Raw genomic sequence first — 72,089 nt, forward strand, 5'->3', positions numbered from 1 at the left:
CACCTTCTTGAGTTTTTTATATATATTGGATATTAGTCTCCTATCTGATTTAGGATAGGTAAAGATTCTTTCCCAATCTGTTGGTGGCCATTTTGTCTTATTGATGGTGTCTTTTGCATTACAGAAGCTTTGCAGTTTCATGAGGTCCCATTTGTCAGTTCTCGATCTTACATCACAAGCCATTGCTGTTCTATTCAGGAATTTTTCCCCTGTGCCAATAACCTCGAGGCTTTTCCCCACTTTCTCCTCTATAAGTTTCAGTGCTCTGGTTTTATGTGGAGCTCCTAGATCCACTTAGATTTGACCTTAGTACAAGGAGGTAGGAATGGATCAATTCCCATTCTTCTACATGTTAACTGCCAGTTGTGCCAGCACCATTTGTTGAAAACGATGTCTTTTTTCCACTGGATGGTTTTAGCTCCCTTGTCAAAGATCAAGTGACCATAGGTGTGTGGGTTCATTTCTGGGTCTTCGATTCTATTCCATTGTTCTACTTCTCTGTTGCTATACCACCAGGCAGTTTTTAATCACAATTTTACAGCTTTAGGTCAGGCATGGTGATTCCACCAGAGGTTCTTTTATCCTTGAGAAGAGTTTTTGCTCTCATAGGTTTTTTGTTATTCCAGATGAATTTGCAGATTGTTTTTTCTAATTCGTTGAAATTAGAGTTGGAATTTTGATGGATATTGCATTTAATCGGTAGATTGCTTTTGGCAAGATAGCCATTATTACAATGTTGATCATGCCAATTCATGAGCATGGGAGATCTTTCCATCTTTTGAGATCTTCTTTAATTTCTTTCTTCAGAGACTTGAAGTTAGTATCATACAGATCTATCACTTCCTTAGTTAGAGTCACTCCAAGGTATTTTATATTATTTGTGACTATTGATAAGGGTGTTGTTTCCCTAATTTCTTTCTCAGCCTCTTTATTCTTTGTGTAGAGAAGGGTTATTGACTTGTTTGAGTTAATTTTATATCCAGCTACTTCAAAGAAGCTGTTTATCAGGTTTACGAGTCTTCTGGTGAAATTTTTAGGGTCACTTATATATACTATCATATCATCTGCAAAAAATGATATTTTGACTTCTTCCTTTACAATTTGTATCCCCTTGATCTCCTTTTGTTGTCGAATTGCTCTGGCTTGGACTTCAAGTACAATGTTGAATAGGTAGGGAGAAAGTGGACAGCCTTGTCTAGTCCCTGATTTTAGTGGGATTGCTTCAAGATTCTCTGTATTTAGTTTGATGTTGGCTACTGGTTTACTGTATATTGCTTTTACAATGCTTAAGTAAGGGCCTTGAATTCCTGATTTTTCCAAGTTTTTTCTTCTCACCATTTACTTTGATGCTGGCTACTGGTTTGCTGTAGAATTCTTTTATCATGTTTAGGTATGGGCCTTGAATTCCTGATCTTTACAAGACTTTTATCATGAATGGATGTTGGATCTTGTCGAATGCTTTTTCTGCATCTAACGAGATGATCATATGGTTTTTGTCTTTGAGTTTGTTTATATAGTGGATTACGTTGATGGATTTCCATATATTAAGCCATACCTGCATCCCTGGAATAAAACCTACTTGGTCAGGATGGATGATTGTTTTAATGTGTTCTTGGATTCGGTTAGTGAGAATTTTATTGAGGATTTTTGCATCGATATTCATAAGGGAATTTGGTCTGAAGTTCTCTATCTTTGTTGGATCTTTCTGTGGTTTAGGTATCTGAGTAATTGTGGATTCATAGGATGAGTTGGGTAGACTACCTTCTACTTCTATTTTGTGGAATAGTTTGTGCAGAACTGGAATTAGATCTTCTTTGAAAGTCTGATAGAACTCTGCACTAAACCCATCTGGTCCTGGGCTTTTTTTTTGGTTGGGAGACTATTAAAGACTGCTTCTATTTCTTTAGGTGATATGGGACTGTTTAGATCGTTAACTTGATCCTGGTTTAACTTTGGTACCTGGTATCTGTCTAGAAATTTGTCCATTTTGTCCAGGTTTTCCAGTTTTGTTGAGTATATCCTTATGTAGAAGGATATGATGGTGTTTTGGATCTTCAGGATCTGTTGTTATGTCTCCCTTTCATTTCTGATTTTGTTCATTAGGATGCTTTCCCTGTACCCTCTAGTGAGTCGGGCTAAGGTTTTATCTATCTTGTTGATTTTCTCAAAGAACCATCTCCTTGTTTGGTTGATTCTTTGAATAGTTCTTCTTGAATCCACTTGGTTGATTTGGCCCCTGAGTTTGATTATTTCCTGGTGTCTACTCCTCTTGGGTGAATTTGCTTCCTTTTTTCTAGAGCTTTTAGGTGTGTTGTCAAGCTGCTAGTGTGTGCTCGCTCTAGTTTCTTTTTGGAGGCACTCAGAGCTATGAGTTTCCCTCTTAGAAATGCTTTGATAGTGTCCCATAAGTTTGGCTATGTTGTGGCTTCATTTTCATTAAACACTAAAAAGTCTTTAATTTCTTTCTTTATTCCTTCATTGACCAAGGTATCATGAGGAAGAGTGTTGTTCATTTTCCACCTGGTTGTTGGCTTTCCATTATTTATCTCATTATTGAAGATCAGCCTTAGTCCACGGTGGCCTAATACGATGCATGAGACAATTTCAATATTTTTGTACCTGTGAGTCCTGTTTTTTTGACCAATTATATGCTCAATTTTAGAGAAGGTACCATGAGGTACTGAGAAGAAGGTATATCCTTTTGTTTTAGGATAAAATGTTCTGTAGATATCTGTCAGATCCATTTGTTTTATCACTTCTCTTAGTTTCACTGTTTCCCTGTTTAGTTTCTGTTTCCATGATCTGTCCATTGATAAAAGTGCTGTGTTGAAGTCTCCCACTATTATTGTGTGAGGTGCAATATGTTCTTTGATCTTTACTAACGATTTTTTAAAAAATGTGACTGCCCATATATTTGGAGCATAGATATTCAGAATTGAGAGTTACTCTTGGAGGATTTTAACTTTGATGAGTATGTAGTGTCCCTCCTTGTCTTTTTTGATAACTTTGGTTCAGAAGTCGATTTTATTCTATATTAGAATGGATACTCCAGCTTGTTTCTTCAGACCATTTGCTTGGAAAATTGTTTTCCAGCCTTTACTCTGAGGTAGTGTCTGACTTTTTCTCTGAGATGGGTTTCCTGTAAGCAGCAGAATGTTGGGTCCTGTTTGTGTAGCAATTCTGTTAGTCTATGACTTTTTATTAGGGAATTGAGTCCATTGATATTAAGAGATATTAAGGAAAAGTAATTGTTGCTTCCTATTATTTTTGTTGTTAGAGTTGGCATTCTGTTCTTGTGGCTGTCTTTTTTTTGGTTTGTTGAGGGATTACTTTCTTGCTTTTTCTAGGTTTTCATCCTTGTATTGGTTATTTTTCTGTTATTATTATTTGAAGGGCGGGATTCATGGAACGATAATGTGTGAATTTGGTTTTGTAGTGGAATACTTTGGTTTCTCCATCTAAGGCAATTGAGAGTTTGGCTGGGTATAATAGCCTGGGCTGGCATTTTTATTCTCTTAGGGTCTGTATAACATCTGTCCAGGATCTTCTGGCTTTCATAGTCTCTGGTGAAAAGTCTGGTGTAATTCTGATAGGCCTGCCTTGATATGTTACTTGACCCTTTTCCCTTACTGCTTTTAATATTCTATCTTTATTTAGTGCATTTGTTGTTCTGATTATTATGTGTTGGGTGGAATTTATTTTCTGGTCCAGTCTATTTGGAGTTCTGTAGGCTTCTTGTATGTTCATGGGCATCTCTTTCTTTAGGTTTGGTAAGCTTTCTTCTATCATTTTGTTGAAGATATTTGCTGGCCTGTCCTGGATTTCCCTGATGTTTTGAGTTAGCATCCTTTTGCATTTTGTATTTTCTTTGATTGTTGTGCCAATGTTCTTTATGGAATCTTCTGCACCTGATATTCTCTCTCCCAGCTCTTGTATTCTGTTGCTGATGCTTGCATCTATGGTTCCAGATTTCTTTCCTAGCTTTTCTATCTCCAGCGTTGCCTCACTTTGGGTTTTCTTCATTGTGTATACTTCCCTTTTTAGGTCTTGGATGTTTTTATTCAATTCCATCACCTGTTTGTTCATGTTTTCCTGAAATTCTTTAAGGGATTTTTGTGCTTCCTCTTTAAGGTCTTCTACCTGTTTAGCAGTGTTCTCCTATATTTATTTAAGTGAGTTATTAAAGTCTTCTTGATGTCCTCTACCATCATCATCAGAGATGCTTTTAAATCAGGGACTATATTTTCGTGTGTTTTGGGGTGACCAGGACTGTGTGGGGTGGGAGTGCTGTGTTCTGATGATGGTGAGTGGTCTTGGTTTCTGTTAGGAAGATTCTTACATTTGCCTTTCACCACCTGTTAATCTCTGGAGTTAGTTGTTGTAGTTGTCTCCCTGTTAGAGCTTGTTCCTCAGGTGATTATGTTAACTTCTATCAGCAGACCTGGGAGACTAGCTCTCTCCTGAGTTTCAGTGTTCAGAGTACTCTCTGCAGGCAAGCTCTCCTCTTGCAGGGAAGGTGCCCAGATATCTGGTGTTTGAACCTGCCTCCTGGCAGAAGTTGTGATCCACTCACAGAGGTCTTAAGATCCCGTGAAGGATCCTGTGGGTACCTTGCGAGTTTCCACAGACTCTGCGCCCAAAGTACCCCAGTGCTGGGGTGGACTGGAAGGGTCTTGTGCCCCTGATCAGGCTGGGTTTTCTGCTTTCCTAATTATCAGTCTCAGGTCCTGCGCGATTGGATTCGAGCAGAAGCTGTGTTCCACTCACCAGAGGTTTTAAGATCTCGTGGATGGTCCTGTGGGTACCTTGCGGGAGTCCCTGACTCTGCACCCAAGCTCCCCTGGTGCTGGCGTGGACCAGAAGGGACTTGTGCCCCTGATCAGCCCGGGTTTTCTGCTTCCCTAATTAATGTAGTCTCATGTTCTACACAATTAGATTGGAGGAGCAGCTGTGTTCCACTCACCAGAGGTCTTAAGATCCCGTGGAGGGTCCTGTGGGTATCTTGCGAGTGTCCACAGACTCCACACCCAAGCTACTCCAGTGCTGGCGGGGACTGGAAGGGCGATGCTCAACCTTCTTAATGCTTCAACTCTTTAATGCAGTTCTTCAAGTTGTGGTGACTCCTAACCATAAAATTATTTTCATTGCTACTTCACAGCTACAACTTTGCTACTGTTATGATTTGTAAGGTAAATATTTTTGGAGATATGGGTTTGCAAGAGAGGTCATAACCCACAGGTTGGGAACCACTGCTCCAGAGGAACAGATCTGATTTATATATATATAAATGTATGTGTGTGTCTATATATATGTATATATATACATATATATATACATATAACTTTAAAATAAATATACAGAAATATATTTGTTACATAATAAATATAATGTTATATACTATATGTTATATATTATCTATATATAATGTTATGAAGGTGGTATATTAGATTGGCTTACACAATATAGGCTAGGTAGTCCTACAATGTCTCTCCACATATGGGAGAATCTAAGTGCCTGATAGCTGATCCACAGGGCTAGACACCTCAGCATTCCCAATCTGATGTTGACAACCTAGACGATTTCTGGTGATTTCTGGTCTTTAGTCTGAAGAAACTGAGTTCTGATGGCAGCAAAAAATTGTAGCAGTGGCAGCATGAGCAACAGAGTAGATGCCCTCATAAACAGGAAGGCAAGGTAAGCAGACAAAGGCAACACTAGTTTTCTCTTGGGCCTATTTACACCAGTACTGTAGCCAGAGTTATTTCCCACTCAGTCTGTCTTAGGATTTCTATTGTTGTGAAGATGCACCATGACCAAGACAACTCTTATAAACGCAAACATTTAATTGGGGCTGGCTTGCAGTTTCAGCAGTTCAGTTCATTATTATCATTGTGGGAAGCATGGTAGTATACAGGCAGACATGCTATCTAAAAGGAGCTAAGAGTTCTTCAACTTGATCCCAACCCAGCCCAGAAGGACACTCTTCTGTAGAGAGCCAGGAGAAGGCTCTCATTTCTCTTTGAGCAGAACCTGAGCATAGGAGCCTCAACACCCCTCCCCATAGTGAGACACTTTCTCCAATAAGACCACACCTACTTCACAAGGGCACACCTCCTAATAGTGTCACTCTTTGGGCCAAGAATATTCAAACCAACACATCTACTAAAGAGTAGTCTTTGTAATTTCTAACATCTTGTTATCATCTGTGTCAATAACCTGGTGCAGAATGAAGCTCTTAGGAGCTTATAGGCCTGTTAGTTTCCTAACATAGATGTTGGTGAGCTCCAGCGTCTCTTTCCTTGGCTTGATACTGGTTAGTGTTCATGATTAACATTTAGTCTTCCAGGAAAGACTAATTCTTTTTCTATGGCCTGGAACTATTGGGGAGAGAGAGGGTTGTTTTCAATCAGACTTTCAAAAACCTGGTTCTTTTGAATACATGATGAGGGGAGCTTATTATCATTTATTCAGGCCTTTAGAAATCAAGGAATGAAATTGAGTAGTCCAGTTTTAAGCAAAAATCCTATATGTAATTTTTCAGGATCTATCATAGGCAATTGTAGATTGTTAGTTTGGAAGCTTTCATTAGTAAAGTTGCCCCTTCCAAGATACGTTTTTACCTAGCCAGTACATTACGGCCTCAGGAGAAGCTAAACTGAGAAACTCAGACTCCTTTTATGTTGAAAATACTCCTATGAATATGTGCACTGTACTTGGAGGCCTACTTAATGGTGGTGTCTGCTGGGTGGAGCTCAGCCAAGACTTTTACATTCCTCTGCTTTTGATCACCTTCTCAAAGGTTACCCTGCTGCAGACCCTCTGGGTGCCTTTGTCTGCGTGGAACGGGTCTCTAGTCACGGGTGGGCAAAGCGTCAGATGAATGACAGAAAGATGCACACAGGAGAGATTGTGTAGAATCTGAATGTAATTTGTCAAATCGAGCATCAAACTTTTTATACAGAAGACAATAAGGAAGTTGGGTGACATACCCGCAACGTAGAAAGAGGTTACTGGATTCTTACATAAAACAGAGGAATGCAAACACAGAAGGTCTAACAGGAACCACCTGGGATAGAATTCATTGTTAACAACTGGGATCAACAAGGGCTCCACCTATGATTCACCTAATCTTAGAAGCCACGGTCAAGGGCTTCGTGTCCTTGCCATAGTTCCTATTTTAGTCTATTGTATAGTCCACCTTCCCCTTAGGCCATTGTAAATACATGTGTATGGGTGTAACTCAGCTATAGATCTAAGTATCTATTCTGGTTTCTCCTCCGGTCTGAAACTGCCTTCTTCCTTGGTGATGGTAAATTCCTGTGTAGGGGAGTGACTTAGCTTTTATTCAAAGTGATAGTGTAGTACCAGAGTCTATTCTGAATGTCACTGAATAGCAACATTCTTACTGAATTTCAAGCCCATGGTCTTGCTCAAGGATGTTCTAGGACTGTTGGAACACTGGCAAAGGCTTTAGCTATGTCAGAATTAAATCTTAAAAGGCACTTATAATAGGATAATACTAAAAGAGAGCACGTGGACCCATACACTAGACTAACACGGGAATGGAAAATTAATGTATGCGTTAGAGAGAACGCCAGACTCCAGGAGTGAGTTTCTGTGAAACTCTTCTGCCTCGTGAGTAGCTTCCAAGCCTCAGCCTTTCAAGCTGACTAGACCCGAGTCAGTGGCATTACTCTACTCTGCAACTTTACCTTTTGTGTAATGTTTAGCTAAAGCTTGAATAAAACTCAAACACTCTTTGGATCAATGCTTGTCTACTCCAAGTCTTTCCCTTTCAACTTGCCTGTAGCTACATGAGTCCAAAGATAATAGGAACCTTCTTTTCATGGATCCTTTAGTCCAGGGATTATTCCCCATTTATATGATCATATGTATGTTTCATACTTGTTTCACTCCTTGTCAAAAACATGGAATAATGAGAAAATTAATACCTTCTTTTATGAGTCTTGATTATATTATCAAAGAAAGTGAATAATCAGCATAAGATTCTGAGGGTCACTGTAAAATATATCACATGCATTATGGCTTGAACTCTCAGAAATTTGGGCTGAGTATATAGCTCAATGTTTGGAGCACTTTCCAAGCATGTGTGAGCTGCCCCAAGCTGCTTAGTTTCTATCAATTGTTTCATTCACCTCCCATGCTCAGAATAGATACCTCTTAACTGCCTTTTAGAGAACTGGAGCACTGATCTAGATGACTTCCTCAAACTGTGTGGTATTGTCAGGTGTGGCAGTTGTACTCTCTGTTGAGACTACTTAGGGAATGCCTAAAGTGTAACAGTACTTGCATTTATATAGGAGTTGGTTATAAAAAGAAAATAAGACCTTTATCGATGCCTGGACACAGATATGAGAGACAGGAAGGGCAAGATAATAGTTAGAAAGAGGTGAAATTAGAGCCCTTTAAGCAAAAGAAATGAGAAAAACAAAAATGTATCTCCAATTTTTTTGTAAATATTTGGGTTTTACCCAAGCATTAGCTAAACATTATACAAAAGTTAAAAGTTCCAGAATAGTGTAACTGACCTTCTGGGTGTCAATAACCATACTTAGCCTATACAAATGTAGATAGAGGGATTAAAAGAGATAATTCTTGGCCTTTGCCCTCCATGGTCAGGTAGATTGCAAGAGACATCTCTCAACAGTTGTGGCAAGCTCTCTTGTTTCAGGAACCATGGAGACCATACAAAGTGGACTCTAACCAGCATGCATTCTTCAGAGTCAACACAGAAAGACCTGCCTTTAATGCTTTTAAATAAAGCCACAGTTGAGCAAAGTGTTGAATTAATCATCAAACAAATGGAAAACTTAATAAAATAAAGCGAAAGAGCCAGGGATTCCTCCCAGTCTGAGTGATACCTGAGAACTGGAGCCTCAACTGATCTTAATTTAAAACAATGGGTTAATTTTGGCCATCTGCATGGTCTTAAACACCGAATAGAAAAGTGTAGCTAGATCTTGGTTCTGGGACTCCACCGAACTTAGGAACTTAGTTTGCACGGGTGAGAGTGTGCACCACAGAAGCTGACAGCTTCTGGGACAGGCGGAGCCACAGAGCCGCTGAGGCAGCACCCTTTTCAGGCCGCAGAGCGCCGGCCATCTTCCCGAACAGAGGACAGGTATCTGCCCAGCCCGGGTGCCCTCTGCCTCAGGAGCAGCAGGCACCATCTTGGTTCCGTGAGTCCGCCGAACTTAGGAACTTAGTCTCTACAGGTGAGAGTGTGTGCCACAGAAGCAGACAGCTTCTGGGACCTGCCAAAGCAACACAGCTTCTGGGAAATATCCCGTTTTAGGCCTTCTTCTTCAGCCAGGAGGAGGTTCAAACGCAAGATATCTGTGCACCTTCCCTGTAAGAGGAGAGCTTGCCAGCAGAGCACTGAAACTCAGAGGAGAGAGCCTGTCTCCCAGGCCTGCTGATAGAGGGTAACAGAATCACCACAAGAACAATCTCTAAACAGAGTCAACTATAACAACTAACTCCAGAGATTACCAGATGGTGAAAGGTAAACATAGGAATCTTACTAACAGGAACCAAGACTACTCACCATCATCATTACCCAGCACTCCCACTTCGCCCAGTCCAGGGCACCCCAACACACCCGAAAAGCTAGACCCGGATTTAAAAGCATATCTCATGATGATGGTAGAGGACATCAAGAAGGACTTTAATAACTCACTTAAAGAAATACAAAACACTGCTAAAGAGTTACAAGTTCTTAAAGAAAAACGGGAAAGCACAATCAAAGAGGTAGAAGTCCTTACAGTAAAACAGGAAAACACATCCAAATAGGTGATGGAAATGAACAAAACAATACTAGACCTAAAAAGGGAAGTAGACACAATAAAGAAAACTCAAAGTGAGGCAAAGCTGGAGATAGAAACCCTAGGAAAGAAATCTGGAACCATAGATGCAAGCAACAGCAACAAAATACAAGAGATGGAAGAGAGAATCTCAGGTGCAGAAGATTCCATAGAGAACATCGGTGCAACAATCAAAGAAAAATGGAAAATGCAAAAAGATCCTAACTCAAAACATCCAGGAAATCCAGGACACAATTAGAAGACCAAAGCTACGGACAATAGGAGTGGATGAGAATGAAGATTTTCAACTCAAAGGACCAGCAAATATCTTCAAAAAAATATAGAAGAAAACTTCTCAAATGTAAAGAAATAGTTGCCCATGAACATACAAGGAGCCTACAGAACTCCAAATAGACTGGACCAGAAAAGAAATTCCTCCTGACACATAATAATCAAAACAAAAAAATGCAATAAAGAAAGATAGAATACCAAAAGCAGTAAGGGAAAAAGGTCAAGTAACTTATAAAGGCAAGCCTATCAGAATTACACCAGATTTTTCACCAGAGACTATGAAAGCCAGAAGATCCTGGACAGATGTTATACAGACACTAAGAGAACACAAATTCCAGCCCAGGCTACTATACCCAGCCAAACTCTCAATTACCATAGATGGAGAAACCAAAGTATTCCACGACAAAACCAAATTCACACGTTATCTCTCCACGAATCCAGCCTTTAAAGGATAATAACAGATAAAAACCAATACAAGAACAGGAACAACGCCCTAGAAAAAAACAAGAAGGTAATCCCTCAACAAACCTAAAAGAAGACAGCCACAAGAACAGAATGCCAACTTTAACAACAAAAATAACAGGAAGCAACAATTACTTTTCCTTACTATCACTTAATATCAATGGTCTCAACTCCCCAATGAAAAGACATAGACAAAAAAACTGGCTACACAAACAAGACCCAACATTTTGCTGCTTACAGGAAACTCATCTCTGAGAAAAAGATAGACACTACCTCAGAATGAAAGGCTGGAAATCAATTTTCCAAGCAAATGGTAAAAAAGAAACAAGCCGGAGTAGCCATCCTAATAGCTGATAAGATTGACTTCCAACCCAAAGTCATCAAAAATAACAAGGGGGGGCACTTCATTCTCATCAAATGTAAAATCCTCCAAGAGGAACTATCAATTCTGAATATCTATGCTCCAAATACAAGGGCAGCCACATTCATTAAAGAAACGTTAGTAAATCTCAAAGCACACATTGCACCTCACACAATAATAGTGGGAGACATGACTTTCACCAATGGACAGATCATGAAAACAGAAACTAAACAGGGACACAGTGAAACTAACAGAAGTGATGAAACAAATGGATCTGACAGATATCTACAAAACATTTTATCCTAAAACAAAAGGATATACCTTCTTCTCAGCACCTCATGGTACCTTCTCCAAAGCTGACCACATACTAGGTCAAAACACAGGCCTCAACAGGTACAAAAATATTGAAATTGTCCCATGCATCCTATCAGATCACCATGGACTAAGGCTGATCTTCAATAACAAAATAAATAATAGAAAGCCAACATTCACGTGGAAACTGAAAAACACTCTTCTCAATGATACCTTGGTCAAGGAAGGAATAAAGAAAGAAATTAAGGACTTCTTAGAGTTCAATGAAAATGAAGCCACAACATACCCAAACTTATGGGACACAATGAAAGCATTTCTAAGAGGAAAACTCATAGCTCTGAGTGCCTCCAAAAAGAAACTAGAGCGAGCACACATTAGCAGCTTGACAACACACCTAAAAGCTCTAGAACAAAAGGAAGCAAATTCACCCAAGAGGAGTAGACGCCAGAAAATAATCAAACTCAGGGGCAAAATCAACCCGTTGGAAACAAGAACTATTCAAAGAATCAACCAATCGAGGAGCTGGTTCTTTGAGAAAATCAACAAGATAGACAAACCCTTAGCCAGACTCACTAGAGGGCACAGGGAAAGCAATCTAATTAACAAAATCAGAAATGAAAAGGGAGACATAACAACAGATCCTGAACAAATCCAAAACACCATCAGATCCTTCTACAAAAGGCTATACTCAACAAAACTGGAGAACCTGGATGAAATGGAGAAGTTTCTAGACAGATACCAGGTACCAAAGTTGAATCAAGATCAGGTTAATGATCTAAACAGCCCTATATCCCTCAAAGAAATAGAAGCAGTCATTAATAGTCTCCCAACCAGAAAAAAGCCCAGGGCCAGATGGGTTTAGTACAGAGTTCTATCAGACCTTCAAAGAAGATCTAATCCCAGTTCTTCACAAACTACTCCACAAAGTAGAAACAGAAGATACTCTACCCAACTCATTCTATGAAGCCACAATTACTCTAATACCTAAACCACAAAAAGACCCCACAAAGATAGAGAACTTCAGACCAATATCCCTTATGAATATTGATGCCAAAATCCTCAATAAAGTTCTTGCTAACCGAATCCAAGAACACATCAAAACAATCATCCATCCTGACCAAGTAGTTTTTATCCCAGGGATGCAGGGATGGTTCAATATACGGAAATCCATCAAGGTAATCCAATATATAAACAAACTCAAAGACAAAAACCACATGATCATCTCGTTAGATTCTGAGAAAGCATTTGACAAGATCCAACACCCATTCATGATAAAAGTCTTGGAAAGATCAGGAATTCAAGGCCCATACCTAAACATGATAAAAGCAATCCACAGCAAACCAGTAGCCAGCATCAAAGTAAATGGTGAGAAGCTGGAAGCAATCCCACTAAAATCAGGGACTAGACAGTCTGTCCACTCTCTCCCTACCTCTTCAACATTGTACTTGAAGTCCTAGCCAGAGCAATTAGACAAAAAAAGGAGATCAAGGGGATACACATTGGAAAGGAAGAAGTCAAAATATCACTTTTTGCAGAAGATATGATAGTATATATACGTGACCCTAAAAATTCCACCAGAGAACTCCTAAGCCGGATAAACAGCTTCAGTGAAGTAGCTGGATATAAAATTAACTCAAACAAGTTAATGGCCTTTTTCTACACAAAGGACAAACAGGCTGAGAAAGAAATTAGGGAAACAACACCCTTCTCAATAGCCATATAAATATAAAATACCTAGTCATGACTCTAACTAAGGAAGTGAAAGATCTGTATGACAAGAACTTCATGTATCTGAAGAAAGAAATTAAAGAAGATCTCAGAAGATGGAAAGATCTCCCGTGCTCATGAATTGGCAGGATCAATATAGTGAAAACGGCTATCTTGCCAAAAGCAATCTACAGATTCAATGCAATCCCCATCAAAATTCCAACTCAATTCTTCAACGAATTAGAAAGGGCAATCGGCAGATTCATCTGGAATAACAAAAAACCTAGGATAGCAAAAAACTCTTCTCAAGGATAAAAAAAAAAAACCTCTGGTGGAATCACCATGCCCGAACTAAAGATGTACTACAGTGCAATTGTGATAAAAACTGCATGGTACTGGTATAGTGACAGAGAAGTAGACCAAAGGAACAGAATTGAAGACCCAGAGATGAACCCACACACCTATGGTCACTTGATCTTTGACAAGTGAGCTAAAACCATCCAGTGAAAAAAAGACAGCATTTTCAACAAATGGTGCTGGCACAACTGGCTGTTATCGTGTAGAAGAATGCGAATTGATCCATTACTATCTCCTTGTACTAAGGTCAAATCTAAGTGGATTAAGGAACTCCACATAAAACCAGAGACACTGAAACTTATAGAGGAGAAAGTAGGGAAAAGCCTCAAAGATATGGTTTCAGGGGGAAAATTCCTGAATAGAACAGCAATGGTTTGTGCTGTAAGATCGAGAATCGATAAATGGGACCTCATAAAATTGCAAAGCTTCTGCAAGGCAAAAGACACCGTCAATAAGACAAAAAGATCACTAACAGATTGGGAAAGGATCTTTACCTATCCTATCCAGAATTCAAGAAGGTGGACTGCATAAAATCAAATAACCCCATTTAAAAATGAGGCTCAGAACTGAACAAAGAATTCTCACCCGAGGAATACCAAATGGCAGAGAAGCACCTGAAAAAATGTTCAACATCCTTAATCATCAGGGAAATGCAAATCAAAACAACCCTGTGTAAGATCGAGAATCGATAAATGGGACCTCATAAAGTTGCAAAGCTTCTACAAAGCAAAAGACACCGTCAACAAGACAAAAAGACCACTAACAGATTGGGAAAGGATCTTTACCTATCCTAAATCAGATAGGGGACTAATATCCAATATATATAAAGAACACAAGAAGGTGGACTCCAGAAAATCAAATAACCCCATTAAAAATGGGGCTCAGAGCTGAACAAAGAATTCTCACCTGAGGAATACCGAATGGCAAAGAAGCTCCTGAAAAAATGTTCAACATTCTTGAGATTCCACCTCACACCAGTCAGAATGGCTAAGATCAAAAATTCAGGTGACAGCAGATGCTGGCAAGGATGTGGAGAAAGAGGAACGCTCCTCCATTGTTGGTGGGATTGCATGCTTGTACAACCATTCTGGAAATCAGTCTGGCGGTTACTCAACAAATTGGACATAGTACTACCGGAGGATCCAGCAATACTTCTCCTGGGCATATATCCAGAAGATGTCCCAGCGGGTAAGAAGGACACATGCTCTACTATGTTCATAGCAGCCTTATTTATATTAGCCAGAAGCTGGAAAGAACCCAGATGCCCCTCAACAGAGGAATTGGTACAGAAAATATGGTACATTTGCACAATGGAATACTACTCAGATATTAAAAAGAATGAATTCATGAAATTCCTAGGCAAATGGTTGGACCTGGAGGACATCATCCTGAGTGAGGTAACCCAATCACAAAGGAACTCTCACAATATGTACTCACTGATAAGTGGATATTAGCCCAGAAACTTAGGATACCCAAAATATAAGATACAATTTGCTAAACACATTAAACTCAAGAGAAGGAAGACCAAAGTGTGGACACTTTGACCCTTCTTAGAATAGGAAACTAAACACCCATGGAAGGAGTTACAGAGACAAAATTTGGAAGTGTGACGAAAGGATGGAACATCTACTGATTTCCATATCCAGAGATCCATCCCATGATCAGCTTCCAAATGCTGACACCATTGCATACACTGGCAAGATTTTGCTGAAAGGACCCAGATATACCTGTCTCTTGTGAGTCTATGACGGGGCCTAGCAAACACAGAAGTGAATGCTCATAGTCAGCTATTGAATGGATCACAAGGCCCCCAATGAAGGAGCTAGAGAAATCACCCAAGGAACCAAATGCAGCTGGAACCCTAGAGGTGGAACAACAATATGAACTAACCAGTACCCCAGAGCTCTTGTCTCTAGCTGCATATGTATCAAAAGATGTCCTAGTAGGCCATCACTTGAAAGAGAGGCCCATTGGACTTGCAAACTTTATATGCCCCAGTACAGGGGAATGCCAGGGCCAAAAAGGGGGAGTGGGTGGGTAGGGAAGTGGGGGTGGGTGGGTATGGGGGACTTTTGGTTTAGCATTGGAAATGTAAATGAGCTAAATACCTAATAAAAATGGAAAAAAAAGAAAAGTGTAGCTAAAGAGTAAATTCATTGAAAAAAAAACCAACCAATCAAACAAACAAACAAAACAAGACAAAACAAAAGAGGAGCACCAACTCTCTAGCATTTAGGCTTAAACCTAAATGAGATGTTTTTAGACAGCTACTCTTCACTATTTTCTTCTTGATAATAAAAATGTTGTCAAGATATAGGACATTACGACCTTGGTTCAATTTCAACACAGAAGCACCTCCCTACAATCCAGAGAGATGGGCACACTAGTGTATTAAACTTAAAAACCCAAATTATTGCTAAATACCATCTCTCCCTTTCTAGGTGACATCTGAGAGGGATCTCACATTGATTTTAGCCACTCCAACAGTTTTAAAGTGATTGAAAGTAAATCCTGGATTTATCATTCCCAACTCCAACTTTGGTGACCAAGGGCAAGGCGACAAGAAAAAGCCCAAAGAATAGAGGCTTTTGTGAGACTATCAAGAAACCATACATACAAGTAACATTCTACAGACTGGGAAGGTTGTATTTATTAATTGTATATATACACATATATGCATTAAAAAGTAATGAGTGAACAGAGAGGCCATGCATGTAAAGAAGAGCTGAAAGGGGTGAATGGGCGGGGGTGGGGGGTGGTTGGAGGAAAGGTAATGGGTAAATGTTATATTATAATCTCAAAGACAAAATTTAAAAGAATGAAATAAATAAATTGGACCTCAATTCAGACATTTTAAAATGTCTTTTGTTCTGACTTCTGTTCTCTGCTTATGTTTTAAATTATTAAGCTATTGTGTTACTTCTTGCTGGCTTCTATCAGGGTGGAATCAGTTTCTCTGTTTCAGAGGGCTTCAATTTCCCTTTTCTCCAACAATTTCTTTTTATAAGGGAGAAATTTAATCAAAAAAGGGGACATGTGAAGCAAGAAAAAACCTACAACTAAAATAAATTTAGAGTTTGTTTTGTTTGTTTATTTTGAGACAAAATCTTTTTCTGTAGCCTAGGATGGCTTGGAACTCACCATAAGGTTCATGTTGGCCTTGAACATTCTGTGACTCCCCTGCCTCAGCCTCACAATTTCTGGAAAGGTACATAGTATTATACATATGTCAATCCCACTGATTTTTAAATCTTAGAATAGTCTTCAGTGGCTTGATGCTCTCTGTCTTTCAGAATCATAAGGGTGGCAGCCCACTCCCTGAAAGGCAGGCCTGTTATCTCTGTCATGCAGAAAATGGAATCCTTATTTACTATTTATGAATATAAAATTTCATAACTATTTTGGGAACTGCTAGTGAATCTTCAAATAATTAAACATAGAACTACCATATGGCCAAGCTATCCTTCCTCTACTATAAATCTAGGAAAGAAAAATTAAAATGCATCTAAACAAAACATGTACAAAATTTACACTAATATATAGCAGCATTATTCATAATAGCTCAATGCAGAACAACACATGTTCATCAAAAGCTAAAAAAATATATAAACATGGTATGTCTAATGCATTAGTCATATTTTCATTAACATAACACAAGTCAACTTAAAAAGAGGATAGAGTTTTGGAGGTTTCAATCCATAATCAATGGAATCCACTGTTTTGTGCATGTGATATCCAAGTGTATCGGTGTGTGTGTTCATAGGGTAAAAGACAATTTGTTCCATAGCCAAGCCCACCCCCAGTGGCACACTTCCTTCAACAAGACCACACCTCCTAATAATCTCACTCCTTAGAAGTCTATGAATACCATTTCCTTTCAAACCACCACAACCACTAACCTTAACCCAGGAGCTATCACCAAATGAAAAGCACTCTCTGGGTATACAAACCACACTAAAGGGCAGGCCTCATGCCCAGCAGTAGATGAGTAGATGTCTAACAGAGAATAAACTCAGGAGCAGTTTTGGATATGTTTTGGTCCATAATTCTTTGTTTAAACTGTTGAGCATTTTTTTTTTTTACCTTGCAGATTTTTTGCTTACATATTATGGTTTCTGATTATACGTTTTTATGAGTTTGGGGTATGTGTGTATTTCTCACTCTTTCTTTAGGGTTTTGCATTTTGTGTTCTATTCTGGTTTGAATTTTGTTTTGTTTTTTTTTTTCTTTGTTTTTTTGTTTTGTTTTGTTTTGCTTTTTGGTTTTGTGGTTTTGTTTTTGTTTTTTGAGACAGGGTTTCTCTGTATAGCCCTGGCTGTCCTGGAACTCACTTTGTAGAACAGGCTGGCCTTGAACTCAGAAATCAGCCTGCCTCTGCCTCCCAAGTGCTGGGATTAAAGGTTTGCACCATCATGCCCATCTGGTTTGAATTTTTTATTTGACTTTTTTTTCTAGAAAGAGAGAGAAAGAAGACATGGAGATGGAGCAGTGGGAAAGTAGAAGGATCTGAGAGGAGATAAAGGAGGGAAAGCCATGATCAGAAAGCTTTGTATGATGCAAGTGTTTTTGCAGTTTTAAAATAAGAGGAAGACTTGAGCCTCAGAGAAGACTTTGGATTCGAAACATTCTTGAGATTGTCAGGGAACTTTTGAAGTTGGATTAAATGCATTTTGGATTAAGGATATATGACCATAAGACTATGAGGCCAGGGTAGCTTAAATGAGATGTTTCCCATAAGTCTCAAGCATTTGAATATTTGGTCCTTAGTTGGAGACTTAAGAGATATGGCATTGATAGAAGAAATTATTTTGCTTCCAGTGTGCTTTCACCTTTTTTTTTTTTCAGTTCATGACATGAGCTCTCAACTGCTGTTTCAGTAGACTGTTACCTGCTCCCTCCACTTCAGCATCATCGACTACTAAGCCTCTGGAACCATAACCTTAAAATAAATTATGTTTCCATAAGTTATTTTGATCATGATGTTTTATTAAAGTAACATATCCAGAGTTAGTTCAAAAGATTGGATCAAGAATGTTAATACAAAAAATAAAATAAAATAACAGTGGTAAAGCACAACCAGTAAGCACTATAGGAGTTAAAATAAAATCTTTTATAGTCAATGTGTCAGTAAATTGGTGTTAGAGACAAAATTCCTTATGCAATGTGGCAATTTCACTTGTAGATAGTTTGGAAAGATTCATAAATCTGGCATTGGATAGTAAGCTTCGTCAAGAGTAGAACTGTACACTTCAATTTCGACAGTTAGTGTTTGGTTTCAGACCCCAGAACAAGGTACTGAGGTGCATATCAAAACCGATCTGTGGGAACTATCCCCCTCTCCGCTTGACTAATCCAGAGAGTGCGATTTGTTTCCTTTTCTCTGGTCCTGATCATGGGACCCCTGACTCCACCAACTACCAAGACCATGGGTCTAAAAGTTTCAAGGAAAAGGTTTTCTCCCTAAACTTCTTAACTTTATCTTCTGTCCCCTAATACCAAGGTGTTTTCTCAAAACCTGCATCCAGGAAAGCTCCCAAACAGCTACTCACAGCATCACAGACTGCTTTAATTGGACCTACACATTCCTACTCGGAGATGATCCCACAACCTGGACAGCAGTGAAACAACCAGTTCTTCCCTGACATGCCCAACATTTTTGCTCAAATTCCAGAATCATGTCCCAGTGTAAGCAGCGAATAGTTATAGATGATTACACCACATGATGTGTTTATAAAACGATAAAAAGAAATAGAATATGTTCTATGGATGTGTAGTCAGGAAGGGGATGTCTCAACGGGCCCATGCCAAGGCATCCCTTTCTCCCTCCCCCTCCTGAGGGACCAGCCACGTGAGTTTATTCAGGGGATGGGGAGGGGAGTTAAGAGGGTAATAGGGGCAGAGAAAGAAGAGAGAGGGAGAGAGTAGAGAAGTAGAGGCCAGCCACTACCATGTGGAGAGAGGGGAAAGGGAATGAGGAAAGGAAGGGAGAAAGGAAGAGCCCAAGAGGGCAAGAAAATAGCAACTGGGAAACAAGAAAGCAAGAGATCCAGAAACGGAGGAGGGGGCAAGCAGCCCTGTTTATCTTAGGTCAGGCCTACCTGGATGTTGCCAAGTAACTCTGGGGTGGAGTGTAGACAGAATGCTAACACCACCCATTATTCACTGGTTTCAGACCCAGTACAAAGGACTGAAGTGCATATTTTAAATATCAAACCCTACCTGACCTCCAGATTCTCCCATCATCCTTAAACTCCTTCCTGGCATACTCTGCACCCAACCCTGAACTTTCCAGCCTAGGGGAACTTTTTGTCCCTTCTCTCTGAGTACACCTTCTCTCTTTCTCTTCCCCCTCCCCCCACTTTCACCAAAGTGACTTCTGTGGCCTTGGTCCTTGGGGCCAGTGAAGTCCCTGAGAGACTTTCCAATAAAGCTGTCTTTTATATACTCTAATCTGGCTTGAATTGGCTTTTTTTTTTCACTGAAGGAGATTTAACCTACCAGTCAGTATGTTACCATATCCAGTACAGTGATATATCCAGTCACAAATTCTAACAATTTAGATAGTGCATACTAATTTTGGGGCTTTATTTCAGTCTCATCAGAAGCTGTTTTATTACTGTGGTGATCACATACATTAATAACTCCATTTTGACAGTAGCAACAGACTTTTTTTCTAGTTTTTTCAGCCCCAAGTGTCAAACCCAGTAACAAGTCCATTTCCAACATTCTTCTAGTCAGACAAAGTATACCAAACTTCAACTGGAGCAATGGTTCTCAACCTTCTTAATGCTGAGACCTTTTAATATACTTCTTCATGTTGTGGTGACTCCACGTATAAAATTATTATTGTTACTACTTCATAACTGTAACATTGCTACTGTTATATTATTTTGATGTAAATATCTAATATGTCAGATATCTGATATATGACCCCTATGAACATATATATATATATATATACATATATTTTTTATGGTGGTTTGCCCCTCCAAGGGGCTCACAACCCCCAAGTTGAGAACCATTGATCTAGTGAAATATGAACCAGACCTGTGAAAATGGCCAAGTATTTAGCCCCAATTTTGTGAATCGAGGTCTTTTCATCTAGCCAGTAGTTTTGTAGATGCAAGAACCTGTGTTTGGATATCTCTGAAAGTGGCAACAACCAACTTTTCATTTAAAGCATATTTCCATTAGGACAATTGTTAGAAACAATGTTATTCATAAACAAGGCCTATTGAATCATGTTATAGGTATTGTCGTGTGAATGAAAAAATCATAATCCACAGAAGGCAATAGTATGAAAAAGAAGGTGTAATAAATGCTCAAAACTGTGTTTCATGTGTCATCAATTTCTAAAATGTACTTATAGTCATGATATCTACAACAGCTCAGGCCATAGCAGGAATGAATTTGATGATCTCCTTCAAGGTTTCAGCTTCTGTTATAGATTTTATAGCACTTAGGAAAATAAAAGCCTTTATTCTTCCTACCAGTACCTTCATTAAGCATTAGAGAAAGTATTTGATTTTTCCTTTTCCTGAGATTCTGTTTTCTCTTTGTAGAAACAACCAAAAAGGGATGGGAAGGGGAAGAAATCAAAGAATTAGTGTTCTACAAACACTTTCCTCATGGGCCAAGAAATGCAGGCAACAATTCTTAGTACATGTAGGATGCACTCTGATGTGGAAATATAATTTAATGTGTGTATAACTAACATCATGTTGATCCTCACTCCAAATGAGACACAAGACCCACATGTCTCCAGTAGCCTTTGCCTCCATTGAGCTTGGTAGCTATAGATTTTAGGCATCTATGCTTAATAGAATGATCACAAGTATTTCACAAAACAGCCCATCCTACTCAAGGGGTATTTAAGGCATTAAACAAAGGGTCCAATGCTCCAATTTATAACTATTTTCTTCGTGAAAAGTACTTTGGTTGTGTTGAAGAAAAAAAAAGTGGAATCAAAGGACACACAGGACAAATTATTCCGAGCCTTTAGAAGGAATTATTTTTATTATTATTATTATTTTATTTAGAAGGAATACCCTGACAATTATTTTTGATTCTGTATGGTATATTAATGACTTATGTCTTATCAGACGGAAATATACATAGTTTCAGTATTTCTTATTATTGTATTGTGGAGATAAATTACCAATTGCTGACAGCATATAGTTTAGCTTTAGAAAAGGCTTTCATTCAGCATCTATAGCCAAATACTTTCCAATTAAGAATGTTGCATTGTTTTGTTTATATTTATATTTGTATTATTTTATTTGTTTTCCAAGACAGGATCTCTCCCTGTATCCCTGGCTGTCCTGAGACATACTATGTAGACCAGGCTGACCTCAAACTCAGAGATATGCCTGGATCTGCCTCCTGAGTTCTGGGATTAAAGGCATCAGCCACCAACATCCAGCTGAATGTTAAGGTATTTACCCTCCAATGAATTTGCTTGAGACAGCAGAAAATTTATTAATGACATTAATCATACGGTGGGAGGGGCAAGATAGGATCTTTACTGTTGTCATGTGCTTTGGACAGTAGGGTTAGCAATGAATTCACAAAGGCCATATTGCCCAGAAAATCAATATTCTTTGCCTCAGCATTTTATTTCTACATGGGGATACTGCCAAATGGATTGCTCATCTGGGTAAGGATACACCTAAACACTAATAAACAACTCATCTATAGTGCTGTGATGGTTTGTATATGCTTGGCCCAGGGAGTGGTGGTGTGGCCTGATTGGAGTAGGTGTGTCACTGTGGGGGTGGTTTGCTGCTGCTGTTTTTGGTGATCATCCCATTGTACTGGCATCTCCAATACTCTTGGGTCTTCTGCTACAACTAGGCTTTACCAATAGCCTCTCATAGGCTCTCTTCATGGTTACAAGTCTCAACTACTGCCAAGCCTCAGCTGTTATCCAAGACACCTTTATGTCTTCAAAACCAGTACCATCTGGGTGATTCTTACAAATTACCAACTCCAGCTGCAACAGAAGATACAACCTGGGCTATCTCTGGAGCATAGCTTCTTTCTACTCTCAGAAAATACTTCCCAGAAGACTTCAACTCAGTGATGCTGGTCTCTTCTTAATTACCACTTGTGAGAGACCAAACCGTGGGAAACCAGACCTTCAACAACTCACACCCTGAAGATCTGGCTGACCCTTTGATGGGAGCAGTGTCACCCCCACCTTCTTGTCTCCACTTGGTACCTGCGACTGTTTAGATAAAGCTGGAATTCCAAGATAAACAGCATGATGTTTGAAGCCTGCAATCAGCATCTGCCCCAGATGTCCATCCCTTTCTATGTACTTTTATTGTTCCCCCTTGGCCCCTGCCTATTTTCTCCCATTGTGTGCTTATAATCAGGCTCCTAGCCTCCATTAAATAGACCTGGACAACTCTTTGCATGGTCTCGCACCATTTTCTTGCCTCTTTCTTTTTCAGGGTTGGTCCCCCTCGATCCCACGAATAACTAAGTCCCATGGGTCGGGATAACCACTAATTTCTTAGCTCAAGCTAACCAGCATCAATTGTCACAGTAGTCCCTTCTATTTTTCACTCTAAAGCCAGACCCATATGGCCAAAGCTGCTGAGTTCTGCTGCTTGCAGGAGCTGGAACATGCCCCCCTTGTTCTATTTCATTATCACTAGCTTTCTGTTTTCTACCTGCTTCACTGACTAATCTTGGCTGTCTTGGATCTTGATCTGTAGATTGACCTTGAACTCAGAGATCTGCATCCTTATCTCCTGGAATTAAAGTTGTGTGCTACTACCCCTGGATTTAAGCTTTTCTTCATCTACAATTTATTTTGTCCCACTCTATCCTTGAACTCAGACATCTCCTTGGCTTTGTCACCTGGCATTAAAGTGTATACCAACGTGGTGGACCTAAACTTAGCTGGGAGAGATCTTGCCCCAAAGTCCCACTACCTTAATCTAGTATTTTCTAGAACTTAGAATTTAGCTCTATTCTACTTCCTGATGCCCCTTTAATTGAACTCTTGAACCATATACTTTGTATTTTTCCTTTCTCGGCTTGCTACTCTTGTTTAAAATGTTCTTCATGAGTGTCTTAGTCATGGTTTCAATTTCTGCACAAAACATCATGACCAAGAAGCAAGGTGGGGAGGAATGGGTTTATTTAGCTTACACTTCCACATTGCTGTTCACCATCAAAGGAAGTCAGGACTGGAACTCAAGCAGGTCAGGAAGCAGGAGCTGATGTAGAGGCCATGGAGGGATGTTACTTACTGGTTGCCTGGTTGCTTCCCCTGGCTTGGTCAGCTTGCTTTTTTTTTTTTTTTGGTTTTTCTAGACAGGGTTTCTCTGTATAGCCCTGGCTGTCCTGGAACTCTCTTTGAAGACCAGTCTGGCCTTGAACTCAGAAACCCACCTGCCTCTGCCTCCCAAGTGCTGGGATTAAAGGCGTGCTCCACCATGCCTGGCCAGCTTGCTTTTATATGGAACCCAAGACTACCAGTCCAGTGATTTCACCACCCACAACGGGCCCTCTGCCTTGATCACTAATTGAGAAACTGCCTTACAGGTGTATCTTGTGGAGGGATTTCCTTAAGGAAGGCTCCTTTCTCAGTGATAACTCCAGCTTGTGTCAAGTTGACACACAAAACCAGCCAGTACTTTGAGACATAAAAGGAGAACAAAGTTTATTCTGGGCATTTCTGAGACTTCCTTTGTCAATGTAATTAATCTTGGTATCTTTACCTTAGCCTCAGGCAGATTACTTCTACTAGAGGAAAAAGTAGCCACATTCACCACCAAAATACCACAAAACAATCTTTATTCCACATACTGAAATTCTACTTTTTTAAAACCTCTTGGGCAAGGTCAGCCCAGCACAAATTACTCTCAGCAACAAAATCTTCCATATTCCTATTAGGATGGCCCAGTAAGCCCCATTTAAAGCATTCCACTCCTTTCCAAATCCAAAGTCCCTAAGTCTCCATTCTTCCAAAAAAAATACATGGTCAGGCCTATCATAGCAATACCCCACTTCTACTACTAATTTCTGTCTTAGTTAGGATTTTACTGCTGTGAACAAACACCATGACCAAGGCAACTCTTATAAGGACAACATTTAATTATGACTGGCTTACAGGTTTAGAGGTTTGATCCATTATCATCAAGGCAGGAACATAGAGGCATTCAGGCAGGCTTGGTGCAGGAGGAGCTCTGCATATTCATCTGAAAGCAGCTAGCAGTGTACTGGCTTCCGGGCAGCTAGGATGAGGGTATCAAAGCCCACACCCAAAGTAACATACAAACTCCAACAGGGCCATATCTTCTAATAGTGCTACTCCCTGGACTGAGCACACACAACCCATCACAGGGTTGGAGATCTGAAGACCGCTTTGATATCAGACATAGAGATGCAGAGTTTGGAGTTTGCCTCGGTATATTCCTTTCTTGCTTTGGGGATTAGTTATGTGATTGGATGACTATCAGAAGAGACTTTGAACTTTGGAGTTTTAAAATTGTTGAGACTGCTATAGACAATGGGGAGTTTTGAAGTTAGACTAAATGTTTTTTGCATTATGCTATGCTTCTGCATGGCCCCATAGATTAATATGTTCAAACAAGCCTACTGGGGCCTGGGAGTGGAATGTTATGGTTTGAATATGCTCAGGCCAGGGAGTGGCACTATTAGAAGGAATTGCCCTGTTGGAGTAGGTATGACCTTGTTGGAGTAGGTTTGTCACTCTGGAAGTGGGTTTTAATATCCTACTTCTAGCTGCATAGAAGCCAGTATTCTCCTAGTAGCCTTTAGATGAAGATATAGAACTCTCAGGTCCTTTTGCACCATGCCTGCCTAGATGCTGCCATGTTTCCACCTTGATTTTTATGGACTAAACCTCTGAACCTGTAAGCCAAACCCAATTAAATGTTGTTCTTATAAGAGTTTCCTCTGTCACAGTGTTTGTTCACAGCAGTAAAACCCTGACTAAAACAAATACATAAAAACATATGTTTGACATACACAGTCAGATCACACTGAGTGGAGCAAGATACCTAAAAGCACAGAAAAAGGAAAATCTTTGAGTAATTGTTATTTTCAAGAAAAATCTCAGGTCTAGCAGGGCACAAGATTCTTATGAATAAATGTATTCTCACCTACTTCCAATGTGGAATTGATATATTTGGTTTTTGAGATGATTTTCAGGAGTTACTAGAATGTGCATTTTAAAATACAACACAAATTGGGCTACATTTCAGCTTAAAATGAATCAACTTGTCCCGCACTCACACAAGGTAAAGGAAAAATTACCCTGTAGAGGTTGTAACCTGCAGGGTTTTGAGCTTTCCGACTACCCTGTGACGTCTGGGAATTCACCTAAGACAATTCTCTACCTTCCTCCATCACCTCCAGCCATGCCACCATCCCAGCTGCTGCTTCTCATGCTTCCCAGGTCTTCTCTGACCACTGAGCCTCAGCAGCTGTCGTCACATTATCTGGAATGCATATTCTTCTTGAATGCTGCTCGAGGCTACACTCTCTCTATCTGCATGTTTTCATTCCAGACCCAGAGGTTCCTTGATACCTTTCCTGGCCACTCTGACTCTCTGAAAAGAATGCTCACCCTGGAATTTCATTTTTTTGAAGTTAGGCTTGTCATGCTCTCTCTTATCACTTACCAATATGAAAATAGTTCATACTGACTTAATAGCTACCTGGCTATATGGCTCATTTCCCACACTAGGCTGAGAACTCCATGAGGATAAGATCTGTTCATTTGCTGCCTCTGGTCATTGCAATGTCTAAAACACAGGATGGCAGAGACCACTCAGAGTGTTTATGGGACCGAGGTAAAACAAATGAACTGAGTGAGAATCTGTGGAATCGAGCATGTAAAATTAGACAGGTATGCCTGGGTCTAGTCATAAAGCTACCTACTAATGCACTTTGCCCCACAGTCTAGGCTTGCAGGACAGGATGAAGCAGGGCAACTGGAGGCATGGCCAACAGAAACCTTTCCAAGGTTGAAATGAGATAGATTTTTCCTCATACCAGGGTGCTTGTATACTTGTTAGTATATGGGTCCTATTCCAACGCCTTTACATGATACGAACTGTAATTGTTGCTTTATTTACACAGATATTGGCATGAGATGAGAGCCGTTTGAAGCTCTTCAGATACACAGTTTGGGCAGATAGTTTCTCTGTAATACATATTTCTAGGCCAAAGCTTGGAAGCTTCTACCCTCCATACGGTATAATCTCCCAAGCTGTCGGATTCCATTCAACTTCTCTCAGCTTCTCATTATGTTGCTCTGCTTGGCATCATACAGTGGTGGCAGTCTGTTCTAATCTTCTGGCTCATTCTCATTCTCTGGCTCATCCTGTCATCCTCTGTGTCTAGCTTGTTCTCTCTGCAAACTGTCTCTGTAAAAATGTCCTGGGAAAATTGCCTTGCAGGCACACATACCATCACCACCACCACCACCACTATCACCACCACCACGACCACATGTGCCTAGCTCTAGCTTGTTCTCTCCCTGTGATGTTCTTAAGTTACCTCTCTTTCTGTGCCCTTCCAGCAACCTTGAGCAGGCTAAATCTGACCTTGTTTTGCTAGAGTAGCCTAGTCCACCTAGGGTGGAGTCTTCCAACCTAAGTGAAGTCTATTGTCCTGCCACATATGCAGCTTCCTCCAAGAAACCATTACCTGCTGAGCAGCTGAGCTTGTTTTCCTGAGGAGATTCTGGCAAAGTGGGGGATGGGTTTCACCCTTTAAATTCAGACTTAAGAATTAAACATATGGCCTTGATCAAAAACTTTATCTTAGTCTGATTTGTCTCTCTTCTGTCCTTCCCATCCATCCCCAACTCTCCTTCCAGGTACACACTTCTCCATGGACACTGGCAGCTACATCATTCCTGTGCTGTTCTCCTGAGATGGGTATATCTTCTGTCTAAGTCATTCTGACAAACCTTGCTCTGATTTGTTATCTTCTCTCAATTAGAAGTCACTTGCAAACATAATGGTTTCCTTCTACAAATTAAACTTACCTACATTGTTTGCTATTAAAGGTGTAAGGACCTGTCTGTATTCTAGCCAGATCATAGAGTAATCCAGAATATCTACTTTCCTGCCAGATTACAGAGACACAGAAAAACTTTGGATATGATTGCTTGCCAGAGCAGCCATGTTATTGGGTATGAACTTATCAAAAATCAAATTGGGGAACCCTCTCAGCCAATCCAAGCTGCCCGGAGCAGCCTGCTATTGATAGTCGTCAGAGGTCTGACTCGGGATATGAGTGGGTGTTTCCCCACTAGGTTCTTTCACTATACCTGAGGGACTTCTATTCTACTACCACCTGTCCTATACCTACATCAGACTCTTGGATAATAGAGGATAGAATCCCTTTTCCCACCCATCTTCTCTGCTTGCTGAGCCTTATGGGCCAAGCCAAGCTGCCTTGAACAGCCTGCTATCCCAGGGAGCCTCCTATTCTTCAACACCTCTCCTCTACCTTCATCAGACTCCTGAACCATTCCTGAATTCTTCCCTTCCCCAACCCAGCTTCAATGCTCTCTGAGCCCTCTCGATCAAACCAAGCTGCCCAGAGCAACCTGTTATCTCAGGGAGAACACCATTCTCCTGCCATGTCCCCACCCAACTCCAGCAAACCTGATGTTCCTGAACCATACAGACCACAGTTCCAGAACCATTTAACCCAAGGATACACATCAGAAGTCTTTAACACCCGGTCCATTGAGATTAACCCCCTCCCAAAACCTGACCCATCCAGCAGGTCCAGTTATTCGAGGATCTCGAGGGGACCTCCTCCTAATAACCAAATGGGGGGTAGAGAGAGACGAGGGTCTTGTACGAATAACGACACGGAAACCGTTCTGAAGTTGTATCAAGACCCCAATGTATTGAGAAAGGTCCAAGGTTTAAATGCACAAGCAAAGGGGGAAGTACAGATACTTATCAGTGGGAGGGGTAGGGCAATACAAGCAAAAGGAGAAGTACTTATGGGAGGGGGGCAATAGAAATTCTTTCTTTTGGCAGCTACACCGGGAAGCAGGAACTTGGTGGTATCAGGGTGTGGTCAGGACATCGGTGATGACCTAGGGCTGGAACCTCCCGTGGTTCTCGGAATCCATATGTCGGTGGCCCGCTTTTGACCCCCTTTTCTTCTCAGGGGGAGAGGCCCAATTCAGAGATCAGGACAATAGCGTTGCCTTAATGGCTCCCAACATCTCCCCCGTTTTAATATTATTATGAAGGCATATTGTATAATAAATTTGTAGCCACGTTTTTAAAGATCACCTAAACGTCTGTTTGCTCACCGGATGATTCTCTAAAACCACGAAGGACACAAGGACAAGTCATCTATGAGACTTGAATTAATGGTCCCAGTCTTTTGGGTATAACTTGGGCTAGCCAAGGGATTTAGGAATGAAGCAAGCTCCGTGGGTAGAGGTAGAGGTCTGATCCCTAGTGTGTAATGTTAGGGGCCATGCACAGGATTGACTCTCAGGCCCACAGATTTTTACCCAGAGTAACCCTGACCTGCTCCTGTGCCGTTTTTCTGGGGAAAGGACCCTGGGGCACTCAACCTTTATGCAATCAGACATGCCTTTCAGAGACTGTCTAACAGCTTTTAGACTAATCTCTGTGCAGTACTTAGTCTTACAACTCTCACGGGCGACGGCTTCAAGTTTTAATTTTTTGATGTGTCTAGCCTGGGATGACTGTTTAGTTTCCAATGTGGCGAGAACGTATATTACCATGTCGGAAAAGCACAGACTACGGCAATCTATAAATGATTTGTGGCATGAGACTGATGGCCGAATTTAGGGGGAGGGGAATGATCTTACTTAAGCATTTTATGGAAATTGAGTCTCTCTCCCTGAGAAGAGGGTGATGAAGTGGCATTCGCGTCTGCCTCTTCTCCAGTAACCTGCTTGTTATCACCAACGTCCAGCCAATGGTAATGAACTGAAACAAATGCACTTGAAAGAGATGAATCAATTTAAGATTTAACAAATCGAGTCAATTTCTGAAATGCCCAAGGACCGAAGGAAATCAATAGTAGGAGTCCCAATAGGGGCCCCATAAGGGAGGACAACAAGGTCTAAAGCCAGGGGGAGGTTGAAAAACCAGTCTTGGTAGTCTACCTTCCCTCTAGGCCATTGTAAATACTTGTGTATGGGTGTAACTCAGCTATCTACAGTTCTAAGTATCTACTCTCGTTCCTCTTTAGGTCTTAAACTTCCTTTTTCCTAGTTGATGGTAAATTCCTGTGTAAGGCAGTGACCTAGCTTTTATTAAAGTGATAGTGTAATGCCAGAGGCAATTCTGAATGTCACTGAATAGTCAACTTTCTTCCTGAATTCTAAGCCCATGGTCTGCTCAAGGACTTTCTAGGACAGTGGAACACCGGTCAAGGCTTGGCTATGTCTAAAATTTCTACCTTTCTAGCCTTAATGTATGTTATATCCTGTCTTCTTACTAAGACTACTACTTTTAAGACATCTTTTGCCTCTACATTTTTATCTATATAATATGTTGCTCTGACAAAGCTATGGAAATATCCCTATGCTTATCATTAGCAAAATGGACAGTATGTAGCTGCTGATCTAAAGCTGTGGTAGATACCTTTTTAAAGTTTGCATTTTCAGATTTTAAAACCAAGGATCATTTTCTAACTCTAATGGGCAGCAAAGCATAAGCAGGTCTCTTACAAAAACATAACAGTAGATTCCTTATCTAAACTAGGATTTACACAATTAGTTAATTGACAAGAATTACAATGAATATTTTAGACTTGCCAAGATTGGCGATCTTAACTCTTAAAATTATCTAACAATAAGCATATAGGTAAGGTATACAAACTTTCATAGCTATAAGGAGCTGGCCTGAATGGCAAAAAAAACAGTGTCTCTGACGAAAGCATCTTGTACATTCTCTGTACCAGTCTTTTTGCCTCACGAGTCAGTTTTTTTAGTTGTTTGTATTTTAAGTTGGCACCAGGTTGGTACTCCTTGCTGCAGCCCATGGTGGAGATACGAAGTTTCTTTATCTGTTTGTAAGTGGATGCTCTCCGATTTCTCCTCTTTTGTGTACTCAGCACAGCTTTTTGGTCACCACTGTCAGGGCACTCACAGGTCACAGGTCAGCCTGTCACATTGGAAGCTAGCATGCTCTTGTAGCATTCTGTGGAAAAAACAGAAACATTCCCCCTTTTCCCCATATTAAGTATCTGAACAGGATCATGGCATGTGCCAATAAGTGGATCCTTTTTAACTGCCCTAGACACTATTATATCCAGTTTTTTTAAAAAACAAAAATATGATCCAAGTAATGTGCACGGGGATATAATTTCTCTACCCCCTTCTTTGTTTTTAAAGAAGGTATAGTTTTTAAAATTTTACAATACCTTGTCTTTGAGAATTATAAAATATCTCAGTAACATGTGTAACATTAAATTGTTGACAAAACATCTTTTGGAGGTTTTGAAAATAAAAATTTTGAAGCAAATAAATTTTTCTTTCTTAGATTTTCTTTAACTAAAATCTTAAATATTAAAAATATGTTGCCTCTAAATCTTATGGAGCAACAACTATTCTCCAGAGCTCTAAACTTCCCTTTAGAGGTATTAGCTAATAAAATATTTTTTACTTAGGAAACAATGTATACTGAAAGATTTAAACTCTTTGCTTTTTGTATTGAAGCAGAAAATAAAAATTTCGTACATATTGTAAAGCTATGTTAGCCATACCTACAGGCAAAATTATCTAGTGATCACCAGTTCACTAAAAGTAAAACTCTTTGAATTTAAGCATTATTTTAAACATTTGAATAGATCTATAACAAAGCTAAAAAGAACTTTTCTTGAACACAGGGAAAAACTTTCTTAGGCACTGTTTGTAAAATAAAAGAAGGCCACAAGTTTCTCTGGGCTACATTAACTTAAACGTAGGATATTTTTTAATCTGAGCATCTTGGCCCTCTTGTAATAAGGACCAGTTTTAGAGGGACAATTTAACTGTCTATGCCTCTAATTTTTGATACTCTTTCTTAAGGTTGATTACTCTTATAATTATCTTAATTACAATATACAGGTGAATTAAAGATCTTAAATTTGTAATCAAACTGCAAGCTGCAGTCAATGGAACATTGGCAATTTTTACCATAATTTTTAAGTTTTCATTGTAATATTAGAATGTATCTATAACTTTTGGAAAGCAAGACCCAATTTTAAACAATTTATTCTCCTTAAAATCAATACTAGAAACATCACTATCACGTTACGAAGTTTGGCTGCTAATTCATGAATGCATGACAGTGTAAATTTTAATGTTCTATTAAAGAGACATTGTTTTAAAATCTTATCTCTATAAGTCTACTTTTTAGGATAAGAATTACATAAAATATTATCTCAATTTAGAAGTATCTTTAGGGGACTAGTTTTCTGGGCTGGTTTATGCCAGGTGCTTTTGTTTGAAAATGACTCTAGCCTTGAGTTATTACTTAAGCTAACTTTGTAACCAGTGTTATACCTTTTTAATCATACCCAAATAACTTATAAGCCAATTCTCTATGACCAAGATATGTAGATCATATTTATACCTTTAAGACCAATCAAAAACCAAATGAAGTGGCTTCACGAATCTTATAAATTTAGATCAATTAAAGACTTTTACTTTTCATAGCTATACTTATAAGATAAAAACACACTTTGTCATTTGCTAAACACAATAATCACAAAATTGCAGAGAATTTTTTAGGAAAAAACAACTATCAGCTTATTTGCCTTAGAACTAAGAGGTTGTAGATTCTAAGTTTTTCAGCAGGACCTCTCCTGTTGTGCTTGATTTTGGCTAAAGGGAAGGGCCTCTCAGCCTCAGTTGTGCAAACTGAGAGTGATTTAGCAGGTAAAGTTTTAACCATTTTTTTTCTTTTCTTTTTAACATGAAACATAAAACAGCCAGTCATTCAGACAATGAAACAATCATTCAGACAACAAAACAGAAAACATACATGAATTGACACGTGATTGGTGCACCAACCATAGACAATAGAAAGAGGGTAGAGAGCTTCTCCTGTAGGGGCCAGAGAGAATAAAACAGGGCGTCCCTCGATTTCTCTCTGTCCCTGGGAGAGTTCTAAAATCCATTTTCCTTTATTCCTTCCTTTCCTTTCCTGTTTGTAAGAGGCAGCTTGTTAAACCAAGATTAAAATCCAAAATTTTCTAAGTTTTTGGCAGGCATCTAAAACTTCTAATTTATTTAATCTGAGGGCAAATTTTTGAGAAAACACACAATCTCTATACACTAAATGTCTCAAATAGCCTAAAAGTTTACCATGTTAAATCTTTTTTGAAGCCATTATTAGTCCACACTTAGTTAAATATTTTAAAGCCATCTGTAAAAACGCTCTCTATTTTTTGCAACCAACAAAAACACCATTGATAAAATGAATTATATATGTTTTAGGAAATGATTTCTTAACTTCTAATAAAACCTAATCTATGAATTTTTTGACCTTTACGAAGTCTCTTTAAAACCCATTTTTATTTACTCTAAACGTGTTATTGCAAATCTCTAGCAAGGTCCTCGAAGCATGCCTGGGCCCAACACACAACTTCTTATCCCAGCGAGTTCTGTCAAGGTAAGCTGAACTGACTCAAGGGGAAGCTGCCTAGCATCTGAAAGCAGGGTAAAATTTTCAAATAAGGCTATGCCCTCATAAAAGGGCGGGGAAGCAGAAAAGCACATCCAACAATCTTTAGATTCTGACGCATTATCTCTTTGTGTCTTATACAACAAGGCTAAAGCAGAAGCAATCAATATAGACCACAGTAAATCAGTGGAATAGGGGGGCCTCCACGCAGGGAGAGTGGGCTGAAACAGGGTCATAGCACACCCTGGGGCAGGAACAGGGGGGCGGGTACCTGGAATTCCTATGGATCCTTTATGATTGTTAGGGATGGTTTTAAAGGTCAGGCCATTGTCATAGTTATCTTGATACAATCTTAGGCCACAGGCGAGAGGGCGAGAACTTTCTCAAGCCTCTAAGTTCCTCTTCTTAGCAGTAAATTTTATGATCAGTGGATTACACCATCTCTTAGTGGGCTGCAAGGGCCAGGCTGCAGGCCAGTGTGTTGAGGAAATTACTGTCACATCTGCCCCAGTATCTAGGAGCCCTTGAAACTGTTTGTCCTCTAGAAACAAAGTCGGCATGGGCCATGAATCAGTTATTTTCTGTGCCCAGTAGACTTCTGAGGATCCCAGGGAGGATGGTCCTTGCTCCTCTTTCAAATAAGGGAAATGGCCGAATAGTGGGAGTGGTAGGACTTGGGCTATGCGCTCTCTAGCCCTAAGGGTAAGTGGTTCCTGCGTGGCGATGACTAAGATTTTTATCTCCCCATGGTAGTCGGTGTCAACCACTGTAGGAGTCACCATTAGGCCTTGTAAAAGTCTGGACACTCGGCCGATGATGAGAAAAAACTTCTTTTGGGGAGGGGGCCCAAATTCACCTGTGTTAACTGCTGTTAATTGAGGCATATAATAATCAGGGGTGCCCCAGGCGGCATCTGCACCCAATGTGAGGACACAGATGTCTACTTTTAACTTGGGCCAATGGGGCTCGGCACCAATCTTGGAGCTGGAGTTAGAGCAGTCCCAATGGCCAGGTTAATAGACTTAGAAACTTGTTGAGAAAACACATCTACCTTGTTACAAAGCTTGATCATACCATTTATATCTAAACTCTTGGTTTTACCTCTCAGGGCAGCCCTACATGCTGAATTGGCATTTTCAAGAGCAAGTTGTAGGACTAACAAACCCTCACTTTCCTCAGGTCCCAGAAATTTCTCAGCTGCTTCCTGCAATCTGGCAACGAACTGCACATAGGATTCTTGGGGCCCTTATATAATCTTGATTAGGGGCATAGTTAGCGCCCTTGCTGCAGGGACAGCGCGCCAAGCTCTCAGGGCCGCTTGTGCTGTCTGGGCGAGGACAACAGGGGAGAGCCCTAATTGTTTTATGTCTGCAGCGAAATTGCCTTAACCACAGATTTTGTCAGCAGTCCAGGAGGCTGTCTTTCACAAACTCTGACTTTCAAGTTAAATATTGGCCTCTAGTGAGGACAGACTGAATAACTTTATTCCATTCATTGGGTATCAAGTAGCCTTCTACTAAACCTTCTAATAGAGATACTGTGCGCCGGCAGCTTAGTTTTGCTTTTGTGAGATGGCGATTGGGAGCTTTCTAAAAAATCTTCAGTAAGGGCTAGGAGGCGAGCACCTTTTCCGCCCTTTTCTGCCTGCTCAAGGAGATCTCTGATAATTCCCCAATAACTAAAAAAGGACTCATGGACATCTTCTCCTTGTTTTATTAAACTATTGATTTCTTTGCTTACTTTATTCTAAGTTTCAGAACCATTTAATACCAGCCATGGACATCTCTTGTCCACAAAACAAAAATATATTATTAAATTCCCCTTTTTTAAAAACTCTTATCCCTCTCTCCTTAAGAGAACCCTTTATCTCTTCACTAAATGCCCCATGGCTAATGGGACAACAACTGAATGCCTAGGCTTACCTCCTGACGTCCGTACTCGACACTCGAGTGAAGTGTCAGTGGACTGTCCCACTGTTTCTCTGTCTGCACGGTACCTCTTTAATCCTTAATCCGTTGTCCGGAGGGCAGTCGTACCTCGTGCTCCACGTCGGGCGCCACTTGACCCGTCCAGCAGGTCCAGTTATTCGAGGATCGCGAGGGGACCTCCTCCTAATAACCAAATGGGGGGTAGAGAGAGACGAGGGTCTTGTACGAATAACGACACGGAAACCGTTCTGAAGTTGTATCAAGACCCCAATGTATTGAGAAAGGTCCAAGGTATAAATGCACAAGCAAAGGGGGAAGTACAGAAACTTATCAGTGGGAGGGGTAGGGCAATACAAGCAAAAGGAGAAGTACTTATGGGAGGGGGGGCAATAGAAATTCTTTCTTTTGGCAGCTACACCGGGAAGCAGGAACTTGGTGGTATCAGGGTGTGGTCAGGACATCGGTGATGACCTAGGGCTGGAACCTCCCGTGGTTCTCGGAATCCATATGTCGGTGGCCCGCTTTTGACCCCCTTTTCTTCTCAGGGGGAGAGGCCCAATTCAGAGATCAGGACAATAGCGTTGCCTTAATGGCTCCCAACAAAAACCTACTATAACAAGAACATCCAGGGAACAAAACCATCCATATGGCTAAAGGCCCCTGAAATGACAATGTCAACCAGTGTAATATGACACCTCTAAAGCACAGCTACCCCACTACAGTTCACTGTGGATATTCTAACACAAGTGAATCACAAGAAAATGACATTAAATCCAATCTTCTAAACATGATAGTTGCCTTTAAAGAGGAAACAAACAAATCCCTTAAAAACATACAGGGAATAAAATTGTGTGAGATCTGAAAGTGGAAATAGAAGCAATACAGAAAACACAAACTGAGGAAATCCTGGAGATGGAAAACCTAGGGCAGATAACAGGAACAACAGATGTGAGAACCAACTGAATACAGGAGATGGAAGAGAGAATCTATCCTAAGAATAAGTGGAATAGAAGAAGGTGAAGAGTCCCAGCTCCAAGGTCCAAAAAACTATTCTCAGCAAAATTATAGAAGAAAACTTTCCCAAACTAAAGAAAGAGATGCCTATAAATATAATAGCTTATAGAATACCAATTAGATGGGACTAGAAAAGAAAATCCTCCCAGAAAATAATAATCAAAACACGAGATCTACAGAACAAGGAAAGAATGTTAAAAGCAGCAAGGGAAAATGGCCAGGTAACATATAAATGTAAAAACAGCATCCATCATTGTGCTGCAAACAAGAAATATATCTCAGCCACAAATATAGACATTACCTCAGAGAAAATGACTGGATTTTTTCCAAACAAATAGACCCAAGAAGCAAGGTGAAGTAGCTATTTTAACATCTAGTTAAATAGAACATCAACCAAAATTAATCAAAAGACACAGGGAAAATCAAAAGAGACAGGAAAGGATACTTCATATTCGTCAAAGGAAAAAAAATGGATCAAAATGATGTCTCAATTCTGAACATCTATGCCCCCCAAATAAGGTTATCCACATTTGTAAAGGAAACATTGCTAAAACTTAATTCACACATAGATATCCACACATTAAAACTGGGAAACTTCAACACTCCACTCACACCAATTGACAGGTCATTCAGATAAAGACTAAACAGAGAAATAATGAAACAAACAGATATTATGAATCAAAAGGACCTGACAGACATTTATATAATATTTCATCCAAACACAAAGGAATATACCTTATTCGCAGTACCTCATGGATCTTTCTTCAAAATTGACCATATAGTCAGTCACAAAGGAAGCCTCAACAAATATAAGAAAATTTAAATAACTCATTGTATTTTATGAGACCACATGGATTAAAGTGGACTTCAACAACAACGGAAACAATGAGAAAATTTACACACTCATGGAAATTGAACAACTGTCTACTCAATGATTTTCTAGTAAATCTCCAGCCCAGAAAAGCAAGAGCAAAGAAATCACAACTCAATAAATAGGATTAAAAGCTACACTCCTAGGTTGGGCATATCTATCATTACATTACTATATTCCCCATCTATGAAATCCCTTATAACTTGTGATTTCTCCAGGCCACATGATTCTGCTCCATTGTCCTTACACCTACTCCTCTCCCTCCTCATCCATAGTCCTCTCTCCCCTCCTCTCTTCCTTCTTCTCCCAAATTTTCAGCTCCACCTTCCCTTCAACTGCCCAGTCACCTGCTCTAGCCTTTATTTTAAAAGTTAAAATGGGGAAAAGTTACACAAGGAGTCGACTGTGATGAGTGATTCACTCCTCATCTGCAAAATCCCCCAGGATAGCAAAATTAGCATCAAAATAGATGACCAGGGCTATCCACAACAGGAAATTAAAGAATTTCTGGATTTCAATGAAAAAGAAGGCACAACATATCCAAATGTATGGGACCCAATGGAAGTAGTAGTAAGAGGAAAGTTCGAAACATTATGAGCCTCCATAAAGAAATTAGAAAGTCCCCATACCAGCAATTTAAAAGTACACCAAACATTGTAGGGAATGAAAAAAAAGAAGCAAGCACACCTAACAGGAGTAGAGGGTAGGAAATAATAAAAATCAGGGCTGAAAACAATCTATTAGAAAAAAAGAAAACAATACAAAGAATCAACAAAACCAAGAGCTGGTTCTTTGAGAAAATTAACAAGTTAGACAAATTTTTTGCCAAACTAACCAAAAGAGAGAGAGATATTTCCTGAATAAACAAAATTAGAAATGAAAGTACAGTCCTAACAAGAGACACTGAACAAATTCAAAGAATCATTAGTTCTTGTTTCAAAAACCTGTACTCCACCAAAAGGGAAAACCTTAATGAAACAGATGACTGTCTAGATAGATATCACATACCAAAGTTAAATCAAGATCATGTAAACTATTTAAACAGCCCTTTATCCCCTAAAGAATTAGATGCAGTCATCAATAATCTCTCAACCAAAAAAGCCCAGGTCCATGTGGTTTTTGTGCACAATTCAATCAAAGAAGAGCTAATTCTAATACTCCTCAAACTATTCCACAAAATAGAAACCGAGTGTACACTACCAAACTCATTCTATGAAGCCATACCACTCTTATTTCTAAACCATACAAAGACTAAAAGGAAAAAAGAACTTAAGGACAACTTCTTTTATGAACATTGATGCAAAAATGCTCAATAAAGTACTCATAAACTAAATCCAGGAACACAAGAAGATGTAGGCTAGATCAGTGGCCCAATACCTGCCCAAATGTAACAGCATAGTTACCTCCCAGAAGGTCCAAAGTAACCAAAGACACAGGGGACTCTCTTGCCCAATTTTCCACACAGTCTGGAACATGCACCCAGCCAAGCTGACAAGGTACTTACCCCCCACTTCCACTTCAACCCCCCCAAGCTCCAATTTCCTTCGGCACCTTTTCCTCACCAGGGCCAGATCAGTGGCCCAATACCTGCCCAAATACTACAGCTTGCAGGTCTTTCAGGAGTTCCATAGTAACCAAGGGCACAGGACATCTTCAGTAAAAGGGGCACAGGATTTCTGAAGTAACCAGAGACACAGAAGGTCTACCCTAACCAGAGACATTAGAGGCCCACTCTAATCAGAGACAACACTGCCTGTCTCCAAGGAGATCAGCCCTAACTCAGATTACAGAGCTCTCTGCCTCCAAGGAGACTAGTTACAATCAGAGACACCTGGGCCAATTAACACCAGAGTGAACCAGATGGCCAGAAGCAAGCAGAAGATCATATGTGACAGAACCCATTGCTATTTGGCACAATCAGAACCAAGTTCTTCCACCACAGCAAGCCCTGGATACTCTAACATGACTGAAAAGCAAGATAGTGGCTTAACATCCCATCTTTTGAAAATGACAGATGCCTTTAAGGAAGATATAATAAACTCTACTTAAAAAACAGGAAAACAAAGGCAACAGGTAGAAACAAATAAATCCCTTAAAGAAATGCAGGAAAATACGAGCAAGCAGGTAAAGGAGTTGAATAAAACAGTCTTAGAATTAAAAATTGAAATAGAAACAATAGAGAAAACACAAAACGAGGAAACCCAAGAGATGGACAACTTAGAGAATGTATCTAAAGAGTTGAAGGGGTCTACAACCATATAGGTGGAACAAAAATATGAACTAACCAGTACCCCCAGTGATTGTGTCTCTAGCTGCATATGTAGCAGAAGATGGCCTAGTCGGCCGTCAATGGGAAGAGAGGCCCCTTGATCTTGCAAACTTTATATGTCCCAGTACAGGGGAATGCCAGGGCCGAGAATTTGGAGTAGGAGGGTAGGGGAGCAGGGTGGGGGGATTGTATAGGGGACTTTGGGATGACATTTGAAATGTAAGTGAAGTAAATAGCTAATAAAAAAAAGAAAAAAAAAAAGCTCCAAACCCAAAATCTCAAGGAAATACAGGAAACAATGTAAAGACCAAACCTAAAAATAATAGGAATAGAAGAGCGTGAAGAATCCCAGCTCAAAGGGCCAGAAAGCATCTTCAACAAAATCATAGAAGAAAACTTCCCTAACCTAAAGGAAGAGATGGTCATAAATGTACAAGAAGCCTACAGAACACCAAATTAATTGGACCAGAAAAGAAAATCCTTTCATCACAAAATAATCAAAACACTAAATGCACAGAAAGAAGAAACTTAAAAGCTTCTCCCTGAAGAAGAGAATGCCAAGTAACATATAAAGGCAGACCTGTGAGAATTGCACCATACTTTGCAACAGAGACTCTAAAAGCTAGAAGATCCTAGACAGATATCATGCAGTCCCTAAGAGACCATTTAGGCCAGCACAGGTTGCTATACCCAGCAAAATATTCCAAAACCATACCAAATTTAAACAATATCATCTTTTTACTAATCTAGACCTACAGAGGATATTGGAACAAAATTTCCAATACAAGGAGGGTAAGTACACCCAAGAAAGCATAAGAAACTAAACATTTCTCAACAAACCCAATAGAAGAGAATCATAAACACGGAATACCATCTCCAACAACAAAAATATCAGGAACTAATAATCATCTGTCTTTAATATCTCTTGACATCAATGGGTTCAACTGCCTAATAAAAAGACACTGGCTAAAGACTGGGTACATAAGCAGGATCCAGCCCTTTGCTTCATACAAGTAATACACCTCAGTGACAAACACAGATCCTACCTCAGAATAAAAGGTTGGAAAAAAGTTTTGCAAGCAGTCACAAGAAACAAGCTGAAATAATATGTGGCTCTGGGTTGTGAGAGGAAGCCTGGTAAGGTTGTGCTAAGATTTAAAGCCCTGGGAACCCTGAAGGGACAGTAGAAGCTTTGCCTGCTTCTGTAACCAGGTCCCTGCCATGTAGTCATATACCCACTTTAGAGAGGTTTGTGGCTTTCAGTCATATAAAGACAGCACTCCAAGCCCTCCCACATGTAGATGAGGTATCCCCATCCTCTTAGGTCAAGCCAATAGTAAACACCTACTGTCATACTCTGACCCACACCAAGACTGTATATAAGAAACCTATTGAGAAGAAAAAAAGGTGTATGAGAATTACTCTGTCATTATCTGAGAGCCTCTGTCATGAGAGTTGTAACTCCACCACCAGAGAAAGGACCTGATTTCCCAAAACACCACAAGAAGCTCCCTACCACCTTTCCCTGGCAAGTCAGCCTCCCACCAGCTCAGCCAGGTATGACTCAGCATAATGCATCTTGGAGCAACAAAAGCTACAGCAGTGGTGAATGCAGCTGCAGTAGTGAAGACAGCAAAGACAATTCCTCCTTCCTGTTAGCATTCTCTCCCCTTCCCCTGAACCCTCACACCTGGTCAGGACAAAGATCTCCGTGGAAAGCTTACTGTACACAGGCCCACATCATAGCCATCCTAATATCCAATAAAATAATATTTCAACCACAAATAGTTAAAAAAAAAAGATGAGGAAGAATTCATACTCATCAAAGGAAAAAATCCACCAAAACAAAGTCTCAATTCTGAACATCTATGCCCCAAATTCAGGGCACCCACTTTGTAATGGCTAGTTTTGTGTCAACTTGACACAGGCTGTAGTTCTCAGAGAGAAAAGAGTTTCAGTAGGGGAAATGCCTCCAGGAGATCCAGCTGGAAGGCATTTTTTCAATTAGTGATCAAGGGAGGAGGTCCCCTTGTGGGTGGTGCCATCTCTGGGCTGCTAGTCTTCCTTCTATAAGAGAGCAGGCTGACCAAGCCAGTGGAAGAAAGCCAGTAAGCTACATCTCTCCATTGCCTCTGCATCAGCTCCTGCTTTCTGATCTGCTTGAATTCCAGTCCTGACTTCCTTGATGATGAACAGCAGTATGGAAGTGTAAGCTGAATAAACCTTTTCCTCCCTAACTTGCTTCTTGGTCATGATGTTTGTGCAGGAATAGAAACTCTGACTAAGACACACATCCATAAAAGAAATTTTACTAAAGCTCAAAACACACATTAAACTTCTCATAATTATAGTGGGGGACTTCAACACTCCACTCTCACCAATGGACAGGTCATTGAAATAGAAAATAACAGAGACACGGTGAAATGAACAGAAGTTATGAACCAAATGGATTTAAAAGATATCTATAGAACATTTCACCCCAAAACAAGAGAATATACATTATTCTCAGCTCCTCATGGAACATTCTCCAAAACTGATAATATAATTGGTTATAAAACAAGCATCAACAGATACAAGAAAATGGGAATACTCACATGCATTCTATCAGATAACATCAGAATAAGGCTAGATGTCAATAACAACCAAAACAACAGAAAGTCCACATGCTCCTGAAAACTAAAAAACTTTCTGCTGAATGATACTTGGTCAGGGTAGAAATAAGAAAGAATTCCAAGAACTTATAGAATTCAACTAAAGTGAAGACATATCATACCAAATATCATGGGGCACAATTTAAACAGCATTAAGTGAAAAATTCATAGCATTAAATGCCTTTGTAAAGAATTTTCAAGAGATTCTATACAAGCAAGTTAAAAGAACACCTAACATCTCTAGAACAGAAAGAAGCAAAGTACACCAAAGAAGAGTAGATGTGAGAATATTGTCAAGCTCAGGGCTGAAATCAACTGCTTAGAAACTAAGAGAATGATTCAAAAAAACAACAAACCAAGAGCTGGTTTGTTAAGAAAATCAACAAGATAGATATGATATACCCTTAGCCAAATTAACTAAAGGTAACAGAGACAGTATCCAAACTAACAAAATCAGAAATGAAAAAGAGACATAACAACAGAATCTGAGAAAATTCAAGAAAATCATCTGAAGCAACTACAAAAGCGTTTAGCTCTACAAAACTGAAAATATCTAGATGGCTTTCTGTACTAAAGTCCAATCAAGGTCAGGTAAACTACCTAAACAGTCCTATAACACCTAAGACAATACAGAGAGTTATCAAAAAACCTCCCAAACAAAAAAGTCCAATGCCAGACTGTTTTAGTGAAGAATTCTACCAGACCTTAAATAAGATCTAATACCATTACTCCTCAAACTATTCCACAAAATAGAAACAAAAGAAAAACTACCTATTTCGTTCTATGAAGCCACAATTACTCTGATACCTAAATCACACAAAGACCCAACTAAGAAAGAGAACTTCAGACCAATCTTGCCTATGAATATTGGTGCAAAAATACTCAACAAAATTCTTGCAAACTGAATCTAAGAACACATCAAAACCTTTATTTACCATGATTAAGTAGGCTTCAGCCTAAGGATACAGGGATTGTTCAATATATACAAATACTTCAACATAATATACTATATAAACAAACCCAAGGAAAGAAACCACATGATCATCTCATTAGATGCTGAAACAGCCTTCAATAAAATGTAACACCCATTCATGTTAAAAGTCTTGGAAAGATCAGTAGTTCAGAGCACATATATAAACATAATAAAAGCGATATAGTGCAAATAAACAGCAAACATGAAATTAAATGAAGAGAAATTAGAGCAATCCCACTAAATCCAGGGACAAGACAAGGTTGCCACCTCTTTCCTTATCTATTCAATACAGTACTCGAACGTATAGCTAGAGCAAGTAGATAATAAAAGGAAATCAAGGGGATGCAAATTGGAAGGGACTAAGGCAAAGTATCACTATTTTCAGATGATATGACACTATATATAAGCAACACCCAAAATTCCATGAGAGAAGTACTATAGATGAAAAACAACTTCAGGGAGCTGGAGAGATGTCTCAGTGGTTAAGAGCACCAACTGCTCTTCCAGAGGTCCTGAGTTAAATTCCCAGTAACCACATGGTGTCTTAAAACCATCTGTAATAAGATCTGATTCCCTCTTTTGCTGTTTCTGAATAAAGAAATGGTATACTCATATACATAAAATAAATAAATAAATCTTTACAAAAATACAACTTAAACAAAAGTGGTAAAAAATGGCCCTGGTCTAACAAGATGTCTACATGTAGAAAGAAAATTGATCCATATTTATAACTCTGCACAAAACTCAAATTCAAGTGGATCAAGGACCTAAACATAAAACAGGGTGCACTAAATCTGATAGAAAAGAAAGTGGGAAAGGCCTTTGAATGCATTTTTGCAGGAGACAATAGCTTGAACAGCATACCAATGGCTCAGGATCTAAGATCAAATATTGATAAATGGGACCTCATGAAACTGAAAAGCTTTTGTAAGGCAAAGAACAGTGTCAAATGGCAAATCGGCAGCCTATAGATGGGAAAAGGGCCTACACCAACCCTACATCTGAGAGAGGACTAATATCCACATTCACAAATAACAAAATAACTCAATTAAAATATGGAGTGCAGAGCTAAACAGAAAATTCTCAAAAGATAAATCTCAAATGGCCAAGAAGCACTTAAAGAAATGGCCAAAGTCCTTAGTCATTAGGGAAATGCAAATCACAACAACTCTGAGGTTCATTTATATCCATCAGAAATGGCAAGATCAAAAAGTCAAGAGATAGCACATACTGGCAAAGATATTGAGCAAGGGGAACATTCCTTGATTGCTAGTAGGAGTGCAAACTTGTACAATCTCTAGAAATCAATTTGGCAGCTTCTCAGAAAACTTGCAATAGCTCTATCTCAAGACACAGCTATACCACTCCTACTTATTTACCTGAAAGATGCTCCAACATCCCATAAAGACACTTGGTCTGCAATGATTAAAGCAGTTTTATTTGTAGTAGCCAGAATGGATGGAACTTAAGTATATCATCCTGAATGAGGTAAAAAATTCTGAAAGGATATACATACATGACAGGAGCATATTATTCTCTGAGAGGCTCCACCATCAGCTTACTAAGAGAGATAGAGACACCCACAGCCAAACAATGACTGGAGTTTGGGGACTCTCATGGATTTATATGGGAAAGGATTGTGGGCCAAAGAGTATAGAAACTCCCCAATGATACAAACACAATCAACTAACCTGCACCCTTGAGGATCTTGGAGTCTGAACCGCCAACCAAAGAACATATATGGGCTGAGCCTAGGCCTTCCCACATATATCTAGCAGATGTTCAGTTTGACCTTTACGTGTGTCCCAAACAATTGCATCTGGACCTACCCACAAAGCTGTTGCCTGTCCATGGATTTTCTTTTTTTCTAGTTGGACTGCCTTGTTTGGCCTTAGTAGAGGATGCACATAGCCTCCCAGAGACTTGAAGTGCCAGGATAGAGGGACAGGCAATGGGCCCCCAGTCACTCAGAGGAGAAAGGGAAGGGGGAGAATTGTGGGAGGGAAGGACCAAGAGGATGGGTAGGGATAAGGAAGTAAAGTTAATAATTGAAAATATAAATAAAATTAAAATTAAAAAAGTCAAATTGGATGCTAAATACAACAAAACACTAATGCCAAATATACCCATCTAAGCTAGCAGAAATGGGTCTGTGGAATAGGAACTGCTGGTGTTGTTTTAGCAAAAACACATGATGTAGAAAAGAAAACTACAGCTTCCCTGGTGAGGTGTGCTGGTCTTTTGTCATTTTTGATGCAATGAACTTATTGAGTCAATGCTTGGTAGGCAGTGAGCATCAACAAGATTTGACACCTTCTTTCAATGTCTGGAAGACACTTGCTTCTTCCATGTGTGGCTTTGGGAAGAACTCAGCAGCAGGAACAAGAAATGTTCTTCTTTTTATGAGGCAATAACAAAGTTTGCAAAAGGAGGGAAGAAAACACACAGTCCTCAGAGGGGTTTGGAAGCATAGGAAAGGAAAACAAAGAAAGCATGAGGACAGAGACTCACGGCCTAGACTTCAGATAAATATATATATGGCAGAGCACTGAGGCACGTGGCTGGCATTGACAAGTCTTCTTCGCAGGAAGCAAACCTTTCCAATCAGCAGTATACAGTCAAAGGAATTAGTTGGACAAAGCCACAGTTCACAGCCATAGCCCTTTTGTATTTATAGTCCCCTTCCCTAAAGAGAGGTATAACTTTATTTTTTAAGAGCCTGATTAATAAATACCTTAAACACCCTATTAGACCACCACCCAGCAGTGGTAGCAGAAAAGAAAGGATACAGGGGAAGTGCACCTGTTTAGGAATAGTTCTTTGGAGCAACTTCCATCTATATTTTCTGGAAATCAGTAGTTCAGTTCACATGTCAGCAACTGCACCTCAGTCTACTCCCAAACACTTCATGGATAAACCAGCAGTCCAGTTCTATAGAGTTGGGCTAGCAAACCTGAATCAGTATCAGTGACACTAACTAGCAGAGAGAGCCAGGCCTCAGCCTTGGCATGAGTCAGCAAGAGGGATCAGGACCAAGAGAACCCCAAGGAAAGTTCCCCACTGTGCCTCTCTCAAGAAAACACCATCAGCAAAGGCACAAGATCAAGAAGTGTTTAGCTATGTAAGTAAGTCAAGTTCAGCCACCTTCCCTGTCCATCTAGCCCTTCTTATAATTCCTTCAAACATCACATGTCTATGGGCCTTGCCACAGCATGTTTCTTGTCTCAGCATGAGTCTCCCTCAGCTGACATAACTGTGACCATCAGTTGGAGACCTCAGAGGTGGTAAGAAGCCAAAGGACACCACCAGAAGTTCTCCAGTGAGTTTCTCCCCATAGAGTCCCAACAACCAAAGTTTAACTACAAAATGTAAGGCAGACCAACACACACATTTCATTGGTGAAGAGCCCCTCATCACACATCATCCTTTCATGTGCTTGTTTAGCAGAACATCCTTTCACCTGTGTCAGCTTCAGTAAAATGTTCTTTCATTTGTTTGCCTTAAACAAACACCATAGAACAGAACTGACTGTCCAAAGAACCCTTAAGTTTCCATTTCAGAGAGGTACACACATTTCCTTCATGGTTAGCTCTCAGTTTTAGAAGAAAGGGAAAACTTGTTTGAATAAAAGATACCTAGAAGGTGTCAGGAGCTATAGGTTTTGTAGGGAGTCTAACCAGAAAGGGCAGCTTCCCTTTGCCTGGGCAAGGAATGGAGCCACCTGTGGCTTCAGGCAGCTGTGACAGAACATGAACAGGCTAGTTCTCTCTATATCGTGGAGACATGAGGCACAATCAGCAGACGTCCCCTCCCCCCCTAGGAAAGCAAGGTTAATTCCAGCAGGAAAAGGACAGTGACAAAACTGCTATTACTGGATCCAGTAAGGGACCATTTCCCAGAAAAATTACTTGTCCTTTGCCCAGAGCAAGCTAGGAACTCTTACTAGCTTTTTCAGGCTGCTGGCTATCACAGACTCTGAAAAAGAAAGGCCTGAGATATATGCAATGTTGATTTGTGGTTGAAACTGTCCAAGTAGTCCCTGTTGAAATGGCCTTTAGTGTCCCTTCAGTGCACCTGCATGCCCTCACAAGGCCATTTTTTCCCTGGGCCTTCGGGCTCCCCTACCCCCCAAACCTACCCACCATTCTACCTTATCTCTCACCACCCAGATACAGCCTTTCTTCTTGGAATTGCTTCTCCCAGGGTTACCTCTTTAATGTCTCCATCACTAGGTATGCATCGGTCCTTCTGGATTCCCAGGTCCTTGAGCCTGTCCTCAGGGTCCTCTCTGATTGTCTCACCCTGCCCACCCTTGCTGTATACCTCTTTACACTGCTGTGTGTATCCTTCTTCCTGAATTCCTTAGTTTTCCTGAAAGCCAGAAGGTGCCACCATGCCTCACCCTGCTTCCACACCTCTTCCCAATCTGTTTCTTTCTTCACTCTGTTCCTCTTCCAGGGAGCCTCTCTCTGCCACTCCTCTCTCTTTGGTTTCCTTCCACCTCTCTTTGGGCAGTCATATCATTCTGCCCCCTCCTCCACCACCCATCTCCTGTTCCTTCTCCTCTCCCGACCAAGACCTGACCAGATAAGTCCCATTCCATTTTTAGATGACCGCTTATGATACTAGCTCACTTTTCTCACAGGCTGAATTGACAGCTGCTCCATCCGTCCGTTTTCCACTCACCAAACACACCCAGCAGAGTGCTTCAGACAGCATGCCATACCCACAGAAGCCTGCATTCTTCAGGAAAACTGGTATGTTTGCATTGAGCCCAGGACACATTCTAGAACAGCAACCTGAGCCCATCTGGAAATTACAATTTCAACTTTATTTCCAAAGAAATTAACTTTATTTCTGTAGTTTTGATAATGCAGTAACAAATGGTTAGAAGTGTTTTACCAGGTCGTAGAGATAGATATGGAAATCATCTTCAAACTTGATGAAGTACAGTAGGCTTGGCTTCAACCTGGTGAATGACCATTCTGACCCTCCTGGAGCGGTCATCTTTGGTGTATTCCACGTGTTTTCCTATCAGGCCATTCACAAGCTCCAGGTCGATGTCTAAAGGAGGGAGATCACTGAACACCTCCACAATAAGGAGGTCACCCTCTTTATAATCATCCAGAAGCTGGTATGTATAATACAGGATCTCTCTCATAAGTAATATAAAAGTTGCTATCCAAGATAGGCACTAGTCCCAGGACCATCCCACTCCACTCGTCCTTAGAGCCATGCTCACCCTCAAATAGATGATTAACTGCTTTGCCAATTATGGCATCAGCAAGGCTGGCATCAGTGACTCGGGATGATGCCACTTTGTCAGAAAGAACTTTTAGGGACAATACCCTCTTATCTGTGTGAAATTCCAGCCCATACATGCAGTCAATCCCATCATCATATTTCTCCAGGTATAGGGAGGGGTTTATAGGCACTTGATCCAGCACAGTCCCTTTCCACTGTGTGATATGCTCATCTCCTTCTTTCCTCTCATGAGAAATTCTGCAGCCCACAATGTTCCTTTGGGGCAGGGCTGGAGATCTGCTCCTCTGCCTCTTCCGACCAGCTCTTTTCTTGGTCAGTTTTGAACTTTCCATGTCCTGTTATGCAGCTTTCCTGCCCTTCTGCTTCCTCGGTCCTGGAGGGCTCCAAGGCTGCAGTGTGAAAGGGGGAGAGACAGTTGACTATGGGGGTAAATGATGAACTTTTCCCAGTGAGTGCCTCCATGCTTTTTGCTGGTTCCTAACTGCTGTTGCCAAGAACCTGAGGATGAAGCATGAAACCTGCCCTGGCACCTGGTTGTGTGGTGCTGTCTCTGCGGTTCCCTAGGGCCCCTGTGAAGGAAGTACTAGAGGGTGGCAAAGCTGTTGGCTGGTGTCCAATAGAATCAGGAATTCCCCAAAAGGGGAACAAGAGACTCTCCTCAGTAACTGGCTGTTCTTTTCCCAGATACTAGGTGCTCTGCTGAGTCTAGAGCCCTGCCCCCATAGGATAGTTGCAAATCTGTTTGGAAGTCAGGAAGAGCTTTAAAGTGCCTCTTCTCCCTTCATTTTAGTGTCCTGAGCTTCCATGCCTGCTGCCCCCAGTCCCCTCTGTTTTTCCTGGCTGCTTCCAGGTACCCACCTCCGGGCTCCACCTTGTTCTTTCCAGAACCTCAGTCTGGCTCTGAAGGACATCCCCAGTTTCTGCTGCTCACTGCAGATCCCCCCTCCCAACTCTTCCCCTTTGTCTTCCCCTGTGCAGGGGTTCCCACTGCTACTTTGTTTCTCCTGGGGGGCTCAGTCCCATCCCCCTCCACCACCACCACTGCTCCAGGATGCCCACCTTTTAGCCTGCACTTTCTAGTGTCCTACTGCCAGAGATAGTGGCTGCCAGAGGGGCTCTGGACACCTTGTGGCCACTTCTGCTAAAAGCCTGAGGAGAGGTGAAGGAGTCCAGCCCAGGGAGAGCTTGCCAGAGGTGAGAAAGAAAGATCCTCCTGCTGCAGGAGGCAAGAGTTGTGTGAGCCCGTGACTGGGCAGATGAAGTGACTGTTGCTGGTGTCCTGGTGCTGCTGGTGTGCTCCCGGGTCCTTCAGCTTAGCTCTCTGGAGGCCAAGATCCTTTGCCACCTTGAGATTCAGCCAAAGGCTTCAGCAATAATAGTTCCCTCTCCTTTCCCAGAGACCAGCTTCCTCCCTGCAAAGAGTCCCCTCCCTACTACCTATCCCCTTCCACTGTTTTAGAGTTCTGTTCCACTAGAAATGAACTCAGGGTGATCAATTCGTTCTGGCTTCATGGTCTTTGCAAAACCTTTTTTAACCTGGCGGGGAATCCTCCATTTTTTTCTGCGATAATTATATCCTTTGGTTAATTTCTTTAGTTTAAATCCTTTCATGTTGGGAGTTATTAAGACAACTCTATTGTCTTGATCTCTGAATTGGGCCCCTCTCCCCAAGAAGAAAAGGGGGTCAAAGGGGCCACAGATGCACCATTCTGAGAACAACCACAGAATATTCCAGCCCTAAATCAGCGTCAGATGTCCTGACCACAAGATGTAACCTGATACCACCAAGTTCCTGCTTCCCCTTGTAACTGCCAAAAGAAAAATTTCCACTGCCCCACCCCTCCTGCTGAGAAGTACTTCCTCTTTTGCTTGTGCATTTCTGCTTCCCCATTCCTCCTGCTGAGAAGTACTTCCCCTTTTGCTTGTGCATTTAAGCCTTGCTGAATACAGAGAGACATTGATGCTACTCAGACTGCTTCCATTTCGTTCTTGTACTTGGTTTCCGTCTCTCTCTCCCCCCATTTGGTTCTTAGGAGAAGGTCCCCTCGAGACCCTCGAATAACTGGACCTGCTGGATGGGTCACTTTCAGTGACCCTTTCATCTGCTTTTCATCTTTCAGGAATTTGTTTTAAAAACACAATACACCTAGCCCCCAATACACTGATAAAATTGTTCTGTGTACCCGAATTCTCTTTTCTTTCCATTGGAGAAACTTTGAAGGGAGAAATGTGCTAGCACTTTGTTTGCCATTTTGACCTAGTTTCAACCTAATTTTTACTGACCTTTCCCTGATCTTTCAATTGGATGTGGTTCCCCCCCCCCCGCTTCTTTAAGGCTTTACGCTATTGGAAAAGAACTGTGGTTATAGCTATGTAAATTTCTTAAGACTGACATATAGAACAAAATCAATTTCAATCTTATCTTTTAACTCCTAGGCCCCACAGCTTAATATTAAAATTATTACATTTCCCCCTTTCCTGTTCGTGTTTTCTGAGGACATTATATAATTTAAAGCTAGTTTTTCTTTTTATCTAATACATGATAATTGCTTATTTAATTGTATTACTGTCTTTAATGTGTAAAATTTGATTTTGCAGTGAATGTTGCTTTCTCTCAGTCTCTGAATTTTTTCTCTTTTCTTTTTTTAATTAGGTATTTTCTTCATTTACATTTCCAATGCTATCCTAAAAGCCCCCTCATGCCCTCCCCCCCTCTCCCCTCCCTCCTCCCACTTCTTGGCCTGTAGTTCTTTGTATAGATTGAGGTTTGGTCTATGTATTGTAATGCTAATTCTGTACCCAAAGATCTAAGTCTATGAGTGAATTCTCATCTTTACTGGCTTTATTGTGCAAACCTTGTTCCTTGATTTAAAATTACAGGTTAAATACAATTAGCTACAACCATTTACTGGAAGATTAAAGGTTTGGAGTGACCTGAATGCAAGAGAGACAGAGAAGAGGAGAGGAAGAACAGGAGAGAAGAGGAAGCCACCATGGGGGAGAGGAACCATGAACACATGGCCATAAGAAACAACAAGTATCTGGGATGCATTGCTAGGGAAGTAGCTAGGCCAGCAATTAGTAGATTAGGGGTGATCCCCCAGTAATTACCAATGCCAAATTAAATAACCATAGTCTGAGTCTCATTTATGTGTAAACTCATAGGGGATAGCTTAAATTGGTTGTATTCTAGACTTTATATGATTGTAGTAGCTCCTGACATTACTAGAAGACACCATCTCATAAAAGTCCCTGCTTCTCTGACTATTATAATCTTTCTGCAAGAGGAAAATTATGACTAGTACTGGAAACCTAGTCATCTGCTCAAAGCTAGTGATGTCATGGATCTTGGAGGAAAACCTACAACTGTCATTTTACTAAACCAGCATAATCCCTAACTACATTGCAAGTATTTGTCCTTATCTCCACAGATAAGTGTAACCCTTACTCCTCATTAAGGTCATAGAAGCCTCTCTGAATTAAAGACCATTAGATTAAAAAAAAAAAAGCAAATTATAACAACAACTAGTCAAATGTGGAACACACTTTTAATCTCAGCACTAGGAAGGCAGAAGCAGGCAATAAGTTCGAGGTCTGATTGGTCTACATAGTGTGTTCCAGGACAGCGTGAGCTACGTAGTGAGAAACTGTCTCAAAACAAAATTGCAAACAAACAAAAAACTAAATATAAAACAGAACAACAACAAAAACCTAATGTATTACAAAATGTTTATAATGGCCAGTTCTACTCAATAGGAAATTTTGTATATTTCTATTACAACTGAACTCAAAATCATTGCCATCTACTCCTATAGGAACTTAAAAGGAAACAACCTTAGTTTTTCTGTTTGTTTGCTTATTTTGTTTTGTTTTGAGACAGAGACTCACTGTGTAGCCTACTAGGCTGGCCTCAGATTCACAGAGGTCCACCTGCCTCTGCTGTCTGAGTGCTGGGATTAAAGGTGTGTACTTAGGCCTGACTCATATTAGAGTATTATTTACATCATTTTTCAAATTTTCTATAATTTTAAAATAATTTCTTTTTGATAGAAGAGAGGTTTTCTATTTATTTATTTATTTATTACTTATTCACTTTACACCTTGCTTACTGCCCCCACCCCATTACCCCCTCCCATGATTCTATCTCCCATTCCCCCTCCCTTTCTCCTCTGAGCTGGTGGGGATCCCTGGGTATCCCCCCACCCTGGCACATCAAGTCTCTGCACACATCCACAGAGAGTTATTTTTTTAGAAGAATATTAATATTAAACAGACAAGGAAGAATTTTCACAGTCTTTTTTATATATATAATTTTTTCTTTTTTTCTTGGATATTTTCTTTATTTACATTTCAAATGTTATCCCCTTTCCTGGTTTTCCCCCGAAAACCCCCATCCCATCCCCCTCCCTCTGCTTTTTTGAGGGTCTTCTCCCACCCTCCCACCCACTCCCACCTGAATTTTCACTGTCTTAAAGGATAGTACTCCACATTATAGGATAATATACTTCATGCTTCTTCAGGTAAATTCAAAATATATGAATTCAGTAGCAAGAGAGAGTACCAAATATGCACCACCATCTCTGACAATCAATAGAGTTAGACGTGTCAGTATTAGATTGCATTCACTTGTTATTACAACATTGGTTATAATAGCAAAGTAGCTGAACAAAAATGATAATATCCTACAAAAGAATAGTTGAGTACATTGTGGTACATACTGTGAACTATATAATATATAGTTACAAGGAAGATAGTTTACAACTATTTTGTCAATTTGTAGTTATAAACTAATGTATATACTACAATCTCACATGATAAAATATGGAAAAATTCAAAATATCTCTATGTATATTTTAAGTGGATATTGCTTCTAATATCATACAATAGGATTTGGAAGAATTCATACTAGGAACTTAATATTGGTGAACATGATAGGAAGGAAATAAAGAACACTGCAGATTTCTCCTGAGATGCTAGCAAATGAAAAAGAAAGTAGATTATTGTTCTAATTACATATAGGTTTTTTACTATTATATATCAAAGTAAACTGTGTTAACTTATAGTAACTTTGGCCAATGACTCAACAACTATAATTCATTCCTGCTACTTCAGGTTTTATTTGGTAGCATTTGCGTCATTATATTTCTCATTATAAGGTGATGGGAGAAAAAGCCCTTGGTCCTGTGAAGGCTTGATGCCCTAGCATAGGGGAATGCTAGGGCAGTGAGATGGGAGTGGGTAGGTGGGTGGGTGGAGGAACACTCTCATAGAAGAAGCAGGGGGGGGCAGGGGAAAGGGACAGGGGGTTTATGAAAGGGAAACTGGGAAGGGGGATAACATTTAAAATTTAAATAAAGAAAATAACCAATTAAAAAAATAAGGTAATTCTATTTAAATCCTTTTTATAAATGTATAAATTTTACGAAGCTTCTATGACCAGTCCAGCAGATCCAGTTATTCGAGGGTCTCAAGGGGACCTTCTCCTAAGAACCAAATAGGGGGTAGAGAGAGACGAGAACCTTGTGCCATGAATGACACACGGAAGCAGTCTGAGTAACATCAAGGTTTCACTGTATTGAGAAAGGCCCAAGGCTTAAATGCACAAGCAAAAGGGGAAGTACAAGTACTTATCGGCAGGAGGGGTGGGCAGTAGAAATGCACAAGCAAAAGGGGAAGTACAAGTACTTATCAGCGGGAGGGGTGGGGCAGTGGAAATTTTTCTTTTAGCAGCTACATGGGGAAGCAGGAACTTGGTGGTATCAGGGTGTGGTCAGGACATCTGGCGCTGACTTAGGGCTGGAATATTCTGTGGTTGTTCTCAAAATGGTGCATTGGTGGCCCGCTTTTGACCCCCTTTTCTTCTTGGGGGAGAGGCCCAATTCAGAGATCAGGACAATAGCGTTGTCTTAATAGCTCCCAACACTTCTGTAGAAGTATGTTTTGCTATGTCTTATCAAAAGGCCATTACTGCTTTCTATTGTGCTCCATATTCCCACATCTACCTTGCCCTGCCATCTTCCTCCCAATTTAATTTTCCCAGTATAATTTCCCCGTATAATTTCAAGGATAACTGTATATCCTTGAAAGATCCACTCCTCCCCTCTGGTCCCTTACTATCTACCTGACTTTCAAAAATATTCTGAATGGAATACACTTATCAAAAGTTTAAAAGCTAGCATCCACACATAAAGAAAGCATGTAATGCTTCTCTTCCTGAGTGGGTTATCTTACATAGGATGGATGTTTCTAACTCCATATATTTAGCTGAGGTTTTTGTAATTTTACTTTTCTTAACAGTTGAATAGTATTCTGTTGTGTGAATATACCACATTTTCAGTATTTTTTCATCTACTGATAGACTTCTAGTCTGCTCCAATTTCTTTCTTTCTTTCTTTCTTTCTTTCTTTCTTTCTTTCTTTCTTTCTTTCTTTCTTTCTTTCTTTCTTATTTTCTTTCTTTCTTTCTTTCTTCCTTTCTCTCTCTCTCTCTCTCTCTCGCTCTCTCTCTCTCTCTCTTTCTATCTTTCTTTCTTTTTTTTTTTGGTTTTTCAAGACAGGGTTTCTCTGTATAGCCCTGGCTGTCCTAGAACTGTAGACCAGGCTGGCCTCAAACTCAGAAATCCACCTGCCTCTGCCTCCTGAGTGCTAGGAGTAAAGGAGTGTGCCACCACGCCCAGTGCTCCATAGTTTTTAAAAAAATCTTGTTGCTGTTGTTGTTTTAGATGGCATCTCACTATGTTTTGGCTGTCCAAGAACTCATCATGTTTGAGGCTGGTCTCAAAGAGATTTGCCTACCTGCTCATTGAGGTCAAAAAAAGCCTTGTAAACACAGATAAGCACTGGAGTAGCCAGGAAAGTTAAACACACAGCTTACCTCATTTTCAATGAAATGAAGTGTGCAGCCATTCTTCCTGGAATGCTAGGAATGATGTCATTTTACACCCTGGTGAGCTTTTGCTGCCTGGTGAGACAGGCATTTTCCTTATCTTTAGAATTTATTTATCTTAGATATCTTTGACCTTTCCCCCCTAAATCATGAGCACTGCTTTTAGGTCATAAAAGTCATCGTATGGATAGAGCTTAAGTGACTTCCATGTTATCTTAGGGCCAGGCCAGTCCTGAAATCCACAGGCATGTTTACCTCAGTCATCCTAGACTCTAAATCTCCTGTGCTATTTCTCAGTCAACCGTACCCATTCTTGTGAAAGAAGCCAGATGTACTTTGTAAAGAATCTCAATGTAAGCATGGCTTAAATTGCTGTGCACTTGGGATGGAGTTGTTATCTGAATACTTTTTTCCCCCAAATTGTGCTATGCTAAAATATGGATAAAATAAAATGACCTGGGCCAGACTCTAGAAGTCTTGTCCAGCACCAGTTATAATAAAATTGGTCTGAGCAAAATTTCTTTCTTACCTCACCCTGATTATTTCCCCCCTGTATACTATGCCTGAAGGGGAATCATCTTACCTATGCCTCCTAGAAACTGGGATTAAAGGTGTTTGACACCACTCATGACTTCACGATGTTCCCTGAGAAGGATATGTGATTTTGGTGTGCTATTTATGACTGAGCATTCAGTAGTCCTTTGTTCTCTGCATTTTGACCAATTGGGGTTCTTTTTGTTTATTAACTTCGTTTGAAAAAGGAAGCTTTTGCAAGGAAGGCTTAGAGATGCACTAATCTATGCATGTAACTATTACGCCATTAGGAGTTGTTGAATACTATGTCCAGTTAGCGGAGTAATTACATTATGTTCTCCACTAGGGCCTATGACTCTGAAAAGATCAGCTTAGGAACTTTGGGAAGGCCATGAAACACTTGCCCCTCCGGAACAGAGAGGCTAATTAACATCTCTCAGACCACAGGGCAGGAACCAACCTGTGAGTGGGGACACATTCCGCAAGACTGACTGTTGCCCATCTTCAGACAAGGGAAGTCCTTGTCACCTCATTCCTTAAAAGACTAATCAGTTTAAAGGGTGCACTGTTCCCCCAATCATTGTGCCTAGTGGCTGGTGCTTTATTCTGTTCCTGGAAATCATATAAAAACTTGTCGAATGGGTACTGCGGGTCTCTATCTCTCTTTCGGGTCTGGGACCACCCCAGTGCACTGGAACAATAAATTCCTCTTGCTTTTTGCATCAATCCCAGCTCCACATGGTTCACTCAGGGGGTCCGTGGTAAGCTAAGGCTCCCCGGAGTCATACAAGTCTGGTCACAACTTCATTCCCTAATAATGGTATCGGATATAGGTAGCAAATAGGTTAAGTTTCAAAGCTGGAACCAGCATCTGAGGTGCCTAATTTAACATATCAAAGCAGACCCGGCCTCCAGCTTCTCAAAGCATCACTCAGTTCCTTCCTGTAACAGGGTATGGCTGGCATAATTCCCTCTCCACTCTGACCTTTCTAGCCCAGGGGCTGCCCTTCAACCCAAAAGGCTCTTTCCTATACAATCCAGACATTTTGGCTATCTACTCTCTCTGTTCCTCTCTCTGTCTCTGCCTCTCTGCCCTTTTTGCTCCTTTGTACTTCTGGCTTCCAGACTGCTTTACTTGGTTCCCCTTTTTCCTTCCCCCTCCCTTTCTCCCTACATAGTTCAAGGTCATGACCACTATGAACTCTCCCAGATGTACTTGTGTGTGTCTGCCTGTGCTTGTCCACCAATCTACAATACACTTTCTCTTCCACCATTCATTCCTAGGATCAATCATATCCTTTCTTTTTCATTTGTGTTTTCTCATTCATGGAGCAGGTCTTAACTCTCATAAGAAACCTGTTCTCCCGTGACAAATTTACCATTATGGGACCAGTGTGACCAAGCCAGTTCAGTCAATCAACAGGTTCCCCAGGGCAGGCTAAAGGATTAAAAAGAAAAAAAAAGACAATTAGACAACACTGTAGCATGGCCCAAGCCAGTTCTGAGGCTGAAGCTGGTTGATTATATTTTCCTATCTGCTTTTGTACCACTTTAAGTACATGCAAAATAATAAGATCAGTTCAGGGTCAAAGAACAAGCAAGGCAATAAACAAAATCCTGTAAATGACTTTCTAGGGGCTAGTCATGATGACCAAGACAAAAGGAATACCTCACACACCTCTGCTGAGCCTGCTCTGAGCTTTGCATAAGCTCAAATGTAAATCTTCTTAATCTGGGCCTATTTCCTGAGTCCTGGCCCAAAGTCAGATTCTCACCTTGAGTTTACTTCTTTTTGTCCTGGCGCCAAGTTTCTGGAAGAAGCCTCCCAAAGCTCTTCACACCAGTGGACTTGTTATGTTAGGACAGTAGGTTCACAGATGTGCATGAGAAATGTTTACTTCTCTCCTATGGTAGTGTCCATAGCGCTTCTCAGAATTATGAAAGCTAGCCGGTAAGGATGAAACTTCCAGGTAAGTACCAGCTTGATTTCTCCTTGTTCTATGTCTTGAGCATGTGGTATCTTCACAATAGGGTCTCAATGTCAGGTTTTGTAGAATAACAAACAGCATAGGCAATGGCCAGTAATGATTGGTGATCTATACAACTTTACTTGACAGCACCTGCAAAAGAAGTAACTCATTTTTGGCTTGGGTATTTTATTTGTTAGCCTATGTGCCTATGTGTTGGCTAGTACAGGCATGGTCATCCTGTTACAGAGTAACTCAAGAGGTGGTTTTGTGTGTGTGTGTGTATGTGTGTGTGTGTGTGTGTGTGTGTGTGTTCATATTTGGGGAAGCTTCCACATCAGTAGGTTTTCATATGAACTTTTCTTTTTTTTTAATTAGGTATTTTCCTCCTTTACATTTCCAATGATATACGAAAAGTCCCCCAAAAGCCCCCTCCCCTACCCACCCACTCCCACTTATTGGCCCTGGCATTCTCATGTACCCACAGGACACTCCACAGGATCTTAAGACTTCTAGTGTGTGGAACACAGCTGCTACTCCAACCCAATCGAGCAGGACCTGAGACTGCATTAATTAGGGAAGCAGAACACCTGGCCTGATCATGGGCACAAGTCCCTTCCGGTCCCCGCCAGCACCGAGGTACCTTCGGCTTGGAGTCTGCTGACAACCGCAAGGTATACACAGGACCCTCCAAGGGATCTTAAGACCTCTGTGAGTGGATCACAACTTCTGCCACGAGGCGGGTTCAAACACCAGATATCTGGGCACCTTCCCTCAAGAGGAGAGCTTGCCTACAGAGAGTACTCTGAACACTGAAACTCAGGAGAGAGCTAGTCTCCCAGGTCTGCTGATAGAGGCTAATATAAACACCTGAGGAACAAGATCTAAGCAGAGATAACTACAACAACTATCTCCAGAGATTACCAGATGGTGAAAGGCAAACGTAAGAATCTTACTAACAGAAACCAAGACCACTCACCATCATCAGAACGCAGCACTTCCACCCCACCCAGTCCTGGGCACCCCAACATACCCGAAAAGATAGTTCCTGATTTAATAGCATCTCTCATGATGATGGTAGAGGACATCAAGAAGGACTTTAATAACTCACTTAAAGAAATACAGGAGAACACAGCTAAACAGGTAGAAGACCTTAAAGAGGAAGCACAAAAATCCCTTAAAGAATTGCAGGAAAACACGACCAAACAAGTAATGGAATTGAATAAAACCATCCAAGACTTAAAAAGGGAAGTAGACACAAAAAGAAAACCCCAAGTGAGGCAACGCTGGAGATAGAAAAGCTAGGAAAGAAATCTGGAACCATAGATGCAAGCATCAGCAACAAATATAAGAGATGGAAGAGAGAATCTCAGGTGCAGAAGATTCAATAGAGAACATCGGCATAACAATCAAAGAAAATGCAAAATCAATATCTATGCTCCAAATAAGTGATAAGTAGACTACACTCATGAAATCTCAACAGTATGGTCACCTAAATGCGACCTTAAAAATGACAATTCTCCATTGTGTAAATGTACCACATTTTTTGTATCCATTCCTCTCTTGAGGGACATCTGGGTTCTTTCCAGCTTCTGGCTATTATAAATAAGGCTGCTATGAACATAATGGAACTGAAAGACCCCCGAAGGGAGACCCTCACTCAAGCACTCAAGCCCCGGGACAGCCGCAGACCCAAGAAGACACTGAGACCGTACTCAAAATGTAGAAGGCAAGATTTAATAGAACAACAGCAAGAAAGCTCATGGAACATAGACCAGAGCTCTCGGGTCGAAACTCATGCACCTAGTGGTGTAGAGGAGAATCGACGACCAGCCAAATTTTTCACAGGCTTATATAGTAAAACTCAAGGGGGGAGAGCTGGGCAGGAAAAGTACAAGTTTACATCACTAGGGGGTTCTGCCAAGGGACAAGGGGTTCTGCCAAGGGAATCTACGTAACTAAGGGGTCATGCCCTATCATTTGGCAATGTACCCGGTTCATTTTGAGGTTGTTCCAGGAGGCCCTTATCTCAAAAATGTTCTTGGAACAGTTTTTAGTTAGGAGGGATCGAACTCTAGGGTGAGGAGTTCAGGAATGCATTCTGGGGTGAAGAGTTCAGGAGTGTTCCGGGAACAATCTCTAGATGGGAGGGGTCGGGTTCTGGGGTGAAGAAGAGTTCAGTAAAAATTTTTATTCTTCAGAACATGTGTCTTTCTTACCAGTTGGAACATCTTCTGGATATATGAAGAGGAGAGGTATTGCTGCATCTTCCAGTAGTACTATGTCCAATTTTCTAAGGAACCCCCCAGATTGATTTCCAGAGGGGTTGTACAAGCTTTCAATCCCACCAACAATGGAGGAGTGTTCCTCTTTCTCCACATCCTCCCCAGCATCTGCTGTCACCTCAATTTTTGAACTTAGCCATTCTGACTGTGGTGAGGTGGAATCTCAGGGTTGTATTGATTTGCATTTCCATGATGACTAAGAATGCTGGACATTTTATCAGGTTCTTCTCAGACATTTGGTATTCCTCAGGTGAGAATTCTTTGTTTAGCTCTGAGCCCCATTATTTAATGGGGTTATTTGATTTTCTGGATTCCACCTTCTTGAGTTTTTTATATATATTGGTTATTAGTCCCTTATCTGATTTAGGATAGGTAAAGATCCTTTCCCAATCTGTTGGTGGCCTTTTTGTCTTATTGATGGTGTTTTTTTTTTTTGCCTTACAGAAGCTTTGCAATTTTATGAGGTCCCATTTATCAGTTCTCGATCTTACAGCACAAGCCATTGCTGTTCTGTTCAGGAATTATTCCCCTGTGCCCATATCTTTGAGGCTTTTCCCCACTTTCTCCTCTATAAGTTTCACTGTCTCTGGTTTTCTGTGGAGTTCCTTGGTCCACTTAGATTTGACCTTAGTACAAGGAGATAGGAATGGATCAATTCACATTCTTCTACATGATAACCGCCAGTTGTGCCAGCACCATTTGTTGAAAATGCTGTCTTTTTTCCACTAGATGGTTTTAGCTCCCTCGTCAAAGATCAAGTGACCATAGGTGTGTAGGTTCATTTCTGGGTCTGTTGTTCTATTCCATTGGTCTACTTGTCTGTCAATATACCAGTACCATGCATTTTTTATAACAATTACTCTGTAGTACAGCTTTAGGTTGGGCATGGTGAGTCCCCCAGAGGTCATTTATCATTGAGAAGAGATTTTGCTATCCTAGGTTTTTTGTTATTCCAGATGAATTTGCAGATTGCCCTTTCTAATTCATTGAAGAATTTAGTTGGAATTTTCATGGGGATTGCATGGAATCTGTAGATTGCTTTTGGCAAGAGAGCCATTTTTACTGTATTGATCCTGCCAATCCATGAGCATGGGAGATCTTTCCATCTTCTGAGATCTTCTTTAATTTCTTTCTTCAGAGACTTCAAGTTCTTATCATACAAATTTTTCACTTCCTTAGTTAGATTCATGCCAAGGTATTTTATATTATTTCTGACTATTGTGAAGGGCGTTGTTTCCCTAACTTCTTTCTCAGCCTGTTTATCCTTTGTGTAGAGAAAGGCCATTGACTTGTTTGAGTTAATTTTATACACAGATACTTCATTGAAGCTGTTTATCAGGTTTAGGAGTCCTCTGGTGGAATTTTTAGGGTCACTTATAAATACTACCATATCATCTGCAAAAAGTGATATTTTGACTTCTTCCTTTCCAATTTGTATCCCCTTGATCTCCTTTTTCTGTCAAATTGCTCTGGCTAGGACTTCATATACTATGTTCAATAGGTATGGAGAAAGAAGACAGCCTTGTCTAGTTCCTGATTTTAGTGGGATTGTTTCTAGCTTCTCACCATTTACTTTGATGTTGTCTACTGGTTTGCTGTAGATTGCTTTTTATCATGTTTAGGTATGGGCCTCCAATTCCTTAAAGAAATATAGGAAAACACTGCTAAAGAGTTAAAAGTCCTTAAATAAAAACAGGAAAACACATCCAAACAGGAGATGGAAATGAACAAACAATACTAAACCTAAAAAGGGAAGTAGACATAATAAAGAAAACCCAAAGTGAGACAACCCTGGAGATAGAAACCTTAGGAAAGAAATCTGGAACCACAGATGTGAGCATCAGCAACAGAATACAAAAGATGGAAGAGAGAATCTCAGGTGCAGAAGATTCCATAGAGAACATCGGCATAACAATCAAAGCAAATGCAAAATGCAAAAAGATCCCACCTCAAAACATCCAGGAAATCCAGACACAATTAGAAGACCAAACCTATGGATAATAGGAGTAGATGAGAATGAAGATTTTCAACTTAAAGAGCCAGCAAATATCTTCAACAAAATGATAGAAGAAAGCTTCCCAAACCTAAAGAATGACATGGCCATGAACATACAAGAAGCCTACAGAACTCCAAATAGACGGGGCCAGAAAAAAAATTCCTCCCAACACATAATAATCAGAACAACAAATGTACTAAATAAAGATAGAATATTAAAAGCAGTGAGGGAAAAAGGTCAAGTAACATTTAAAGGCAGGCCTATCAGAAATACACTAGACTTTTCACCAGAGACTATGAAAGCCAGAAGATCCTGGACAGATATTATACAGACCCTAGGAGAACACAAATGCCAGCTTAGACTACAGCACCCAGGCAAAGTTTCAATTACCATAGATGGAGAAACCAAAGTATTCCACGACAAAACCAAATTCACACAATATCATTCCACTAATCCAGCCCTTCAAAGGATGATGACAGAAAAAAAAAAAAACAAACAAACAAAAAAAACAATACAAGGACGGAAACACGCTGTATAAAAAGCAAGAAATTAATCTTTCAACAAACCGAAAAAAAGACAGCCACAAGAACAGAATGCCAACTCTAACAATAAAAATAATAGGAAGCAACAAATACATTTCCTTAATATTCCTTAATATCAATGGATTCAATTACCCAATAAAAAGACATAGACTAACAGACTAGCTACACAAACAGGACCAAACATTTTGCTGCTTACAGAAAACCCATCTCAGGGAAAAATACAGACACTACCCCAGAATGAAAGGCTGGAAAACAATTTTCCAAGCAAATGGTCTGAAGAAACAAGCTGGAGTATCCACTCTAATATAGAATAAAATCGACTTCCAACCCAAAGTTATCAAAAAAGCAAGGAGGGGCATCTCATGCTCATCAAAGCTAAAGTCTTCCATGGGAAACTCTCAATTCTGAATATCTATGGTCCAAATGCAAAGGCAGCCACACTCATTAAAGAAACCTTTGTAAAGCTCAAAGCACACATTGCACCTCACACCATAATACTGGGAGACTTCAACACACCACTTTCATTATTGGACAAATTGTGTAAACAGCAACTAAACAGGGACACCGTGAAACTAACAGAAGTTTTGAAAGAAATGGATTTAACAGATATCTACAGATCATTTTATCCTAAACAAAAGGATATACCTTCTTCTCAGCACCTCATGGTACCTTCTCCAAAAATGACCACATAATTCGTCACAAAACAGGCCTCAACAGATACAAAAATATTTAAATCATCCCATGCATCACATCAGATCACCATGGACTAAGGCTGATCTTAAATAACAACATAAATAATAGAAAGCCAACATTCACGTAGAAACTAAACAACACTCTTCTCAATGATACCTTGGTCAAGGAAGGAATAAAGAAAGAATTTAAAGACTTCTTACAGTTTAATGAAAATGAAGCCACCACATACCCAAACTTATGGGACACAATGAAAGCATTTCTAAGAGGAAAAGTCATAGCTCTGAGTGCCTCCAAAAAGAAACTAGGCAGAGCACACACTAGCAGCTTGACAACACACCTAAAAGGTCTAGAACAAAGGAAAGCAAATTCACCCAAGAGGAGTAGATGGCAGGAAATAATCAAATTTTGGGACAAAATCAACCAAGTGGAAATAAGAACTATTCAAAGAATCAACCAAAGAGAAGATGGTTCTTTGAGAAAATCAACAAGATAGATAAACCCTTAGCCAGACTCACTAGAGGGTACAGGGACAGCATCCTAATGATCAAAATCAGAAATGAAAAGCGAGATATAACAACAGATCCTGAAGAAATCCAAAACACCATCAGATCCTTCTACAAAAGCGTATACTCAACAAAACTGTATAACTTGGATGAAATGGACAATTTTCTAGACAGATACCAGGTACCAAAGTTAAATCAGTATCAAGTTAATGATCTAAACAGTCATATATCCCCTAAAAAATTAGAAGCAGTCATTAATTGTCTCCCAACCAAGAAAAGGCCCAGCACCAGATGGGTTTAGTGCAGAGTTCTATCAGACCTTAAAAGAAGATCTAATTCCAGTTCTTCTCAAACTATTGCAAAAAATAGAAACAGAAGGTACTCTACCCAACTCATTCTATGAAGCCACAATTACTCTGATACCTAAACCACATCAATACCCAATAAAGATAGAGAACTTCAGACCAATTTCCCTTATGAATACCGATGCAAAAATCCTCAATACAATTTTCACTAACCAAATCCAAAACACATCAAAACAGTCATCCATCCTGACCAAGTAGGTTTCATTCCAAGGATGCAGGGATGGTTTAATATATGGAAATCCATCAAAGTAATCCACTATATAAACAAACTCAGAGACAGAAAAACACACGATCATCTTATTTGATGCGAAGAAAGCATTTGACAAAATCCAACACCTATTCATAATAAAAGTCTTGGAAACATCAGGAATTGGAGGCCTTATACTTTCTTTCTTGGAATGCTTAGCTGAATATGGGCTTACCCTTAGGGCCCCCTTCCCTTACACCAGTGCAGCATACATCTCTCCTTAGTGGCACTAATCTCCTTAACAGCCTCTGTCTTGGTTAGGTTTTCTGTTGCTGTGAAGAGATGCCATGATCACAGCAACTCTTATAAGGGAAAACATTTACTTCGGGATGGCTTACAGTTTCAGAGGTTTAGTCCTTTATTGTCATGGCAAGAAGCATAGTGGCACATAGGCAGTCCTGGTGCTGTACAGGTAGCTGAGTTCTACATCTGGATCAGCAGGCAGCAGGAAGAGAAATATGCCACTAGGCCTGGCTTTAGCACCTGAGGCTCCAAAGCCCATCCCCAGTGACATACTTACTCTAATAAGGCCACACCTTCTAATGGAGTCACTTCCTATAAGCCTATGGGGGCCATTTTTACTGAAATCACCACAGCCTCTTTTCTAGAACATGCCTGCTAAACCTACTCTCTTTCACTGTAGACCTGCATATGCCTCATCAAAAACAACCATTCCAGAGACTCAACATTATGCAGTCTTGAAATTTTCTCTGCCCACCACCCATCTCAAAAAAAAAAAAAATCACTTGGGCTACTTCTTAGGATAAGGGCAGGAGAAAGCCATATCCTTAGCCAAACTATCACAAGAACAGTCTCTGTTGGCATTCTGTCTAAGCTCCATCCCACAGTTACCTGGCAATAGCCAGGAAGGCCTGACATCCATTGCCTCCTCCTTGATCTCTAGCTCCTCTCTCTCTAGTCCCCTCCACTCTCTTCTTATTCCCTTCCCCCCTCTAACTCCATGTTCTCATGGACAGCCTCTACTTCTCTTCTCTTCTCTTCTCTTCTCTTCTCTTCTCTTCTCTTCTCTTCTCTTCTCTTCTCTTCTCTTCTCTCCTCTTCTCTTCTCTTCCTTTTCTTCCTCTCTCTCTTTCTCTCTCTCTCTCTCTCTCTCTCTCTCTCTCTCTCTCTCTCTCTCTCTCTCTCTCTGCCTCTACCTACCTCTTAACTCTCCAGCTCATGGGTCTGCTGAGGCACCCATTTGCCCAATACCTGTCTACACCTTCATAGAACATATCCCCCCTTTATCTTTTTATAAACACAACAATCTCTTTCTTACAACCATTATTTTGCTCTAAAGCCTCCTTGGGTTTGGTCTCCATGGTTCACATTCCTCTTAGCACTACTGTCTTTCTCCTTTATACTAAGATGGTCTATTCAGTTCTGATTATAGCATCTTACAATTTTTCCAGTCCAAGATCCAAAGTCATCTGCATTTCTCCCCTAAACCAACAAGGTCATATTTTCTTTCCAATAACAAGCACACTCCCTGGTACCAACTTCTATGTTAGTTACATTTCTGTTGTTTTGAAAAAAAAGAAAACCACAATGATGAAAAGCAACTTGTGGAAGATTTTATTTTGGCTTATGGTCCTAGAAGAATAAGAGTCCATCGGGGCTGGGAGGTATCTAACAGGCAGGTATGGAGGATGAAACAGAAAGCTAAGAGCTACATTCTTAATTGCAACCTCAAAGCAGAAAGAGTAAATTGAACTATCTTGAGGCTTTAAATTCACAAAGCCTGATTCCAGTGCCATACATATTCCAGCAAGGCCATATCTTCTATACCTGATCAGCATCACTATCTGGGTATCAAATAGTCAAATATACTTTGTGGCACATTTCTCATTCAAGCCGCCATATTACCCTGCCCTCTTCCATCTTCCACCCTATTTAACACTTTCTATTTCATTATTCCCATCTACTACTGCATTCTGCCCTCTCTCTCTTGAAAGCTTTATTATTTAAATACGATATTTTATTAATTCTTTGATAATTTTAAACACAATTCAATGTATTTTAGTTAAAGTTACCTCTACTGCTCCCCTTAACTCTTACTAGAACCATCACCTACCCCCATGCTCTCCAAACTTCAATCCTCTCTTTTTCTATAACCTAGAAAATCCAATTCGTGCTGCCATATACTCAGGGTATAGAACTATCAACAGAATATTGCCCTACTAGGGGCTACAATCTTAAAGAAAACTGATTTTTATTCCCCTTGGAAGTTATCAATTAATATTAGCTTCTCATCTGTGAGGATGTATAAGTCTCTTCTGTCTCCATGCTGGAATGTTGCCTTACTTGGTCTTTTTTCTTTCTTTCTTTTCTTTCTTTCTTTCTTTCTTTCTTTCTTTCTTTCTTTCTTTCTTTCTTTCTTTTCTTTCTTTCTTTCTTTCTTTCTTTTTGGTTTTTTTTTGGGGGGGTGTTTGTTTGTTTGCTTGCTTTTTTGAGACAGGGTTTCTCTGGGTAGTCCTGGCTGTCCTGGAACTCACTCTGTAGACCAGGCTGGCCTCGAACTCAGAAATCTGCCTGCCTCTGCCTCCCAAGTGCTGGGATTAAAACTGTGCACCACCATGCCAGGCTGCCTGCCTTGGTCTTGTGCAGAAAACAGATTCTGTAAGTTCATGAGTACAGAAATCCTATCACATTCAGAAGACACTTTCACCTAGATCTTTAACTTACAATTTTTCTACATTCTCTTTGATTCTTTGGGGAAATAGTGTTATAAAGACATCTTATTTTTGGATGCAAACCTCATACACAATTATTTTCTGTATTTTGACCAATTGTGAGTTTCTGTATTAAGAAACTTCTCTAGTGAATACTGAGAGCTATACTAGTCTATGAGTACAGGTAACCAAATTTAGGGAAAAGTTTTATACTATGTTCTTTACCAAAACTGCAGTAGTAGGATCATCCCTGGGGCTTGTAAGTTCCCCAATCATGAGCTCTTGATATTGCAGTACCAGATTCATGGTTTCTTGCAGGACAGGCCTTACTTAAATCCAACCAGCAAGTGGTTGGATACTCACATAACATAGTACTTTCGAATCCAGGGCCATATTTTGCCATGCAAGTCATTACAGTAGTTGAAAGAATTGACCATTGGATAAGACTATTGGTTTATCCCACTGCTACACACACACACAAACACACACACACACACACACACACACACACACACATACACACAGCATACTGCATTGCTCCTTTTATTACTTTGAGTGCTAGTCAGTATGGAGAATACTTACTAGTCAGTAACAACCTGATTTCTTAATATCCTGCGACAAAAGGTGTGAGGTTTTCTGCAGTATAGTTTCACTGTCATGTTCTGGTGGGCCAATCAAGAGTAATGAAAATAGACTGTATTGTTTGGGGTCTCTGGGACAACCGTGTCCAATATGTCCAAAGGAGGTATCCTACACCTGGCACTAGGCTTTTGATTTTTCAAAATATGACTCTTTTGGGAGAGGCATTTTTCCTGTGGAGAGTAACCCCAATTAAACTCCTCCATATATATATATATATATATGTGTGTGTGTGTGTGTGTGTGTATGTGTGTGTGTACATATATGTATATGAAATTTATATATGAAATATATATATATATATATATATATATATATATATATATATATTCCCTCTTCTCATTTAAAACTTTATCCTCATTATTCTCTTTATTGACTGTTTTTGCTAATATCTTCTTTTGATTACTAAAGCTCTATGTTACCCATTTAAACATTTTGGTGTAATAGATTTTGTAATGCTTCCAGTTTTGCTTTTGTACCTCAAGATAGCTTTAGCTATTCAGAATATTTTATACTTCTTTATGATATTTTTCTAGTTCTGTGAGTAATATTATTGGTCTTTCATTGTATATTACATCGAATCTATAGGTCACTTTGGACAATGTAGATAATTCATCACTTAATTCTTGCAATCATGAATATAAGAGATCATTTCATATTTTATAATTTTCACTATACAGATTTTTTATACCCTTGGGTTTATACTAGATATTTTTGTGGCTATTATGGTTAAAATGTTTTAAACATCATTATTGATGCTTAGAAAATATAATAATTTTATGTGTTCATTTTGACTTACCTAGGCAACAAAGGCAGGTCCATTATCAGACTTGATTACCTTGGGTATCCTGAAACTTGGGAAGATTTCTTCTAGGATCTTCTTGGCTACCACATTGGCCGTCTCAGTCCTGGTAGGAAAAGCTTCTACCCAGCCTGAAAAGGTGTCTATAAACACTAATAAGTACTTGTTGCCATATCTAGCTGGCTTAATTTCTGTAAAATCTACCTCCCAGTAGGCCCCAGATTTGTCACCCCTGAGCCTCTTCCTAGGAGTATACACGGAGTGTCCTGCATTAGTCATAGCACAGGCCTTGCAGCTTTTGACTATTTCCTCTGCCAATCAGAGAGTCCTATAACATAGTAGTTGGAGGAACTAACCACACCTTTAAATTTCTTGGCCCCCCAGTGGGTCAAGTAATGTAAGTTGGTAACTTACTTGTGTTCTTCTTTCCATGGGGGGACTAGCTTTTCTTCTGTTTCTACTACCCCATACGGGGTTTCCTTTCTCAGTCCTAATTTGTCCATAATTTGATAGTCCTCAGGGGTGTATCTAAAGCTGGTCTCTCTGACATCATAATAATCTTTAGGCTCCTTTACTGCCAGGATTCTTCCTCCTTGCTGCCTGTTTGGCAGTTAGGTCTGCCATCTGATTCCCTTTAGCCACAACATCACGAATTTTCTGGTGTCCTGGATAATGTATAATGACCACCTTTTTTGGCAACTGTAAGGCCTCAAGGAGGCTCACAATTTCCACTTTATTTTTTATGTCCTTCCCTACAGATGTCAACAGAGCTTTGTCTGTATATTGCTCCGTGTATATGGGCAGTGGCAAATGTATACCCGATGTCAGTGTAAATGTTGAGACTTCCCCTCTGCCATTCATAGAGCTTGTATCAAAGCCACAAGTTCAGCTTTCTGAGCCTATGTCCCTTCAGGGGGGCTGCTGGCCCAGATCACTTGCTTTCTTTCTATCACTGCTGCCCGTACCTTCTGCTTACCTTCAACGACGAAGCTACTGTACCAGCTAGGACACCCAGGCCAAGGCTGATCATTCAGATCATTTCAAGTATCAGTTTCTTCTGCCAGAATGTCAGTGCAGTGATGAGTAGGTGAAGAGTCATCAGTCTCGAGCAGTTGGGTAGTGGGATTGAGGACATCACGGGGAGTGAAGGTCACTTGTTCAGTCAACAAAATGCTCTGATAATGTGTCATACAATCATTGGTCATCCATCGGTCAGGGGGCTGTCAGATAATGCTTTCAAGAGCATGGGGTACCACTACAGTTATTTGCTGTCCCAGAGTGAACTTATCAGCATCCTTGACAAGTAGAGCTACAGCAGCAATAGCTTTCAGGCAAGAAAACCAGTCACTGGCAACAGGGCCTAACTTCTTGAATAGGTAAGCCATTGGACTTTTTCAAGGTCCCAAAGTCTGAGTAAGGACTCCTCTGGCGACTCCTGCTCTCTCATCAGATAAGGCCAAGGCTGAGGCCATCAGTAGGGCCTTTTTAATTTCTTCAAAGGCTTTCTGGTGATCTGGGGTCCACACAAACACCCCCTTCCTTAGTTAGGGGCTACAACAAGGCAGCTAAGGTCACAAACCCAGGTATCCAGAGTCTGCAGAAGCCAGCAGTGTCCAATATTTCTCTTACTTGCCTCGGTGTAGTTGGTGTGAGGATCTGAGTTACAGTCTTTTTTCTGGAGTCCGTTAGCCACCGCTTCTCATCTCAAAGGGTGTATCCCAAATAAGTAACTTCAGTCTGACACAGCTGAGCCTTTTTAGCTGAGGCTCAGTACCCCAACTCACCTAATTGTTAAGCACATTGGTCTTCTGTTGCTCAGGTTCCCTATATAGGTCCTGTCTTTTCTTTCTCTCCGACAACTGCAGCCAAAATTCTAGTCAAAATTCTCTCTTGTTTATGAACCCTCCTTTCTTCTCTTTCTTCTGCCTCCCGCCCCCTCTCTCTCTTTCTTCTCTTCCTTAGTGTCCCGCTTATGAAACACTTTCTCTGCCTCCTTAACCAAATCCAGAAATGTATAATCCTGCAGACCTTCTAGCCAATGAAACTTTTTCTTAATATCTGATGCTGACTGCCCTATAAAGGCCATAGCCACCACAGCCTGCTGACCCTCAGAGGCTAGGTCAAAGGGAGTATAACACCAATAAACCTCCATTAAACATTAAAGAAACACAGACGGTGGTTCAACAGGCTCATAAAAAACCTCTCTTACCTTAGCCAAATTGGTGGGGCATCTAGAAGCCCCTTTCAGCCCTGCCACAAGAACCCAAGAGTAGACCTTCAGTGTACTGAAGTCCCAAGCAGTTCGGTTAAGGGGAAAGCCAGCATCTATTTCATTTGAAAGATTGGCTGGCTCACTATTTGTTCTGGGCACATTGTTTTGTGCTTCCAACAGGATCCTTTCCCTCTCCTCAGTAGAAAAGAGAACCTGTAAAGCTGCTGACAATCATCCCATGTGGGTTGGTGGGAGTACATCAGAGACTCCATCAATCCTGTCAGGCTAGCAGGATTTTCTGAAAAAAGGAGGGTGATTAATTTTCCAGTTATAAATATCAGCAGAGAAAATGGTCAATACTGAAGGGGTTGGAGGTTGGGCAGGTCCACTGGAGTCTGTCTGGACTCTGCATTCTCCAGCAACGTGTACCCGCAGTGAGTCTGCCTCCTGCCACTACAAGGGGTTTGGGGTTCACCAGCATCAGGGCTTGAGGCTGTGGATAAGGCAGAGGTAGTGGAATAGGCCACTTAGGAGGCTCCTCAATCTCAGGATACATTTTAGGAGGAGCTGAAGGCTGAGCTGGAGGCTTCATTTCAGAAGAAGCCTTCACTTTCGATTTATTCTTTGGTGTTTCATGGAAAGCCAGGACTCGGGAGCCTGGCTTTTGCTCACACACCCAGGGTATGACCCAGGGTGGAGTGTTCTGAACCATATCTTGCCACACTGTGATGATGTATGGTTGCTGATCGGGATGGGATCCAGGTCCTTCCTGAAAAACAATGGCTTTGATCTCAAAAATGATAGTTAAGTCAAAAGTAACTTCTGGAGGCCTGCTGACATCATGTAGGCCACTGCGAAGAGCAAAAATTCTGCCACAGTCCTTTTTTAACTTCTATTGACAAGTTGTGAGCCCTAGATTTAACTACACTCCAATGGTTGAGAGTCAAGCTAAGGGGGGTTATCACTGTCTGTCTCGTGATAAAACTGTAGACAAAGACACGCAAGGTAAAAACTCACGAAACAGAAACCAACAGATCCAGACACAAGCTACCCTTCCATGTCCTCCCATAAACAGACAAAAGAATCAGAAGGTCATGGAGGGAGAAGCTTCTGCTTCAACGGCACAACTCGGTTCTCTGAGTGTAGGAGACCACCAGGCATTCCTGGCTCTCCCCACTACCCAGGGGCGTCCCCCAGGATGGCAGCCTGTGATCCTCCTAGTGCATCTGCTGATCACAGTCCTCTGGTCCTTATAGCCCGAGAGGACAGCTGCAAAGAGAAAGCACATGGGTCAGTGTTGGGGCCAGCCTGTGGCTCTCATGTCCGGGTTCGAGCCTGGAAGGCAACTTGGAACTGAAAGAAAAGTGGGAGCCTAGCGGGTTGAGAAATAATGGAATCAAGACAAGTAGTCTGCTCAAGGTTCAAATGTTTAATTGCGGACATGCTTTATAAAAGAGGGGGGAGGCCCATTCCCACAAATTCATCCTTGGAGCCTGGAACCAGCAGCAGGTGATGTACAGGATAGGGCATAGTCTCCAGAATAGATCCAGGGCCTCTCAGCAGGTAGCAGTATCTTGCAGAGGAACAGAGACAGTGGCTGAACAATAGAGTGATCTAGGGAGGAAGGCTCCACCTTAGATAATCTCCTTAGTGGCAGCAAGGTAAAGTTCTGGCTCAGCCTGCTTCAGGCTTTTGGGAGGCTACATCTCCTCCATGTTATTAATATTAAAAAAAAGTTGGACTGAGGCATAAAATTTATTTATGCTCCATAGTCCTGCCTGGGAATTATGGTGGC

At 40.5% G+C, this 72,089-nt stretch overlaps 1 pseudogene; it reads right to left on the bottom strand.

The window, feature by feature from the left end:
* Positions 1-47,574: 47,574 nt before the first annotated feature.
* Positions 47,575-48,284, bottom strand: Gm21620 (annotated as a pseudogene).
* Between the last annotated feature and the right edge of the window lie 23,805 nt (positions 48,285-72,089).

This window comes from Mus musculus, chromosome X, assembly GCF_000001635.26.
Source record: "Mus musculus strain C57BL/6J chromosome X, GRCm38.p6 C57BL/6J".
NCBI lineage: Eukaryota > Metazoa > Chordata > Mammalia > Rodentia > Muridae > Mus > Mus musculus.